General features: G+C 41.0%; 3 protein-coding genes and 1 long non-coding RNA gene across 4 annotated transcripts; 2 read left to right on the top strand and 2 right to left on the bottom strand.

The window, feature by feature from the left end:
• The first annotated feature begins 2122 nt into the window (after window positions 1-2122).
• LOC137882509 (scavenger receptor cysteine-rich type 1 protein M130-like) lies at window positions 2123-25713 on the top strand. The gene is made up of 12 exons (XM_068724850.1): window positions 2123-2409; window positions 6567-6881; window positions 6975-7259; window positions 11060-11383; window positions 11477-11761; window positions 16104-16427; window positions 16521-16805; window positions 20942-21265; window positions 21359-21640; window positions 23565-23894; window positions 24498-24580; window positions 24681-25713. The coding sequence occupies exons 2-12, from the start codon at window positions 6764-6766 to the stop codon at window positions 24801-24803; spliced, it is 2763 nt and encodes a 920-aa protein (XP_068580951.1). The 5' UTR covers window positions 2123-2409; window positions 6567-6763; the 3' UTR covers window positions 24804-25713.
• Window positions 25714-40888: 15175 nt separating this feature from the next.
• On the top strand, window positions 40889-44271 carry LOC137882488 (G2/M phase-specific E3 ubiquitin-protein ligase-like). The gene is made up of 10 exons (XM_068724824.1): window positions 40889-40969; window positions 41271-41369; window positions 41464-41546; window positions 41756-41815; window positions 41926-42131; window positions 42318-42417; window positions 42505-42644; window positions 43254-43391; window positions 43519-43639; window positions 43801-44271. The coding sequence occupies exons 4-7, from the start codon at window positions 41799-41801 to the stop codon at window positions 42587-42589; spliced, it is 408 nt and encodes a 135-aa protein (XP_068580925.1). The 5' UTR covers window positions 40889-40969; window positions 41271-41369; window positions 41464-41546; window positions 41756-41798; the 3' UTR covers window positions 42590-42644; window positions 43254-43391; window positions 43519-43639; window positions 43801-44271.
• A 136-nt stretch (window positions 44272-44407) lies between these two features.
• LOC137882450 (uncharacterized) lies at window positions 44408-45108 on the bottom strand. Its single transcript, XR_011103954.1, has 3 exons — window positions 45005-45108; window positions 44793-44915; window positions 44408-44584 (listed from the first exon to the last, which is right to left on the bottom strand). It is a non-coding gene; the product is annotated as an uncharacterized lncRNA (long non-coding RNA).
• Window positions 45109-47233: 2125 nt separating this feature from the next.
• LOC137882460 (uncharacterized) lies at window positions 47234-51813 on the bottom strand. Its single transcript, XM_068724770.1, has 6 exons — window positions 51717-51813; window positions 51459-51635; window positions 48950-49199; window positions 48004-48184; window positions 47709-47883; window positions 47234-47479 (listed from the first exon to the last, which is right to left on the bottom strand). The coding sequence occupies exons 1-5, from the start codon at window positions 51811-51813 to the stop codon at window positions 47845-47847; spliced, it is 744 nt and encodes a 247-aa protein (XP_068580871.1). The 3' UTR covers window positions 47234-47479; window positions 47709-47844.
• Between the last annotated feature and the right edge of the window lie 687 nt (window positions 51814-52500).

The following is a 52500-nucleotide window of genomic DNA, read 5'->3' as shown; positions in this document are numbered from 1 at the left end:
TGTGTGTATATATATATATATATATATATATATATATATATACACATACATGTATTTGTGTATATATTTATATATCTACATACATATATTTGTGTGTATGTATATATATATACACAAAAATATATGTATGTATATATATGAATATATACATACATATAATAGTTTGTATACATATATATATATATATATATATACACACACTTTTGTGTATATATTTAAAAATATACATACATACATATATTTGTGTATTTGTGTGTGTATATACAAGTATATATATAAATACATATAATAGTTTGTATACATATATATATACACACTTTTGTGTATATATTTAAAAATATACATACATACATATATTTGTGTATTTGTGTGTGTATATACAAGTATATATATAAATACATATATATACACATACAATTAAAAAATGATGGCAACAAAGTGACACTTATGAAGTTCTACAAATTTGATTATAAAATATTGAATAAATTCACTAAATTTAAACAGAAATAAGTATATCCAAAGCAAAACAGATTTATATTTACTAAGGATCTGAGTAAATGTAATTTGTATTTACTCAATATCTGGGTGAACTTGATTTGTATTTATTAATCCTCTGAGGGAAATAGATTTATATTTACTGATTATTTGAGTTAAATTGATATAAGCTTACTAAATATCTGGATAAGCGACCAGTCACGCTGCCAATATTCTCAACTACACAGTTGATTTCTCTCCTAAAGATTCTCAGAGGTGAAATGAATGATGTAATAAACAAAACTTATATAAAACTTACATTTCTGGTCTGTGTCTCTGCTGCGTTGGTGCTCAGCCCTCTGGTATCTTCGGACCGGGTAGCCTACCTTTGGACTACTGGAACAACAAAATGAGCTCATTCTCCTTCCGCCTTAGCTAGGCTAACGTTAGCATATAGCAGACACCTGTAACGCCTGGAAGGGTGGAGCCAATCGGAGGCAGAGTAGGGGGCTGGTTATCCCACAAGGCATTGTGGGTAGATGCACCCAGCGAGTCACGATTGTCGTTCCCATCAAAAACGTGTCAAAGAAACAAGACAGCAGTCATTTTGTTCATGTTGTTGTCAGTGGATTCATTTGAGACTTTGTGGTGAGGAACAGACCGATTACATAAAGAGCACATAGAAGTAACACAACCACACTGAGAGACAAAGGTTTTGTGTAGAACCTGTGCTATGGGCGGGAAGCTAGTGGCCCGGCCCATCCACAGTGATCTCTGTGACCCACTTCTGCATCCTGTCCCCTCCATGTACTGCCTGATAATAATCAAAATAATATGTTGTTATAATAAGTAGCAGTTAGCAGCATCGTGTTCCAGCCTTTGGGGGGGAAACACTGGAGACCCCTCACGGATGCAGCAAGCATAAATCACTCTTAAGGTTGTACAAGGAGGAAGCGTTTAGGAGAGGAGACAAGGACAGGTTTAAAGAGTCTAAGCACAGGTTCAGCCATGAGCTGAGAGATGCTAAACAACTGTACTCAGAGAAACTTCAACAGCAGGTCTCAGCTAATGACTGCTTCTGTCTGAAAGCTTCTCACACTGACGTATACTCAAGCAACACAATGCTTGTTGTGATTGTATGTCATGGTGGGTGAGTTGGAAGTGTTTGGATGTGTGCTGCTGTCTTTTTAACTTTGGACATTTCTCTGTTTTAGCCCCTCCCCTCAGGAAGCTCTGCCTTCTGAGGGGAGGGGCTAAATGAGAATTAACACATTATTGTCACAACAAATATGACCCTTTAATCTACTCTTCTGTGATTGGCTGCAAAGGAAGGAGACGTCTAATAAACATTCCTGTTTTTAAATGCAGGTTCAACTGTCTGAATATAAATGTAAAAACATCCAAATAAGTTTTGATGAAAATTGCAAATACATTTAAAAACAAATATTTGTGTATTTTTTTATATTTACTTCAATAAACAAATATGTGTCTATTTCTCCAGGACTCCAGGCTGAAGGAAATCACACATCAACAGGTGAATAGAGAAAGAAAAGAGAAATAAAGATTTAATGAAGCAGAATCAGAAGTCAAGTTTGATATTTTAATAATTATATTTAGTTATTTACTGACGACTCTCTTGTTTCTGTTCAGAACCTGTCAGGTTGGTGGGAGGAGCCAGTCGCTGTGCAGGAACACTGGAGGTGAAACATCAAGGAGACTGGAGACCAGTAGAAGACTCTTACTGGAGCCTGAAGACAGCAGCTGTTGCCTGTAGAGATCTGGACTGTGGCTCTGCTGTTTCTATCAGACGGAGAGAGGAGTCCTCAAAGAGATCTGTGTGGAGGATCAACTCTGACTGTGTTGACTCTGGATCTGCTCTGAGAGAGTGTTTAACATCAAGTTCCTCTTCCTCCATCGTGGATCTCACCTGCTCAGGTAAGCCCATCAGTGACATCATCTATGTAGCACCCCAACACTCTATAGAGAGTAGACCTAAGTTACCCTTTAAACTGGAATGATGGGGTGTTTGGTATCCTAAGGTAGCTACCACCAAGGTTTACCTGATTTGGGTGAAATTTAGATTATTTATATTACGCTCTTAATAAACTAAATAAACTGTCAAACTTAATAGATCTAAACACTTAGACCACACTCTATTTTAAATAACTGACCACAGACAACTTTTTGGGATGAAAAGGAAATGAAGGTTTACTGACTGCTTTTTACAATGTTCAAATCATATTTACGATTTCGGGGGACAAGAAACAAAACAGCAATAACTCAAATTAGAAACCTTTTAACATAAGAAATAGTACTTTCTGAAATAATATGAAACCAAAAGTTAATAAGTAAACAAATTGTTTGGACAAGTATATAAAAGTGAATTATCTTCTATCAACACAACTTAAATGTCTTCAGCTTTCTTTGTGAAAACCCCTATTCCCTGTATTCACTTCTTCACTACAGCAGAACTCAGTGTATAACAGAATAGTTCAACTTTAAACACACATGGGCCCACACACACTCACTCACACAACAATGAGAAAGCTGCAGGCCTGTGGAGCTCGGGTGCGGTGATGCCTCCTGAATCCTTATCCTCAGCAGAGCAAAGACACAGAAAGTCTAAAGTCACAGTTCAGCTTCAGTCTCGGAGAAAACAGTTTGTGGTCCAAAAAATGAAACACGTTGACAGCGGAGGTGAAGACCACGGCGGTGAAGTCCTCCTCAGGAACACACCAACAGTCCTTTCTGGTCAACAATGGCGTCCTCTGGTCCAGTGACTCAGCAACTTTTACTCTTCACAGCAGGGACGTGAGGTCAGGGGACAAGTAAAAAACAAATAATGCTAAAATAAAATAAATATTAATATTTCTCTACTGATCTGTGCTATAAATGTAATTTCTGTATGATTCCAATCATTTCAAGCCTTTTTATAATCTAAATCTCTGAATGATGTCATGTCCTGTTCAAACAGAGGAGACAGTGAGGTAAGACAGTGACCAGCTGTTCCTCACCTCAGACTGTGAATCATCACTAACTGGGTTGAGATCGTGTCTTTTTCTGTCTCATTGTTTGTCACCACTGTAATATCTGTAGACTCTTTTATTATATGTCCTTTCTTTACATAGAATAATGTGTTTCACGTCTGTGTAGAACATGTTTAGTGTTGATCTGACATTAAACCGCAGTGAAAAAGCACAGAGAGACAAACAGTACCTCTGCCTCACTGAAGGGGGCGAGAGAGAGCCCACGGGTCGGTTTATGCTTGTTCTGTTGTTGCTCTTCTTCTACACTTCTCTTCTTCTTCTACGCTTCTCTTCTTCTTCTACACTTCTCTTCTTCTACGCTTCTCTTCTTCTTCTACGCTTCTCTTCTTCTTCTACGCTTCTCTTCTTCTACGCTTCTCTTCTTCTTCTACGCTTCTCTTCTACACTTCTCTTCTTCTTCTACGCTTCTCTTCTTCTAAGCTTCTCTTCTTCTAAGCTTCTCTTCTTCTACGCTTCTCTTCTTCTAAGCTTCTCTTCTTCTTCTACGCTTCTCTTCTTCTTCTACGCTTCTCTTCTTCTTCTACGCTTCTCTTCTTCTACACTTCTCTTCTTCTACACTTCTCTTCTTCTTCTACGCTTCTCTTCTTCTAAGCTTCTCTTCTTCTAAGCTTCTCTTCTTCTTCTACGCTTCTCTTCTTCTAAGCTTCTCTTCTTCTTCTACGCTTCTCTTCTTCTACGCTTCTCTTCTTCTACACTTCTCTTCTTCTTCTACACTTCTCTTCTACACTTCTCTTCTTCTTATATTTTGCTTTGACCACAAGAACGTAAGATTCAATATCTAAGCTTAAAAATGTCTCTAAAAACAGTGAATTATGACCAAATCAACATCAGTTCATCGTCGGACAGGTAAAGTAACCTTTTATGTGTTTGTTGTTCTCTTTATACATCCTGGTTGTTACGCAGATTTTCGCGGGTGGCGCCCGCGAGCGCTCCGCTTCTGAAACGCTCCCGGTGTAATCAGATATGTTCCTTACCTATGTGTGTGTAAAGAATGCTGATATGAAATATGAAAAACAACCAGTAGTCAATGGTCAAGCTGCCAGTTGAATGGTGATGGAAGCTTCTCTATTGGGTTGATATATTTGTAAATCTGACTTCTGTAGAGTCAGAGCCTCACCAGACACGAGCCTCACCGCACGTCACTGCTTCACAGACAGCCTTGAACAAAACTCTCGGCTAAATCAACTGAGATGAAGCAGTAAATGAGCAGTGGTGTCCACAGCTAACAGTTTCCTTATCTAACCTAAACATTCACCAAGCTACCTCCCCTCACATGTCTCTGCATTCCTCCTGTTCTCTCTTTATTTCTCTCTCTGCGTTTCTTTTCTCTTCGCCCCGCCCTCTCCTTTACCTACAACCAATTACTGCAGGTGAGGCTGAATGACACCTAGAGTAACCAATCAAACAACAAAGCTCAAACTGAAGGCACTATCGGTGTTTTTTTATTGTTTTAACTCTCACTTAGTTTAACCCATTGTTTGCTGTCAATATTGTTTAGAGCTGTTTATTTCAACTCCTTATTCAACTATTTACATCCTACTTTATTTAGGACTAAATGATCTTAATCCCTCAGTTAACCCCTTTCTCTTGATTAAACTAAATTACTTTCAGGTTGATTTCCTTACTGAGTTATTTCATCCAACTTTATTAGGAACTAACTTGTTTTAATAGTTAACTTTTACACCAGGGCTTCATCTATGTGACAATCTACTTCCTATGTTGTGGTCCAGTCCCTCCCTGACTACATCCTGGGAATCTGTGTATAAAACACTCTCTGAGGTGCTCTATCCCTTCATGAGTCTTCACCTGTCTCTTCCTTATTCGGTGTACCGTTAAATTCTCCATTGTCTGCTTTCAAACGTGACTTTTCTGCATGTTTAACTCTACTGGCTCAGCACCTGGTGTTGCTGAAGTGGAGACATGTTTCTTCATCAAGTTCAAGGCACATCTTCTGAGGTGTGGATACTTGTGTTCCATCAGTAAGTCCCATAACTCTTCATTCATGCCAGGTGTTTCCCTTGATTTGATCTCAATGTAAATGTGCAGTGAGAGAATCTCTGTCTCAGCAGCAGAGCTGTCCAGGTGGAACACTGATACTATTTAGCTCTCAGTGAAGCTCTTCTGATGTTCTCATGTTGCTCCTCATAGATGTCAAGCTGCACAATGTCTTTGTCCTGATGTTTCACTTCTGTCTGCATGTGAGGAAAGTTCACAGCGTTGAAGCCTACTTGACAGCAGTTGTCTTTTAAACGTGTTTCCTTCACTGATCCTGTTGATGACATGTTCATCAGAATCCTGCAGCTCTAAATCAGCTTCGTTGAACAGTAGAGGGAGATCTGTCACAAACACTGAATCCAGAAGCCACTGGTAGTCCTCTAGCTGTGCATCTTCTGCATGTGATGAAAGATTCAGAAAGTCTCACTGAATGTCAACAACAATGTTCCTCTGCTCAGCATCTTACATCAGTGTGCAGCAGTAGGTCTCTGTGTTCAAAGCCCTTCTCCTCCAAGTGAGTCCAGAAGACCATTCTCTGTAGAGTCCTGGTCCCAACACAACTCACAGTCTTCAAGGCAACATCCCTCCCTTCTTTCATGTTGATCATCTTCACCACAACGCTTGCTGCTGAATTCTACATGATAATAAAGGAAGTAGAGGAACATTCTCTGTGTTATCACAACATGATGAACCCAGTAGCACTAATCCGTCTCTGAGCTTCTGAGCTCCGTTTCATAATGCAGCTCCAAAGTGTCCTACTTTGGTAAGACCACGCTCACACTGCAGACAAGACAGACGCTGTTTGAATCTCAGTAAACATGAAAAGAATCCTCCTCCAGTCTGACTAAATATGTTAACTTTATGATCTTTGATATTTGTGTTTTGAGCTAACTTAGCTAGCTGGTTATTGATTATTATTATTAGTATATAAATATTATTGACTTATTGTGTTATTGAATTGTGTCTCTGAATCATTGTTTCATGACATCTTGTTATTTAGTGTCTGGTGTCTTTTCTCTCTCTCTCTTTCATCTTCTATCATCTCTTCAGACTCTGTCAGGCTGGTGAATGGGACTAGTCTGTGCTCAGGCAGACTGGAGGTGAAGTCTAACCAGTCTAACCAGTGGTGGTCCTCAGTGTGTGAAGATGACTTTGACCAGCAGGATGCAGAGGTGGTCTGTAGGGAGCTTGGCTGTGGGGCTCCTTCAGTCCTCCAGGGGGCGCTCTATGGAGAAGTGGAGGCTCCAATGTGGACCAAAGAGTTCCAGTGTGGAGGCCATGAGTCTGTTCTGCTGGACTGTAGAAGCTCAGGCTCAGATAGAAACACCTGCTCACCTGGCAAAGCTGTTGGACTCACCTGCTCAGGTAGAAGAGGAGCTGCAGCTTTGATCTGGTTCATTTCTGTTCTACTGAAACTCACTTTGTTCTTTTACTGACGACTCTCTTGTTTCTGTTCAGAACCTGTCAGGTTGGTGGGAGGAGCCAGTCGCTGTGCAGGAACACTGGAGGTGAAACATCAAGGAGACTGGAGACCAGTAGATGACTCTTTCTGGAGCCTGAAGACAGCAGCTGTTGCCTGTAGAGATCTGGACTGTGGCTATGCTGTTTCTATCAGACGGAGAGAGGAGTCCTCATGGAGATCTGTGTGGTGGATCAACTCTTACTGTGTTTACTCTGGATCTGCTCTGAGAGATTGTTTAACATCAAGTTCCTCTTCCTTCATCGTGGATCTCACCTGCTCAGGTAAGCCCATCAGTGACATCATCTATGTAGCACCCCAACACTCTATAGAGAGTAGACCTAAGTTACCCTTTAAACTGGAATGATGGGGTGTTTGGTATCCTAAGGTAGCTACCACCAAGGTTTACCTGATTTGGGTGAAATTTAGATTATTTATATTACGCTCTTAATAAACTAAATAAACTGTCAAACTTAATAGATCTAAACACTTAGACCACACTCTATTTTAAATAACTGACCACAGACAACTTTTTGGGATGAAAAGGAAATGAAGGTTTACTGACTGCTTTTTACAATGTTCAAATCATATTTACGATTTTGGGGGACAACAAAACAGCAATAACTCAAATTAGAAACCTTTTAACATAAGAAATAGTACTTTCTGAAATAATATGAAACCAAAAGTTAATAAGTAAACAAATAGTTTGGACAAGTATATAAAAGTGAATTATCTTCTATCAACACAACTTAAATGTCTTCAGCTTTCTTTGTGAAAACCCCTATTCCCTTTATTCACTTCTTCACTACAGCAGAACTCAGTGTATAACAGAATAGTTCAACTTTAAACACACATGGGCCCACACACACTCACTCACACAACAATAAGAAAGCTGCAGGCCTGTGGAGCTCGGGTGCGGTGATGCCTCCTGAATCCTTATCCTCAGCAGAGCAAAGACACAGAAAGTCTAAAGTCACAGTTCAGCTTCAGTCTCGGAGAAAACAGTTTGTGGTCCAAAAAATGAAACACGTTGACAGCGGAGGTGAAGACCACGGCGGTGAAGTCCTCCTCAGGAACACACCAACAGTCCTTTCTGGTCAGCAATGGCGTCCTCTGGTCCAGTGACTCAGCAACTTTTACTCTTCACAGCAGGGACGTGAGGTCAGGGGACAAGTAAAAAACAAATAATGCTAAAATAAAATAAATATTAATATTTCTCTACTGATCTGTGCTATAAATGTAATTTCTGTATGATTCCAATCATTTCAAGCCTTTTTATAATCTAAATCTCTGAATGATGTCATGTCCTGTTCAAACAGAGGAGACAGTGAGGTGAGACAGTGACCAGCTGTTCCTCACCTCAGACTGTGAATCATCACTAACTGGGTTGAGATTGTGTCTTTTTCTGTCTCATTGTTTGTCACCACTGTAATATCTGTAGACTCTTTTATTATATGTCCTTTCTTTACATAGAATAATGTATTTCACGTCTGTGTAGAACATGTTTAGTGTTGATCTGACATTAAACCGCAGTGAAAAAGCACAGAGAGGTAAACAGTACCTCTGCCTCACTGAAGGGGGCGAGAGAGAGCCCACGGGTCGGTTTATGTTTGTTCTGTTGTTGCTCTTCTTCTACACTTCTCTTCTTCTAAGCTTCTCTTCTTCTTCTACACTTCTATTCTTCTACACTTCTCTTCTTCTTCTACGCTTCTCTTCTTCTTCTACACTTCTCTTCTTCTACACTTCTCTTCTTCTTCTACACTTCTCTTCTTCTTATATTTTGCTTTGACCACAAGAACGTAAGATTCAATATCTAAGCTTAAAAATGTCTCAAAAAACAGTGAATTATGACCAAATCAACATCAGTTCATCGTCGGACAGGTAAAGTAACCTTTTATGTGTTTGTTGTTCTCTTTATACATCCTGGTTGTTACGCAGATTTTCGCGGGTGGCGCCCGCGAGCGCTCCGCTTCTGAAACGCTCCCGGTGTAATCAGATATGTTCCTTACCTATGTGTGTGTAAAGAATGCTGATATGAAATATGAAAAACAACCAGTAGTCAATGGTCAAGCTGCCAGTTGAATGGTGATGGAAGCTTCTCTATTGGGTTGATATATTTGTAAATCTGACTTCTGTAGAGTCAGAGCCTCACCAGACACGAGCCTCACCGCACGTCACTGCTTCACAGACAGCCTTGAACAAAACTCTCGGCTAAATCAACTGAGATGAAGCAGTAAATGAGCAGTGGTGTCCACAGCTAACAGTTTCCTTATCTAACCTAAACATTCACCAAGCTACCTCCCCTCACATGTCTCTGCATTCCTCCTGTTCTCTCTTTATTTCTCTCTCTGCGTTTCTTTTCTCTTCGCCCCGCCCTCTCCTTTACCTACAACCAATTACCGCAGGTGAGGCTGAATGACACCTAGAGTAACCAATCAAACAACAAAGCTCAAACTGAAGGCACTATCGGTGTTTTTTTATTGTTTTAACTCTCACTTAGTTTAACCCATTGTTTGCTGTCAATATTGTTTAGAGCTGTTTATTTCAACTCCTTATTCAACTATTTACATCCTACTTTATTTAGGACTAAATGATCTTAATCCCTCAGTTAACCACTTTCTCTTGATTAAACTAAATTACTTTCAGGTTGATTTCCTTACTGAGTTATTTCATCCAACTTTATTAGGAACTAACTTGTTTTAATAGCTAACTTTTACACCAGGGCTTCATCTATGTGACAATCTACTTCCTATGTTGTGGTCCAGTCCCTCCCTGACTACATCCTGGGAATCTGTGTATAAAACACTCTCTGAGGTGCTCTATCCCTTCATGAGTCTTCACCTGTCTCTTCCTTATTCGGTGTACCGTTAGATTCTCCATTGTCTGCTTTCAAACGTGACTTTTCTGCATGTTTAACTCTACTGGCTCAGCACCTGGTGTTGCTGAAGTGGAGACATGTTTCTTCATCAAGTTCAAGGCACATCTTCTGAGGTGTGGATACTTGTGTTCCATCAGTAAGTCCCATAACTCTTCATTCATGCCAGGTGTTTCCCTTGATTTGATCTCAATGTAAATGTGCAGTGAGAGAATCTCTGTCTCAGCAGCAGAGCTGTCCAGGTGGAACACTGATACTATTTAGCTCTCAGTGAAGCTCTTCTGATGTTCTCATGTTGCTCCTCAGAGATGTCAAGCTGCACAATGTCTTTGCCCTGATGTTTCACTTCTGTCTGCATGTGAGGAAAGTTCACAGCGTTGAAGCCTACTTGACAGCAGTTGTGTCTTTTAAACGTGTTTCCTTCACTGATCCTGTTGATGACATGTTCATCATAATCCTGCAGCTCTAAATCAGCTTCGTTGAACAGTAGAGGGAGATCTGTCACAAACACTGAATCCAGAAGCCACTGGTAGTCCTCTAGCTGTGCATCTTCTGCATGTGATGAAAGATTCAGAAAGTCTCACTGAATGTCAACAACAATGTTCCTCTGCTCAGCATCTTACATCAGTGTGCAGCAGTAGGTCTCTGTGTTCAAAGCCCTTCTCCTCCAAGTGAGTCCAGAAGACCATTCTCTGTAGAGTCCTGGTCCCAACACAACTCACAGTCTTCAAGGCAACATCCCTCCCTTCTTTCATGTTGATCATCTTCACCACAACGCTTGCTGCTGAATTCTACATGATAATAAAGGAAGTAGAGGAACATTCTCTCTGTTATCACAACATGATGAACCCAGTAGCACTAATCCGTCTCTGAGCTTCTGAGCTCCGTTTCATAATGCAGCTCCAAAGTGTCCTACTTTGGTCAGACCACGCTCACATTGCAGACAAGACAGACGCTGTTTGAATCTCAGTAAACATGAAAAGAATACTCCTCCAGTCTGACTAAATATGTTAACTTTATGATCTTTGATATTTGTGTTTTGAGCTAACTTAGCTAGCTGGTTATTGATTATTATTATTATTAGTATATAAATATTATTGACTTATTGTGTAATTGAATTGTGTCTCTGAATCATTGTTTCATGACATCTTGTTATTTAGGTCTGGTGTCTTTTCTCTCTCTCTCTTTCATCTTCTATCATCTCTTCAGACTCTGTCAGGCTGGTGAATGGGACTAGTCTGTGCTCAGGCAGACTGGAGGTGAAGTCTAACCAGTCTAACCAGTCTAACCAGTGGTGGTCCTCAGTGTGTGAAGATGACTTTGACCAGCAGGATGCAGAGGTGGTCTGTAGGGAGCTTGGCTGTGGGGCTCCTTCAGTCCTCCAGGGGGCGCTCTATGGAGAAGTGGAGGCTCCAATGTGGACCAAAGAGTTCCAGTGTGGAGGCCATGAGTCTGCTCTGCTGGACTGTAGAAGCTCAGGCTCAGATAGAAACACCTGCTCACCTGGCAAAGCTGTTGGACTCACCTGCTCAGGTAGAAGAGGAGCTGCAGCTTTGATCTGGTTCATTTCTGTTCTACTGAAACTCACTTTGTTCTTTTACTGACGACTCTCTTGTTTCTGTTCAGAACCTGTCAGGTTGGTGGGAGGAGCCAGTCGCTGTGCAGGAACACTGGAGGTGAAACATCAAGGAGACTGGAGACCAGTAGATGACTCTTTCTGGAGCCTGAAGAAAGCAGCTGTTGCCTGTAGAGATCTGGACTGTGGCTCTGCTGTTTCCACCAGACAGAGAGAGGAGTCCTCAGAGAGATCTGTGTGGTGGATCAACTCTGACTGTGTTGCCTCTGGATCTGCTCTGAGAGAGTGTTTAACATCATCTTTCTCTCCCTTCATCATGGATCTCACCTGCTCAGGTAAGCCCATCAGTGACATCATCTATGTAGCACCCCAACACTCTATAGAGAGTAGACCTAAGTTACCCTTTAAACTGGAATGATGGGGTGTTTGGTATCCTAAGGTAGCTACCACCAAGGTTTACCTGATTTGGGTGAAATTTAGATTATTTATATTACGCTCTTAATAAACTTAATAAACTGTCAAACTTAATAGATCTAAACACTTAGACCACACTCTATTTGAAATAACTGACCACAGACAACTTTTTGGGATGAAAAGGAAATAAAGGTTTACTGACTGCTTTTTACAATGTTCAAATCATATTTACGATTTCGGGGGACAAGAAGCAAAACAGCAATAACTCAAATTAGAAACCTTTTAACATAATAAATAGTACTTTCTGAAATAACATGAAACCAACAGTTAATAAGTAAACAAATAGTTTGGACAAGTATATAAAAGTGAATTATCTTCTATCAACACAACTTAAATGTCTTCAGCTTTCTTTGTGAAAACCCCTATTCCCTTTATTCACTTCTTCACTACAGCAGAACTCAGTGTATAACAGAATAGTTCAACTTTAAACACACATGGGCCCACACACACTCACTCACACAACAATGAGAAAGCTGCAGGCCTGTGGAGCTCGGGTGCGGTGATGCCTCCTGAATCCTTATCCTCAGCAGAGCAAAGACACAGAAAGTCTAAAGTCACAGTTCAGCTTCAGTCTCGGAGAAAACAGTTTGTGGTCCAAAAAATGAAACACGTTGACAGCGGAGGTGAAGACCACGGCGGTGAAGTCCTCCTCAGGAACACACCAACAGTCCTTTCTGGTCAGCAATGGCGTCCTCTGGTCCAGTGACTCAGCAACTTTTACTCTTCACAGCAGGGACGTGAGGTCAGGGGACAAGTAAAAAATAAATAATGCTAAAATAAATATTAATATTTCTCTACTGATCTGTGCTATAAATGTAATTTCTGTATGATTCCAATCATTTCAAGCCTTTTTATAATCTAAATCTCTGAATGATGTCATGTCCTGTTCAAACAGAGGAGACAGTGAGGTGAGACAGTGACCAGCTGTTCCTCACCTCAGACTGTGAATCATCACTAACTGGGTTGAGATTGTGTCTTTTTCTGTCTCATTGTTTGTCACCACTGTAATATCTGTAGACTCTTTTATTATATGTCCTTTCTTTACATAGAATAATGTATTTCACGTCTGTGTAGAACATGTTTAGTGTTGATCTGACATTAAACCGCAGTGAAAAAGCACAGAGAGGTAAACAGTACCTCTGCCTCACTGAAGGGGGCGAGAGAGAGCCCACGGGTCGGTTTATGCTTGTTCTGTTGTTGCTCTTCTTCTACACTTCTCTTCTTCTTCTACGCTTCTCTTCTTCTTCTACACTTCTCTTCTTCTACGCTTCTCTTCTTCTTCTACGCTTCTCTTCTTCTTCTACGCTTCTCTTCTTCTACGCTTCTCTTCTTCTACGCTTCTCTTCTTCTTCTACACTTCTCTTCTTCTACGCTTCTCTTCTTCTACGCTTCTCTTCTTCTTCTACACTTCTCTTCTTCTACACTTCTCTTCTTCTACGCTTCTCTTCTTCTTCTACACTTCTCTTCTTCTACACTTCTCTTCTTCTACGCTTCTCTTCTTCTACGCTTCTCTTCTTCTTCTACACTTCTCTTCTTCTTCTACACTTCTCTTCTTCTTCTTCGACACTTCTCTTCTTCTTCTTCGACACTTCTCTTCTTCTTCTTCGACACTTCTCTTCTTCTTCTACACTTCTCTTCTTCTTCTACACTTCTCTTCTTCTACGCTTCTCTTCTTCTTCTTCTACACTTCTCTTCTTCTTCTACACTTCTCTTCTTCTACACTTCTCTTCTTCTTCTACACTTCTCTTCTTCTTCTACACTTCTCTTCTTCTTCTACACTTCTCTTCTTCTTCTACGCTTCTCTTCTTCTTCTATGCTTCTCTTCTTCTTCTACACTTCTCTTCTTCTATGCTTCTCTTCTTCGACACTTCTCTTCTTCTACACTTCTCTTCTTATATTTTGCTTTGACCACAAGAACGTAAGATTCAATATCTAAGCTTAAAAATGTCTCAAAAAACAGTGAATTATGACCAAATCAACATCAGTTCATCGCCGGACAGGTAAAGTAACCTTTTATGTGTTTGTTGTTCTCTTTATACATCCTGGTTGTTACGCAGATTTTCGCGGGTGGCGCCCGCGAGCGCTCCGCTTCTGAAACGCTCCCGGTGTAATCAGATATGTTCCTTACCTATGTGTGTGTGTAAAGAATGCTGATATGAAATATGAAAAACAACCAGTAGTCAATGGTCAAGCTGCCAGTTGAATGGTGATGGAAGCTTCTCTATTGGGTTGATATATTTGTAAATCTGACTTCTGTAGAGTCAGAGCCTCACCAGACACGAGCCTCACCGCACGTCACTGCTTCACAGACAGCCTTGAACAAAACTCTCAGCTAAATCAACTGAGATGAAGCAGTAAATGAGCAGTGGTGTCCACAGCTAACAGTTTCCTTATCTAACCTAAACATTCACCAAGCTACCTCCCCTCACATGTCTCTGCATTCCTCCTGTTCTCTCTTTATTTCTCTCTCTGCGTTTCTTTTCTCTTCGCCCCGCCCTCTCCTTTACCTACAACCAATTACCGCAGGTGAGGCTGAATGACACCTAGAGTAACCAATCAAACAACAAAGCTCAAACTGAAGGCACTATCGGTGTTTTTTTATTGTTTTAACTCTCACTTAGTTTAACCCATTGTTTGCTGTCAATATTGTTTAGAGCTGTTTATTTCAACTCCTTATTCAACTATTTACATCCTACTTTATTTAGGACTAAATGATCTTAATCCCTCAGTTAACCACTTTCTCTTTATTAAACTAAATTACTTTCAGGTTGATTTCCTTACTGAGTTATTTCATCCAACTTTATTAGGAACTAACTTGTTTTAATAGCTAACTTTTACACCAGGGCTTCATCTATGTGACAATCTACTTCCTATGTTGTGGTCCAGTCCCTCCCTGACTACATCCTGGGAATCTGTGTATAAAACACTCTCTGAGGTGCTCTATCCCTTCATGAGTCTTCACTTGTCTCTTCCTTATTCGGTGTACCGTTAAATTCTCCATTGTCTGCTTTCAAACGTGACTTTTCTGCATGTTTAACTCTACTGGCTCAGCACCTGGTGTTGCTGAAGTGGAGACATGTTTCTTCATCAAGTTCAAGGCACATCTTCTGAGGTGTGGATACTTGTGTTCCATCAGGAAGTCCCATAACTCTTCATTCATGCCAGGTGTTTCCCTTGATTTGATCTCAATGTAAATGTGCAGTGAGAGAATCTCTGTCTCAGCAGCAAAGCTGTCCAGGTGGAACACTGATACTATTTAGCTCTCAGTGAAGCTCTTCTGATGTTCTCATGTTGCTCCTCATAGATGTCAAGCTGCACAATGTCTTTGTCCTGATGTTTCACTTCTGTCTGCATGTGAGGAAAGTTCACAGCGTTGAAGCCTACTTGACAGCAGTTGTGTCTTTTAAACGTGTTTCCTTCACTGATCCTGTTGATGACATGTTCATCATAATCCTGCAGCTCTAAATCAGCTTCGTTGAACAGTAGAGGGAGATCTGTCACAAACACTGAATCCAGAAGCCACTGGTAGTCCTCTAGCTGTGCATCTTCTGCATGTGATGAAAGATTCAGAAAGTCTCACTGAATGTCAACAACAATGTTCCTCTGCTCAGCATCTTACATCAGTGTGCAGCAGTAGGTCTCTGTGTTCAAAGCCCTTCTCCTCCAAGTGAGTCCAGAATACCATTCTCTGTAGAGTCCTGGTCCCAACACAACTCACAGTCTTCAAGGCAACATGCCTCCCTTCTTTCATGTTGATCATCTTCACCACAACGCTTGCTGCTGAATTCTACATGATAATAAAGGAAGTAGAGGAACATTCTCTCTGTTAGCACAACATGATGAACCCAGTAGCACTAATCCGTCTCTAAGCTTCTGAGCTCCGTTTCATAATGCAGCTCCAAAGTGTCCTACTTTGGTAAGTCCACGCTCACATTGCAGACAAGACAGACGCTGTTTGAATCTCAGTAAACATGAAAAGAATTCTCCTCCAGTCTGACTAAATATGTTAACTTTATGATCTTTGATATTTGTGTTTTGAGCTAACTTAGCTAGCTGGTTATTGATTATTATTATTAGTATATAAATATTATTGACTTATTGTGTTATTGAATTGTGTCTCTGAATCGTTGTTTCATGACATCTTGTTATTTAGTGTCTGGTGTCTTTTCTCTCTCTCTCTTTCATCTTCTATCATCTCTCCAGACTCTGTCAGGCTGGTGAATGGGACTAGTCGGTGCTCAGGCAGACTGGAGGTGAAGTCTAACCAGTCTAACCAGTCTAACCAGTGGTGGTCCTCAGTGTGTGAAGATGACTTTGACCAGCAGGATGCAGAGGTGGTCTGTAGGGAGCTTGGCTGTGGGGCTCCTTCAGTCCTCCAGGGGGCGCTCTATGGAGAAGTGGAGGCTCCAATGTGGACCAAAGAGTTCCAGTGTGGAGGCAATGAGTCTGCTCTGCTGGACTGTAGAAGCTCAGGCTCAGATAGAAACACCTGCTCACCTGGCAAAGCTGTTGGACTCACCTGCTCAGGTAGAAGAGGAGCTGCAGCTTTGATCTGGTTCATTTCTGTTCTACTGAAACTCACTTTGTTCTTTTACTGATGACTCTCTTGTTTCTGTTCAGAACCTGTCAGGTTGGTGGGAGGAGACAGTCGCTGTGCAGGAACACTGGAGGTGAAACATCAAGGAGACTGGAGACCAGTAGAAGACTCTTTCTGGAGCCTGAAGACAGCAGCTGTTGCCTGTAGAGATCTGGACTGTGGCGCTGCTGTTTCTACCAGACGGAGAAAGGAGTCCTCAGAGAGATCTGTGTGGTGGATCAATTCTTACTGTGTTGACTCTGGATCTGCTCTGAGAGATTGTTTAACATCAGGTTCCTCTTCCTCCATCGTGGATCTCACCTGCTCAGGTAAGCCCATCAGTGACATCATCTATGTAGCACCCCAACACTCTATAGAGAGTAGACCTAAGTTACCCTTTAAACTGGAATGATGGGGTGTTTGGTATCCTAAGGTAGCTACCACCAAGGTTTACCTGATTTGGGTGAAATTTAGATTATTTATATTACGCTCTTAATAAACTTAATAAACTGTCAAACTTAATAGATCTAAACACTTAGACCACACTCTATTTTAAATAACTGACCACAGACAACTTTTTGGGATGAAAAGGAAATGAAGGTTTACTGACTGCTTTTTACAATGTTCAAATCATATTTACGATTTCGGGGGACAAGAAGCAAAACAGCAATAACTCAAATTAGAAACCTTTTAACATAAGAAATAGTACTTTCTGAAATAATATGAAACCAAAAGTTAATAAGTAAACAAATTGTTTGGACAAGTATATAAAAGTGAATTATCTTCTATCAACACAACTTAAATGTCTTCAGCTTTCTTTGTGAAAACCCCTATTCCCTGTATTCACTTCTTCACTACAGCAGAACTCAGTGTATAACAGAATAGTTCAACTTTAAACACACATGGGCCCACACACACTCACTCACACAACAATAAGAAAGCTGCAGGCCTGTGGAGCTCGGGTGCGGTGATGCCTCCTGAATCCTTATCCTCAGCAGAGCAAAGACACAGAAAGTCTAAAGTCACAGTTCAGCTTCAGTCTCGGAGAAAACAGTTTGTGGTCCAAAAAATGAAACACGTTGACAGCGGAGGTGAAGACCACGGCGGTGAAGTCCTCCTCAGGAACACACCAACAGTCCTTTCTGGTCAGCAATGGCGTCCTCTGGTCCAGTGACTCAGCAACTTTTACTCTTCACAGCAGGGACGTGAGGTCAGGGGACAAGTAAAAAACAAATAATGCTAAAATAAAATAAATATTAATATTTCTCTACTGATCTGTGCTATAAATGTAATTTCTGTATGATTCCAATCATTTCAAGCCTTTTTATAATCTAAATCTCTGAATGATGTCATGTCCTGTTCAAACAGAGGAGACAGTGAGGTGAGACAGTGACCAGCTGTTCCTCACCTCAGACTGTGAATCATCACTAACTGGGTTGAGATTGTGTCTTTTTCTGTCTCATTGTTTGTCACCACTGTAATATCTGTAGACTCTTTTATTATATGTCCTTTCTTTACATAGAATAATGTGTTTCACGTCTGTGTAGAACATGTTTAGTGTTGATCTGACATTAAACCGCAGTGAAAAAGCACAGAGAGGCAAACAGTACCTCTGACTCACTGAAGGGGGCGAGAGAGAGCCCACGGGTCGGTTTATGCTTGTTCTGTTGTTGCTCTTCTTCTACACTTCTCTTCTTCTTCTACGCTTCTCTTCTTCTAAGCTTCTCTTCTTCTACACTTCTCTTCTTCTTCTACACTTCTCTTCTTCTTCTACGCTTCTCTTCTTCTTCTACACTTCTCTTCTTCTTCTACGCTTCTCTTCTTCTACACTTCTCTTCTACGCTTCTCTTCTTCTACGCTTCTCTTCTTCTTCTACACTTCTCTTCTTCTTCTACGCTTCTCTTCTTCTACGCTTCTCTTCTTCTTCTACACTTCTCTTCTTCTTCTACGCTTCTCTTCTTCTTCTACGCTTCTCTTCTTCTTCTACGCTTCTCTTCTACACTTCTCTTCTTCTACGCTTCTCTTCTTCTTCTACGCTTCTCTTCTTCTTCTACGCTTCTCTTCTTCTTCTACGCTTCTCTTCTTCTTCTACACTTCTCTTCTTCTACACTTCTCTTCTTCTTCTACGCTTCTCTTCTTCTCCACTTCTCTTCTTCTTATATTTTGCTTTGACCACAAGAACGTAAGATTCAATATCTAAGCTTAAAAATGTCTCAAAAAACAGTGAATTATGACCAAATCAACATCAGTTCATCGTCGGACAGGTAAAGTAACCTTTTATGTGTTTGTTGTTCTCTTTATACATCCTGGTTGTTACGCAGATTTTCGCGGGTGGCGCCCGCGAGCGCTCCGCTTCTGAAACGCTCCCGGTGTAATCAGATATGTTCCTTACCTATGTGTGTGTAAAGAATGCTGATATGAAATATGAAAAACAACCAGTAGTCAATGGTCAAGCTGCCAGTTGAATGGTGATGGAAGCTTCTCTATTGGGTTGATATATTTGTAAATCTGACTTCTGTAGAGTCAGAGCCTCACCAGACACGAGCCTCACCGCACGTCACTGCTTCACAGACAGCCTTGAACAAAACTCTCGGCTAAATCAACTGAGATGAAGCAGTAAATGAGCAGTGGTGTCCACAGCTAACAGTTTCCTTATCTAACCTAAACATTCACCAAGCTACCTCCCCTCACATGTCTCTGCATTCCTCCTGTTCTCTCTTTATTTCTCTCTCTGCGTTTCTTTTCTCTTCGCCCCGCCCTCTCCTTTACCTACAACCAATTACCGCAGGTGAGGCTGAATGACACCTAGAGTAACCAATCAAACAACAAAGCTCAAACTGAAGGCACTATCGGTGTTTTTTTTATTTTTTAACTCTCACTTAGTTTAACCCATTGTTTGCTGTCAATATTGTTTAGAGCTGTTTATTTCAACTCCTTATTCAACTATTTACATCCTACTTTATTTAGGACTAAATGATCTTAATCCCTCAGTTAACCACTTTCTCTTGATTAAACTAAATTACTTTCAGGTTGATTTCCTTACTGAGTTATTTCATCCAACTTTATTAGGAACTAACTTGTTTTAATAGTTAACTTTTACACCAGGGCTTCATCTATGCGACAATCTACTTCCTATGTTGTGGTCCAGTCCCTCCCTGACTACATCCTGGGAATCTGTGTATAAAACACTCTCTGAGGTGCTCTATCCCTTCATGAGCCTTCACCTGTCTCTTCCTTATTCGGTGTACCGTTAGATTCTCCATTGTCTGCTTTCAAACGTGACTTTTCTGCATGTTTAACTCTACTGGCTCAGCACCTGGTGTTGCTGAAGTGGAGACATGTTTCTTCATCAAGTTCAAGGCACATCTTCTGAGGTGTGGATACTTGTGTTCCATCAGTAAGTCCCATAACTCTTCATTCATGCCAGGTGTTTCCCTTGATTTGATCTCAATGTAAATGTGCAGTGAGAGAATCTCTGTCTCAGCAGCAGAGCTGTCCAGGTGGAACACTGATACTATTTAGCTCTCAGTGAAGCTCTTCTGATGTTCTCATGTTGCTCCTCAGAGATGTTAAGCTGCACAATGTCTTTGTCCTGATGTTTCACTTCTGTCTGCATGTGAGGAAAGTTCACAGCGTTGAAGCCTACTTGACAGCAGTTGTGTCTTTTAAACGTGTTTCCTTCACTGATCCTGTTGATGACATGTTCATCAGAATCCTGCAGCTCTAAATCAGCTTCGTTGAACAGTAGAGGGAGATCTGTCACAAACACTGAATCCAGAAGCCACTGGTAGTCCTCTAGCTGTGCATCTTCTGCATGTGATGAAAGATTCAGAAAGTCTCACTGAATGTCAACAACAATGTTCCTCTGCTCAGCATCTTACATCAGTGTGCAGCAGTAGGTCTCTGTGTTCAAAGCCCTTCTCCTCCAAGTGAGTCCAGAATACCATTCTCTGTAGAGTCCTGGTCCCAACACAACTCACAGTCTTCAAGGCAACATCCCTCCCTTCTTTCATGTTGAACATCTTCACCACAACGCTTGCTGCTGAATTCTACATGATAATAAAGGAAGTAGAGGAACATTCTCTCTGTTAGCACAACATGATGAACCCAGTAGCACTAATCCGTCTCTGAGCTTCTGAGCTCCGTTTCATAATGCAGCTCCAAAGTGTCCTACTTTGGTCAGACCACGCTCACATTGCAGACAAGACAGACGCTGTTTGAATCTCAGTAAACATGAAAAGAATTCTCCTCCAGTCTGACTCAATATGTTAACTTTATGATCTTTGATATTTGTGTTTTGAGCTAACTTAGCTAGCTGGTTATTGATTATTATTATTAGTATATAAATATTATTGACTTATTGTGTTATTGAATTGTGTCTCTGAATCGTTGTTTCATGACATCTTGTTATTTAGTGTCTGGTGTCTTTTCTCTCTCTCTCTTTCATCTTCTATCATCTCTCCAGACTCTGTCAGGCTGGTGAATGGGACTAGTCTGTGCTCAGGCAGACTGGAGGTGAAGTCTAACCAGTCTAACCAGTCTAACCAGTGGTGGTCCTCAGTGTGTGAAGATGACTTTGACCAGCAGGATGCAGAGGTGGTCTGTAGGGAGCTTGGCTGTGGGGCTCCTTCAGTCCTCCAGGGGGCGCTCTATGGAGAAGTGGAGGCTCCAATGTGGACCAAAGAGTTCCAGTGTGGAGGCAATGAGTCTGCTCTGCTGGACTGTAGAAGCTCAGGCTCAGATAGAAACACCTGCTCACCTGGCAAAGCTGTTGGACTCACCTGCTCAGGTAGAAGAGGAGCTGCAGCTTTGATCTGGTTCATTTCTGTTCTACTGAAACTCACTTTGTTCTTTTACTGACGACTCTCTTGTTTCTGTTCAGAACCTGTCAGGTTGGTGGGAGGAGACAGTCACTGTGCAGGAACACTGGAGGTGAAACAAGGAGACTGGAGACCAGTAGATTACTCTCTCTGGACCCTGAAGACAGCAGCTGTTGTCTGTAGAGATCTGGACTGTGGCTCTGCTGTTTCTATCAGACAGAGAGAGGAGTCCTCAGAGAGATCTGTGTGGTGGATCTACTCTCACTGTGTTGACTCTGGATCTGCTCTGAGAGATTGTTTAACATCAGGTTCCTCTTCCTTCATCGTGGATCTCACCTGCTCAGGTAAGCCCATCAGTGACATCATCTATGTAGCACCCCAACACTCTATAGAGAGTAGACCTAAGTTACCCTTTAAACTGGAATGATGGGGTGTTTGGTATCCTAAGGTAGCTACCACCAAGGTTTACCTGATTTGGGTGAAATTTAGATTATTTATATTACGCTCTTAATAAACTAAATAAACTGTCAAACTTAGACCACACTCTATTTTAAATAACTGACCACAGACAACTTTTTGGGATGAAAAGGAAATGAAGGTTTACTGACTGCTTTTTACAATGTTCAAATCATATTTACGATTTCGGGGGACAAGAAACAAAACAGCAATAACTCAAATTAGAAACCTTTTAACATAAGAAATAGTACTTTCTGAAATAATATGAAACCAAAAGTTAATAAGTAAACAAATAGTTTGGACAAATATATAAAAGTGAATTATCTTCTATCAACACAACTTAAATGTCTTCAGCTTTCTTTGTGAAAACCCCTATTCCCTGTATTCACTTATTCACTACAGCAGAACTCAGTGTATAACAGAATAGTTCAACTTTAAACACACATGGGCCCACACACACTCACTCACACAACAATAAGAAAGCTGCAGGCCTGTGGAGCTCGGGTGCGGTGATGCCTCCTGAATCCTTATCCTCAGCAGAGCAAAGACACAGAAAGTCTAAAGTCACAGTTCAGCTTCAGTCTCGGAGAAAACAGTTTGTGGTCCAAAAAATGAAACATGTTGACAGCGGAGGTGAAGACCACGGCGGTGAAGTCCTCCTCAGGAACACACCAACAGTCCTTTCTGGTCAGCAATGGCGTCCTCTGGTCCAGTGACTCAGCAACTTTTACTCTTCACAGACAGCCTTGAACAAAACTCTCGGCTAAATCAACTGAGATGAAGCAGTAAATGAGCAGTGCTGTCCACTTAGTTTAACCCATTGTTTGCTGTCAATATTGTTTAGAGCTGTTTATTTCAACTCCTTATTCAACTATTTACATCCTACTTTATTTAGGACTAAATTATCTATAATTGTTTCCATAATAAAAGTTATTGAGGGAAATATTGGATCATGGAAAGACAAATCTTTCTAATGAATGAAGAAAGTTGTTTGTGATCCTTTTGTTGTTCAGACTACAATGAACATCAATTTAAACCAGATGAATCAGAAAACATATCAAATATAAACTAGAGTTTAATCTGTGCTCTGTCTTCACTCTGGTGTGAAACTGTAGTCAGTCAGTCCGATCAGCTGCAGCGTCCAATCACATCACTGACGAACAGTAAGGGGCCCTTAAAACACTTCCTGGAAGCCTGTTCTCGTGCGTCCTCGCTCATGGCTCCTCGATCCTCGATCCTCCGAGCAGGAATAAGAGCTTTGGGTCGGCCGTCAATATGGCGGCGCAGAACAACTTCCGGTTCAAGCGAAGAGCGAGGAAACGACAACTAAGAGACTTGGGATGTACCTATTGGTCGGTGTGTTTCTTGCACCGCTGAACAAGTGCCATAAAGGCTGGAAAAGCTGTGCCGGTTAATTCTCAATTATATAACGGTTTTAGGTCCAGGGTCCGGATACAACGACGTCTGGGTCCGGATCCGGTCCGCAGTCCGATTAGTGACCCCTGATCTATGACATCATCTCTGACAGCAATGTTTCCAGTATGTTCCTTCCTCTGTCACAGTGACAGTCAGTGGGTTTGCATTGGACTGAACTGTAAAGTTAACCAGGACAACGTCATCCTGAAGTGTAGAGAGGTGGGCTTGTTTCTGGAAGCTTCAAAGCCTCCATAGACTGCTGAGCTCCACCTGGCAGGACACACCTGTCTGTCTCTCTGTCTGTCTGTCAGACCTGTGACATCACGTCCTCATTCAGGGTCCATCTTGTTCAACGGAGGGTAAACGTGAACTTTTATCATCTCTCTGTGTTTACAGACCTGCTGCTTCAGCCAATCATCTCTGTGTCCTCCTCAATGTACGGGGTCTCTGAGGCCCAGCAGCAGGGGGCTCGGGCGCTCAGGCGCTCCACCTTCACCATCCTCTGCTCCATCCAGCCACAGTACCCAGGAGGCTCCTTCCAGCTCACCTTCACCTCCTCCAACTCAGCACACAACTACACCCAGCCAGCTGTCAATCACTCTGCCCACTTCCTGTTTCCTGCTGCAGAGCCCGCCCACCAAGGAAGCTACAGCTGTGTTTATCACGTATATGTTTTTAATCATACCTTCTCCTCTGAGAGCCGTCTGCTCTCCATCACTGTCTTGGGTAAGCTGACTGTTTACATGCAGGTTTGAAGATGATTGGTCCAGACTGACTGAAGATGATCAGCTGACCACAGAGTCCATGTTGTTGTTTCTGGAGTGACACTGTGACTCCTGTCATTGTGTTACACATGTCATATAGTAACCAAACCTAAACAAAGTCCATCAAAGACAACAGCTAACAATCTACTGTAGGACAGAGCAGGTTTGGTTACCAGGATAACTCTGGTTCTCTGAGAACTGAAGCAGCTTTTGATGTGACCAATCACAAAGCTGCACTGCCACCACATCACTCATAACACCCCTCAGCCCCCAACTCGCCATTTTCAAGTGTAGTTCCTCCACCTATCAGAAGCAAGAAGGGCGGTGTGCTCCGATACCTCACTCAGAGAACCAGGCTGATCCTGGAGACCAAACGTTGAGACGTCGTTAATGATAGCAATTATGTACGATAGGTCCACTTCTTCTCTAACGTCTGTGATTCAAACAGTGAACATGAAGTAAACATGGAGAGTAATACGTGTCAGTGGTTGTAGGTTTCAGGGTCAATGGAGCTGTTGGACTCATGATGTCGTGTGATGTGATGACTGTCCATGTGTTTCTTCAGATCCATTACCTCTGATCATCAAAGCCATCGTCCTGCCACTGACTCTGCTGGTGGTGAACGTTGCCCTTTACTTCTACTGTAAGGTACTGACACACGTCTGTTGTTTAGACCAGCGACTGAAATGAAGCTCTCGCTCTGTGTTCAGTGAACTGAAGACAGGACTGTGCTGTCATGTCTCTCCAGGCCAACAGGGGGCAGATGCCGTGCAGACAGAAGAACACTGAGCTGGATCATTATATCCTGGGTGTTCCTGCAGCTGAAGAAGAAGAAGAAGAAGAAGAAGAAGAAGCTCAGGGAGCAGAGTAGCTCCTCCAAGGAGCTCCTCTCACATCCAGATGATTTCTACCACACAACCACCATCAGCTCCCTTTGATAGCATGTTCCCTTAAACCAGAAGGCTGAATATGATATCACATTATTACAGCCTGTCTTTGTTACTCTCAACAATGTGTTGGTCTCTCCATACCTTCTGACTTCCTGTCTGTGGCTCTCAGCTCCAAGCCCATTGGTTCCTGCTGAAGACATAAATCTTTAAAAACACCTCACAGATATAAAGTTTCATTTAAAACTAGACTTGAGAGCAGGTTTACCAGAGTCCAAGCAGAAACCAAAGACTATCAGGATCAATGTTAATGTGATGTATTAGAATAAACATGACCCATTGACTTATATCTTCTACATTCTGTAGAACGATACTCAATGTTGACAATCTGTTGCTGTTTGTCCTTTAAAACATAGAATGAACTTCATGACTTCACTTATTGTAGTGAGCAAGATTTTGGCAGCAGGACAACATTTAGCTAAAAGATATTCATAATACAAATATGAACAACGTCCCGCTGTGATCAGCCCCTAAAACCTCATTTATTTCTCTTTCACAAATGTTACTATTTTGCTCATTGTTGTACTTCATGATTTTACTTCATTGTTGTACTTCATGATTTTACTTCATTGTTGTACTTCATGATTTTACTTCATTTTGTATTTAAGGATTTTACTTATTTTTTTCATAATTAAGGCTTTTCTTATTTCGTTAGAATATTGTTATTAAGGATTTTGATTATTTTTTATAATGAAGGATTCTGCTTGCATCATAAGACAACTGTAATTTTAGATTTTGCTTGTTTTTTTATAATTAGAGGGTTTTACTTAAAACATGCATTTTGGTTAATTTTGTAATTTAGGATTTTACTTATTTCATAAGAATTTTGCTTATTTTGTACTTCATGAATGTAAATAATGTTGCAATCAAGGCATTTACAATTTTTGTAATAGTTAAGGATTTTGCTTTTTTCATAAGAACTTTGTCATGGATTTAGCTTGTTTTAATAATTAAGGATTTTGCTTATTTCGCAATAATTTAGCTAATTTTTGTTCCTCATAAATTGAGTTAATTTTGTAATTAAGGAATTCAAAAAAATTATAATAAAGGATTTTGCTTAAATCATGAGCGTTTTGCTTGATTTTGTAATTAACAAAATTACCTTTTTCATAAAAATGTTGCTGATTTCGTACTTCATGAATTTACATTATGTAACTAAATATTTTTCTTATTGATAAGAATGTTGTAATTATGGGTTTTTCTTATTTCATAAGAACTTTGCTTATTTTTTTAAACTTTTTTAAAGATATTTAGTCAAAATAATAAGAGATTAAGTTAAAATGATGTGATAAGTAGTTTTTATTTATATTGTTCCCAACTTTCACAATCTACTTTTTTTATTTTCTTGGAGAAGTTTGTCATGGAAAGCTAAAGTTTTGAGTTAGACGACATCATGCCGGACTTGATGTGAAAATGTTCCTCTTTTAACCTCGCTTAGCAACAAGGGTACGCAGTGGTAGAGCTTGATATCAGAGAACAAAGAGACTCTTAAGTCTGTTTAAAACCTGTATTTATATCTTTAACACCTTTGATTCACTTTACAACAACAGAACAAAGGGACATTTAACAGGTTTTTTTCATCTAGACCACATAAGACCAGGTCTGGGTCAGAACCCTCTTGATGGAGACTTAATAAACCTGGTCTGGATCAACAAAGAGACTCCTAAGTCTGTTTAAAACCTTTGATTCACTTTACAACAACAGAATAAAGGCGGTTTCATGGTCTTTTCTGAATGTAACTGTGAAGCCTGTGAAGCTGCTGTTGCTCCGTCTGTCCACACGATGGCGATGTTCTCCAACACGTGAAGCTGAAGCAGCTGATGAAGAACACAGAGTTCACACAGGTGACATGAGTCACTTCATTCAGTGTTTAACAGCATCCATCAGCCTCAGCTGCTCTCTGCTCACTGATCATGAGTGAAGGTTCAACACATCACACATCAAATCAGTCACTTTGTGGAGGACACTTCACGGTTCATTCTCTTCAAATGTGACGGCTGCTTGTGATGAAATCCTTCTGCACATTAATGTGTGTATCTGTGTTCACTAAGAAACAAGAATCCAATGAAAGTCGTTACAGAATCCTTGATGTACTTCTGGAAACACACCAAACATCTGAAGCTACATCAAGGCTCACCAAAGGTCACTTCATCTGTCCAATCATTTTAGTTTTAGGTGGTAGAATTTCAAATAATTCATTGACAGAATATGAATCGGCAACTTCTTGATGATATTACTGATAATAATAAAGTCATTTTTGTTTCACCATTTCAAATGTGATCATTTGCTGCTTTTGTCTGAATCAAATATATTTTGGTTTTGGACAAACAGAGTCTGAGGAAACTATAGATTTTCAATTAAATTTAATTTATTTTGTATTGCCTATATCACAAATCACAAATTTGCCTCAGAGGGCTTTACAATCTGTACACATGTGACATCCTCTGACCTTTGACCCTCACATCAGAACAGGAAGAACTCCCCAAAAAGCCTTTAACAGAGAAAAGAGGAAGAGAGCTTAGAGAGAGCACCAGAGGAGGATCCTCTATCAGGATGGACAGAAGTGTGAGAGATGTCATGTGGACACAATGAACAACACAACAGAGTTACAACTCATTCAATGCATATGACAGAACATATTCATATCATGAGAGTAGTGAGTGTAATGATGATGGAGAGATTATGACTACTAATAATAACAGCAGCAGTGGATATAGTAGAATAACTAATAATAAAACCAGTAATGGTATTGGTACTAGAAATAGAAATGTGATAATAATAATAATAATACTGATAGTAACAGTGGGTGTCAGCAGGACCAGGGTCCAGATAAGACCACGATCCATGGAAACCTGTGAGGAGAGAAAGCACCAAGACTCCAGAGAAGAAGCAAAGTGAGTCATGTGAATTAATGGAGCATGAATTCATACAGAAGGAGAGAGAGAAGAGGAGAGAGGAGCTCAGTGGATCCTAGGAAGTAGTCTGTAGTAGTCTGGGTCTACATGACTCTAAACCTGAGGGCTAGGGTTCATTTTGGTGAAGAGACAGTTTAAGAGAGTTGGGGATCACTAGTTTAGACTTCATCAACTGGCCCGGCCTGAACTTCTTTTCCAGGAGGTTTTGAAGAACTTCTGCTGGGACCGGAGCCTGGCTGGACCGGTCTGCATCTCAGAACATCAGTGGCCACTAAATTCAAAGGTAAGCAGAGCCTTTATTTCAGCTGATTCTGATGGTGTCTGGGTGCACGACTCCACCCAGGTGAGGCAAATCAGAGTGTTCCTTGTATTACTGGGAGGATTCATGTGGACAGCAGTACATGCCTCTATGCAAGGTAAACCACGAGCAACCTTTAGTGTAGAACATCTAGAGGGGTTATGAGGAAAGGTCGTATTTGAAAGCGGTGAAGACAGATGATATTAGAATAGTGGCGTGCGTAGTGTGACGACCCTCCTCCTCCAGACACTAGGTGTCCCTGTTGTGTTTGATTATCTGCTGCAGGTGCTGATTGGAGGCTCGTCAGCAGGATGAGCCTCACCTGAGCCGGCTCGGCCTTAAAAACGTCTTCATTTGGCAGCCTCGCTCTCTGGGAGAGGACCTCCTTTAAGCCACCAGCATCACACTGTTCTTTGGCTTTATAGGATACACTGCCACACACGTCACACATGCACTTCAGAACTGACAACTCATACCTACCTTTAGCATCTGTTTCATTGGTTAATAAGGTCATAAAATGCTTTTGTTAGCAGCCAGCTCGCTCGTCTCTCTGTTTGCTCTCAGTCTGTGAGCCGGGCTGTGACAGCAGATAAAGGTGTGCAGTTGTCAAAATGTGTGAGTTTGTTACAGGGGTGGATTGGCCATAGGGAGTACCGGGAGTTTTCCCGGTGGGCCGGTCAGTAATGGGCCGGCAGTGGCTGACCTTTTTTTTTTTTTTTTGTATGTAAAGACGCATAAGAGGCCCAGTGGCCCTATGATAGGCCCAGTAGTACTGCCCACGCATTTTCCAGACCCCCCCTCGTCCAATCACCTTTAATGATGAGCTAATGACACATCATTAGCAATCTGTGAGAGAGAAGAAAAAGCAAAAATGGAGAAAAAACGGAAAGGCGGTGAAGAAAAACTGAGGGAAAAGAAAAAAAAAAGCTCTTGCAACTGATGCTGCTAAGAGCAGAAATATAATAAACATGTTTGCTGCTGCGGGGGCCGGCGGCGGTGGCGTAGCCTCCGGCTCCGGGGCTTTGGCTGCGCCGGGCGCGCCGGGTCCCTCTCAGGAGGTGTCGTCGGACAGTGAAAGTGAGGCTCCCGCTGCCATGGTGGTACAGGAGGGGGAGGAGGAGATTGGTGGTGGTGATAGCAGGTGTGTGTGCTAGCTAACATGTTGTGGATAAACACTCATTCACTAAATGTTCAGAAACGTTGTCTATGAACTTTACTTGACATAATAGATAGCGTGTGGTGTGAATCTAGTTCTAAAGTGTTGGAAAATGATATACTATCCTGATTAATTAACCACTATTTTATGGTGGTGTGGTTTGAGCATGCAGATCTGCTTTTTCACAATTTTTATCATTACAAATCAGGTCACCAGAGTTAAAGTGTTTTAAGTATCAATACACTTTCTTCAAGCCCACTGTCCAATTTGTTCAAATATGCTTTACCTATTGTTTTCTGTCAGTGTTTATGGTTTATTGTCCTTGCTTTTCTTTTTTTGAACACTTATTTATGGACATTTTCAGATTAAATTACATCAAATAAGAGACAAGCAGACAATGACCCATTTCACATTATACAGTTAAAACTAATGAAACACTGATTAACTACTGTTACAATTAAACATCTGCATACATATTAGGGGTGTTCAAACATATTCCGTACTATTTCTCTACTTTTCACGTCCAGGTTTGTGCCCAGTACATCATCTCTCTCACCAGAGACCCCAAGCCCACCCATTGATTATTTCACCCGTCCCAACCCAGACACCCTTCAGCTATTTTTTAACCATCACCCTCAACAATCAACAAGTAACCCCAAATGGCAGAAAGTTTTCCGCTGCGAGGACACTTCGAAAGTGGCTTTCATACAGTCAGGGACGCCACGCACTGTTTTGCTTCGTTTGCATGGCATTTGCCAAGTCCACTGACAAAAGTCAATTCATTACAGGAATGACAGATTGGAAGCATTATGGGCAGCGCATAGAAGAGCATAATGGCAGTAAGGCACACAAGGATTGTGCAGAAGCCTACATGCTACAGGCTTGCAAAGCTGACATTAGGAGTTTGCTTGCTGGCAACCAGATGTCTGCTCACAGAGAACAAGTGAGAAAAAGGCGGCAGGTTCTGGAGCGTATAGTGGACGTAGTTAAAATAATAGGCAAGAGGGGGCATAGCTACAGGCACCAAGAGAATGAGGCAGCATACACTCTTGAAGATACCACTCTAGATCACGACAACTTCTTAGAGATTATTCTTCTCCTCGGAAAATATGATGTCATCCTGAAAGAGCATCTCAGCAAATGCATTGAGCAGAGCAAGCAATTACATCAATCTGGGGCAAAAGGTAGAGGGTCCCTTGTCACATTCATGTCCAAAACCACAGTCAATTCGGTCACAGATACAGTCAAGCTACTCATTCAAGAGTCCATTTCTAGTGAGATTCAGGAAGCTGGCATGTTCTCTGTGCAGATTGACACAACACAAGACATAACCTCACAGGATCAATGCTCAGTTATTCTGAGATATGTAACTGATGTTGTTAATGAGAGGCTCATTGCTGTGGTCAAGTGTGAGAAGTCTACTGGACAGCACTTTGTCAATCTGCTGACAGAGGTGATGGACAAACTGAAATTGGACATGACCTGGTGCATTGGGAGTGCGACAGATGGGGCATCTAATATGCAAGGTCCATATAAAGGATTCTCCACTCTGTTGTCCTCACAGTCCCAAAACCATGTGCATGTGTGGTGCTATGCACATATTCTGAATTTGGTGCTCTCTGACACAACTCAGTCTGTAATTGAAAGTGGCTCACTGTTCAGTCTCCTCAACGACATTGCTGTGTTCATCAGAGAGTCATACAAGAGGATGAATCTGTGGGAGATTGAAAGCCAGACCAAGAGACACAGACGGCTCAACACAATTGGAGAGACACGGTGGTGGGCCAAACACAAAGCCCTGAAGAAATTCTTTGGATTCTTTGGCAATGCTGACAATGCTCTCTTCATCGATGTGGTGCTCACACTGTCAGCCATAGAAGAAGATGACACCATGAAGTCACCAGTACGGGTCAAAGCCAGAAGCTACATAGAGGGTCTGCTCAGGTATGAGACCATACTGACAGCTCAGCTATTCCTCAAGATATTTGAGCATTCAACACCCCTGTCAAAATATCTGCAAACAAAAGGGATGGATATCATCAAGGCCCATGCAATGGTTGTGACAACACAGGACAGTTTGAAGGAGATGTCAAGAGACTTCCAGTCAGTTAAGGCAGCTGCAGATGCATTTGTTACATGGGCAAACGAGAGGTTCAAGGAACAGGACAAAGACACAGAGCTCACAGTGGAGGCTGCACTGCCACTGAAGAGGAGAAGAAAGGTGAAAAACATGCGTGGAGAGATGGCTCATGATGAAACATTGTCTAATGCTGAGAGAGCATATGAGGTACATGTGTATAATCAGATCATGGATACAGCAGTTGAGGTCATCCACAGGAGGTTTCTCTCTCATGGCACCCTGTACAATGACCTGGCAATTCTGGACCCCAGAAACTTTCCAGAGATCAGAACCAATGGTCTTCCTCAGTATGCCCTCCAAGAGCTCAGTAAGTGTCTACTCAAGTTTAACAACAAGGCAACTGCAGACAACCTGCAGTGTGAGCTGAAAAATCTAGCTAGACAGTGGGACAGACTGAAGGCTTCACCACTGGAAGAGTACATGTCCAGGACAGCTGATGAAAATGATGAAGAGGAGGTTGAAATACTGCACAAAAGCTGCACTTCCTGCAAAAACTGTCCACTTTGCTGCTACCAGATACTCAGCCAGTTCAACCTCCTAACAGATGCATATCATCTCATCGGACTTGGATACAAGTTTCTGCTCACTCTGTCTATCACCCAGGTGGCCTGTGAACGTACATTTTCAACTCTGAAGTTCATTAAAAGCAGACTCAGGAGCACACTCTCACAGGACCACTTGGAGGCTTTCATGTTGATGGCTACTGAGAAGGACGTCCTCATGCACCTGGACACAGACACTGTGATCAACAGAGTGGCAGAGAAGACTGCACTGCTGACTAAACTGCTCATCTAATAAGGTAAGACAATAATAGTATTACTTTTATTGTTATTAATTGTTCAATTTTTATTATCCAACCATCTCTGATTGAAAATACTGTAAAGTGACTCAATCTTTATGTCCCATGCTCGCTCTCTCTCCCTCTCACATAGGCCTTAATTTGTTTGAGGTGTTGTTCTCCCTCTTCTTGTTGGTGTTCAAGGGCCAGGGAGCATTTCTTGATCCAGTGAGTATTAAAATAAACAATGTCAAAGATGGTTCTTCTTTGGGTAGTGTTCCCATTCATTGGAACATGGTGAATATTTACAAAACAGTTGAAAACACCTGTTGTGCTGCCTAGAACCATGTAAACAAAACCTTGGATAGATTTGCACTTTTTATTTTAGATTGAAGATCATGCAATGTCATAATTTCACTCAGTCATTAGCTCTCTCTCTCTCTCTCTCTCTCTCTCTCTCTCTCTCTCTCTCTCTCTCTCTCTCTCTCTCTCTCTCTCTCTCTCTCGCACACACAGGTTGCCTATTTGTTTGAGGAGATGTTCCCCGACCTGTTTATGAAAAATCTGTTTAAAGCAGGCAGTTCATCAAGGACCAGAGAGTATTTTATTTCATCTGTGAGTATTGTTGTAAATGAGTATATTAAGTACTGGGTTGTTAATTTACTAATTGTAATCAGTACAAATCACAAAAATAATGTTGTCTGTCTTTCAATTTCATATGACCTTGCTAATCACAGATGGTTTTTGAAGACAGATATCACATTCACTTCAAAGAGGTGCACACCTGGGCAGACAGCCACACAGCCACACAATCACATATGAATCAACCAAGAAGATGGTTGAAACTGGTTGAAACTGGTCCAAACCTTCACTCTACCATGTGAGAAAGCTGTTTGTCACAGTGAATAAAAGACAGCGACTTAGAGTCAGAGCTCTGAGCAGCTACGAGACTCATCACTGATAAAAATAAACTAAGAAATAAATGAAATAAAATAAATATATATATATATCATTTAGTAAAATCAACAAATATAAATGAGGTAAAATGAGGCACAAAGGTGCAAAAACGGTATGATAGAGAAAAACAGGGAACAGGAAAAAAGAGAAAGTGAGAAAAGACGTGAAAATGAAGGAACAAGTAACTTGTATCTCCATGTGAATTTGTCGGAGAGAACAGACGACACTGTAGTCTTCCAGAGACCACGACCAGAGACCACGACCAGAGCCTCGTCCGAATCCACTTCCACCTTCACCGTACCAACCCGATCCTGCCCTGCCACCGCACAATCCACTCAACCCCTTCAGCACCCCCCTCCAACGCACTCCTGCCGTGCCTCGGCGCCCCCATCCACATCAGGCATCGCCATCGGTCCGGTGGCTTCAGGCGATCTCCTCGGGTCGCCAGACTCCCGGTGGACTCCCGCACACACCAGAGCAAGTAAGATGTATGGATTAAGCTCTGATCCTGAGATAGCTGATATCTATCCTCTTACCGCCGTAGCTCCGCTGTCACAGCATCTTTTTTTTTTGTACTGCTGGGTAGCTTAACCTATAAAAATATATTAGGTGATTTTTAATATGTAATATTTAGTAATCTAAATCTGCAAAGCAACCAGTAACTAAAGCTCTCAATGAATGTTGTGGAGTAAAAAGTACAAGCTTTCCCTCTGAAATGTAGTGGAGTAGAAGTATAAAGTAGCATGGAATGCAAATACTGAAGTAAAGTACAAGTACTTTTAAATTGTACTTAAGTAAAGTTAGTAAATGCAATTAGTTCCACTCCACAACTACATATAGATTATACATACAAAAGATTCATTTTTTCCTGAACCTGTAGTTCTTAATGAGAACTTTTACAAAGGTCAATCTATATCTCCATTCTATGTAGAAAGACTTCATGTTAATAATGAAATAACACCAAATTACATTTATAACCATTGTGTTTGGCCCAAATAGTTGAACATCTCCAAACCTCAGGAAATCACACACATTTGATTCCATTATTTTTGGATCAGCTGTTCTTCTGTGGCCGAGAGTACCTCAGTTTATTTCACCTCTTTAAATTAAAGACCTGCATAAAAAAGGAAAACTACATTTTAACACTTAGTTTTTTCTTCTCTTTGCTTCACAGCTGAAGATCAGGGACATGAAGAGGACAAAGACGGCCCGAAATCTATCACACCTGCAAGGTTTCTGCAGTGGATCACGAGCCGAGGTCACGTCCCACTTCTGCCCTCCGAGAAGAAAGATTCTGCTGTAATGATCGAGTTTAACCACGACCGCGGTGCAGACTTTGGCTCTCGCACCGTGTGTTACCCCATTATGTCAGCATGTGCAAAGACTACTGTACTACCTGTACAACATGTGAGGACCTATGTCCAGTTCAAACAGGTTATGATGGAGGCTTTTCATCTCGGCCAAGAATTCAACAATGTGTAGAAAATGCTTTTAACTGCCTCGGTTCTTTGAAAGGTTCAATGTATACTTGTTAAATGTTGCTAAACTGCTGTTGTAATACTAGTGTTCTGAGAAAAGAAACATTTAATTGTAACACTTAAAAATACTTGTTTGAAAAAACAAATTAGTTACGTCAACACAAAAATATTGTATTGTTGAAAACACAATAAAATAAAAGATTTGGAATTAAATCTTGGAACAGGATTTTATACGATGTATTAATTTATTTTGTTTACATGTGGCTTCACTGTTGTCAGTCACAACAAATAAATACTCGGTGGTGTTAAAGTGGTAAAACCCTTGAAACAACAGTTGCATCTGTGGTACATGATGTAGTACATAGTTCAATACAGCAGAATAAATGTCTCGGCCGTAGGACTCAGATGGTGGAGTGACATCAATAGCGGCCCTAAGGCGGCTCATATCCTGCTCACAGAGGGGACATGCAATGGCTGGAAGAATCACTCCAGAACTGGTCGCATTTTGCTCACCGGCACTGTTGAAATCCAGATCTGCATCCTCGATTTCCTACATTTAAAAAAAATAATCTGATTTGATAATCATATAGAAATCAGAGGACATAAAGGTAAGCAGATTTTAAAGAGATCAACGTGAACATAACTGCTACTATGCTGATGCAAGTATCAACATAGTATCATTTTGTTTTTGTTTTTAATGTGGCCAAAGAAATACAAGCCCTGATCAGCATTTGAACAGTTCAGAATAAAATGTGTTCTGTTATCTTTCATTCATTTGATGCTGGTGATTGAAAAACACTTTGACACATCTGTTATTAAGACATTAAATACAAAAAAATGATTACATTTTCTTACCCCACATTATAATTGGTAGTGTAATCTAAAGTAAACTAAATGCAGTTGTACCTCGATGTTTTTTCATGGTAGAAGTTTAGAGGTCTTCCTTTAAAGTGTTGAAAAGCTGTTTCATGCTCAATGCTTGTGTCTCGAACAAATTCAAGGAAATGCTGTGAGCTTTGCTGTTCTATGAAGTAGAAACACTGGTCAAAACTATAAATATATAATACTATGTTTGCTTCAAAATAACTTCAAATTGCTACCTCTGCCAGGTCTGGAGCAGTAACAGGACTCTGGAGGAGTCCGATGGTCCACAGTTGTTGTGGGGACAGATGTTGCTCTGTCCTTAAAGGATGATTGTCCCAACCCACCCTGAAGACATCAAGATCCCTCTGCAGACGTGGAAGAAATGCATGCTGGGCACAGAACAGGTGGATGCTATCAGAAGGATCTAGAACCTTCATCCTCAAGGCTGTGAAGAATCTCTTGGTGCACGTTTGAAGCAACCATCCAAACATCTCGCCACAGACGCTCTATTCTGGTAGAAAAACAACAACATCAAATTACCCTCAAGTATGTCCTGTATACTTGATCTTCCACAAAAGGCAACACCGGACATGATTAATTCTCCTGAATATTATACTAAATATATACACCTTTGATTGTGCTCACTCTTTGCTGACAGGAAGCTTCCCCTTCACAGCCTCTAATAGTGAACATGCATGGTGCTGTGAGACATGTTCCCCTCCTGGGTCACCTCTTACTCTAAAGAGAATGTATCACACAGTTAAAGTTTAAAATTTGTTTAAAAAGTGGCAATTTAAGGTTCTAAATGTAAAAACAGAAGATATCGGCTACAATAACTGAACATCTTTATTTTGTGAGAATTCCAAATTCATAGACTTTGGACAAATACCTCATAGTGTCATCCAAATCATTCTAATAATTGATGAGCAGCACAGATAGAAGGTGAAGTGATGAAGTATTGTATTCTATACATTTCATCACCAACAGGTCTTTAGACAGATACATAGTGATTTCATTCACTTCCATGTATCTTGATAAGTAATAAAGTATAGGATTTGTTTAACTCCTCAACAACTCAGCGTAGTAATTGAATTACTGTCAGTAAAGAATGGCTCCTAGTTCCCTCATGTCTTAGTTGTGCATGAAGCTCTCTGGTGATCTCACTGCTCAAAACGTTCAAACAAGAATACATGTTGAACTGACAGCTGATGCACCAATCGGTGAGGAGTGAGGACCACGGTGAGCCACACCTCTGTGTTGGTCTGACCTTAACGGAGAGACAGACTTCTGCACCGCCTCCAAGAAGAACTCCAGTGCAGCGGATGCTTTATTACTGGTCGCAGCACCAGGTCCATGATCTGGACCAGAGAATATCATTCAGTGGAAATCAATGAAAGCATTTTTTCACACCCGTAAATGTAAATACAAGCTGGTTCACATCACACATTGTTGCTCCATGGTATAAGATGGATAATGACAAAAATATAGATCTTTTAAAGAGGACCTGTACACCCTACAGCAATTGTTGCAGTAGACCCATATCGGTCATTTTCAACCGTCATCATCTCACTTAGTCTGTAAGTAACGGTTATTGGTGAAAAAGAAATGACCTTTGGTGAGAATCCATCAATCCCTCCAAAAATAACAAGGCCATATCTTTGGGGGAAAAGAAACACAGAATCAGTTTTTTGCTGATGCAAAACAAGGCTGGTATAAAAAATGTCACTGGAAATGTGTAAACATATTCATTTTTAGTTTTAGTTTATATTTAGCCAAAGCAGTGTACATCTAAATAGCATGTAAAGATCAAATGTATGGCTTACCTGATGAGTTTATGATTTGTGTCGATATGTTCCGAGTGCAGAGGACCCTGAACCGAATACGTCCTTCGTGCGACACACCCCATCCTGGTCATTCTTGAGAGGACACCAACAGAGTCTACGCCATGCATGGATGAAGACGCTCTCTTCCACTGGACACGGTGGCCCATTGCCTGCAGCATTCCTTTCATCATTCGGCATCCTACCTGTGGTGCCCTGGCTTTCGCTGACCTCACAAAATTGTCTAGTTCTTGATCACTTAGGCTACTGTAGAAGTGCGTTATGGAAAGGCCGTTATCGTGCATGCGCCGTTTCACTGCACTCTCAGAAATACACAGAAGTTTTGCAATGCATGACACTGGTAAGGACATTTGTATCAGGCTTTGTAGTCGCTGAGGAGACGCAACATATTTTGGCCGTCCCATTTCTCCTTGCAACACTGGGACCTGACTAGGGGTCGGATCAGAGTCCTCTATATCGACAAGTGTTGACAACTGCGTCAAAGCACTAACGACATCCTCCGGCATCTCAACCTGGCCCGACAACGACCTCAAAAGAACCATCTCCTGGTTGACAACAGAACAAGCAAATAGTCCACATCTAGGGGGTCTTTGAGTGACCTGGGAAACTTTAGTGAGTAGTCTCTGAAGAAAGTCCCTTTTCAGTTGCTCCTAGAATAAACAAACACATTATTTTACTGGCTTGATTAAATCTTTGAAGTTACAGACACATACATGTAACACACAAACAAACAGCATGCAAGCTATTACTTCAAACATATGCAAAGTGAGCCAACTTGGAAGGCGTCTATCATAGCCTAACTTATGTATCTATGAAGGTAGATTTGTGTCTTTATTACGCAAACAAAAAAATATGTTTTGAAAGCAAATTTCTCGCACTGCAATCAAAAATCAAGTTTGTAAGTGAAAATATATAAACTGAGAATAAATTATTTGTTAGTTTTGCTTATGAAACTATAAGTTTTACTTTCAAAATGAAAACCTTTGCTTTCAAAACGAAAAGCTACGGTTTCAAAACGAAAAGCTACGGTTTCAAAACCAAAACCAAAACGAAAAGCTACGGTTTCAAAACCAAAACCAAAACGAAAAGCTACGGTTTCAAAACCAAAAGCTACGGTTTCAAAACCAAAACCAAAACGTAAAGCTACGAGTTGAGTTTGGACGTAGTGGGCGGGGCATACGCTGCTGAATGAGCCAGGAGTTTCTATTGGTGGGTTCGACTTTGATCCCGGCATCTACTTCCACTGTAGAGGTTACTGTGATGAGCGGCATGGAGGTAAGTTGACATTCTATTGCTCTGGTAGCACTTCACTTTGTTTTCAAGTTGTTAGTGTCGTAGAGTCTCTTTTTTTAAAGAACGACATGAGGTGTTGTTGACATGAAGCTTCACTTTCTAACTTTACATGCACCTGAGGCGTGACTGTTAGCTAAGGTTAGCTACGCATGTATGACACAATTTAAAATAAATCCTATGAGCTTGGTTCTCTCCGACCGAGGTGGGTACAGTTGACGAGGTTACAACCATGTTACTGTCTTGTATTAAACCTGATGAAGTTTAAATGAGCCATTAAATCATTCAAACTATTAACTAGCTAGCTAAAGACACCTCTGGTTGTGAGTCATAAGATAAGTCAGGTGCCAAAATCGTGTGTCTGATGGTGTGCAACGAGTGGTGCAGCGGATTATGCAGTTATTTTCCACGGCAGATGCCGATCCTGAGTGGTATGCCGCTCTTTCCGTCGGCACTGACTTTTCTAAAGTCGGAGGCTACTATCAGACTTTCAACGTTCCTTGACGGACAGTACAGGACATTTAAATTCTGTCTCACTCTGACGTCCTTGTCGATGTACCCAAAGCTTAATTATCTTAACGTGGACATAGCTATTGATAGCCTAGCCGCCATTGCCAGTCTGACTAACCAATTACAGAAATGATTATCTCATTTGATATTAACCACAATCATCTTAAATTAGCATCGGTTGCTATCATTAGCCGTTTTCTCCTGCCATCGATATGATGGGCAGAGACACTGGGGTATTTCTTTACTATGATCTACTTCAGATAGTCTATAATGACTATTTTTTGCAGTAAATACCAACATTAGGGTTAATTTACAGAGGCAGGGTCCCATGTCTCCCAGGAAGAGGCACTTAATACACATTTGGTGAACTGTTTTCATCCACAGCAGCATCTAACACTCACTAAACCCACATGTGTCAAATTGTTTTAAAGTAACTACATAGACAACTTATGTTAGCTTAGTTAGTGATATCATATAGTGAAGGTGAGGCACAAATTATTCATAATTTGCTTGGTGTTTTTGATCAAATAATTATACTCAAACATTACATTGATACTGTCATGGTAATCCTTACTTTTTTTCTTTTAATGTCAGAATGGAAACCAACAACAAACAGGACCTCAGGTAATTGCTTAATTTGTTTCGATACAGCCTGTGTGACAGTAATGCATTGCACTGTAACGTCCTTTTACCGTGTCCATACATCTAAAATCCCTTTCCAGTATGATGCACGTGAAGCCACAGAGGCTGCACCACATCTCCTGTCCCTGATTTCAAGGGCCATACCTGAAGAACCTCAGGGACAGAGTCAGGTTATGGAGAGATCCTCAGTGCAAACTGAAATGGCCAGGTAGACAGACATGCACTCATGTCAATGACCCAGTTAAATGTGTCATTAGTCTGGTTTTTACCATGATGGCAGCAATACAATTATGCAACTGTCATATAACATTAATTATGCAGTTTTGTTGAGCTTTTTAGAAAGTTATCTGGTTAAGGGCAGCTGTTGGGTTCTTTACTCTGGAATACTTGGATGTGGTGCGCTTGGTTGAGAAGTGTGCTTATAATAATCAAAAAGTAATATTATTCTTCTAAAATCATAGGTCCTTCCCTGGATTCTTTAGGGGCAAGAAACGACTGCTAACCAGAGGTCACATATTTTCAAAGGTTTTGAAAATGTGGAAGCCTTTTGAGCTGACTTTTTTTTTTACTGGCATCAAAAGTTGAAATGACTCCGTCCTCAGCGGATGAGTTGAAGTTCATGCAGGCAGGCTGGGGAAAGAGGACTTTGTCAGTGACATCTGACGTTACACATGCAGAGGTATTTTATAGGCTGAAGCAGGCACAATGCCTAATGTGTCGTCAAGAGTACAAATTTTGTCTCATGCCTTTCACATGATAAAACTGTCCCATATTGTTTTTATTTTAATGTAGTTGTCCAGTCTACTAAAAACCAACTTTCCAAAGATGGCACATCTTGAGGACAGATGGCTACTTTACAAAGCAGCAGGTTCATAATTACTGTACTTAAATGAAAACATATTTTATGTTTATTGTACCTGTTAATTCAACCAAAAGAGAAGGAATACATCATGATTTTGAGTCATCATTTTTTTGTGTTTTCACAGGTGGACATGGAAGGAGAAAACTCTCTGCTGTTCCTCTGGAGGCTGAGGGCTACACTGGGTCCACACTGAGAGGTTCCTCAACTGCAGGAAAGACCATGCTCTATATTGTTCCTCTCCAAGATGAAATAGAGCTAACACCTCTTCCTGCAAGTGCACCAGAGTTTGCACTGATGCCGAAAGCCAGTTGCTGGCACTCCATATCAATGACTGTCTTCACTCACACCCTGAAACAGAGGTGAAGTACCTTACAGTTTGGGGTTAAGGATGATCAAAATAAGTACATAATGTAATTTTAGGAACAAGTAAAATTTTCTGTTTAATATATCATCTTTAAAAGCTGTCAACAAATTATTGTATATCATATGAATATGTTGCCAAACATGAATCGTGCATTTTAATGATATTTAACCATCTGATTGACCCACAAGACTAAATAGCAGTAGAACATTAGTCCTTGATAAAAGTTGTTGTGTAAAGTTTTTAACAGACTTAATACAACTAGACTTGTAAATGTGCCTGCACTATTTCACATTCAGGATGAAGATTTGGTGTTTGTTGAGGAAGTGACATCTGGACCTGTTTCAATATCTGCTGGATCTGCTTCATCATCCAGTGAAGATCACTGCCCTCAGAAGGTAGAGTAGTTAAAAAAAAAGTTAAAATTAGCCACCTTTGATGTTACAGTTATTGCCCATAATATAAGTCCGTATTTCATATGTCCGCATGTAGGAAGAAGAGGTCCAATGCCCGATATGCACCCATGTCTTCCCTGTGTCAGACATCGAGGCACATGCAAGCTGTTGTGGACAAAGGTAATTGTTTGACAATTTTTCCTACTCTGAAGATAAGCCATATAAATTGGTATGTGTCATGTAGATTTATTGCATTTACTATATTTAGACATAGAAGACATAGTCATAGAAGATGCAAAAGTCTGGGTTACACACCCATTGACGGCAGTGATATCATGCAAGATTTGTGTGATGAATAAGATGAATAACTGTTGCCTTTATTCTTATAGTAGCGAGGACAGAACCTGTCAAAGAGACACACTTCATACTGATATGGATCTTATTTCATGGTAAATTATTTCATGGTATATTCATTTATTATGAAATAGACTGTATTTATATGTTGGCATTAAATGCATTCCAATGTGAGGCTAGTTTCAAGATTTTAAACTTTTTACAGTGAGGAAGATGTTATCAGGTGGGTAAGATCACAGGTGGACTCCAGCAAGACTTTTGAGATTTGTGTATCCAGAGACAACATGGTGGAAAGAGGTCTGAAGTTATGGAAGCGTAAAAAAAATGGCAGCCCTGTGAATCCCTTGAGGATCACATTCCTGGGAGAACCAGGGATTGATACGGGGGCCCTGAAAAAGGAGTTTCTGTCAAGTGAGTAGTTGACCATCATAAGTTTATTTGCCCCAGGGTAAAATGAATTGAAGAACTATTCAGCTAAAGATGCTAACAACGTATGTACAATAATGCACTTGTCAATGTATGAGCTCAATTACTTTTTTGACAATCTACAAAATTTGGCTTATGTAATGCTTTTGACTGTTTTGTTTTGTATTTTAGCAATGGTGGCTGGGATCGAGAAACGACTTTTTGAAGGAGAAAGTGAAAGGGGGAAGATGCCAAAGTATTCCTTGAATGATTTAGATGATGAGTTATTTAGGTACTCCGCCTAATGATTACAAAAGTGAGCTGAAGTCTCCCCCTGCACTGATGCTGAGTATTTTTAACCCCCTGTTCCTGTTTGTAGGACAGCTGGTGAAGTATTTGCTGTAAGCATAGCTCAAGGAGGACCAGCACCACGTTTTATGCAAGAATGGCTACCTTTGCTCTGAGAACCTTTCATCTAAGGGTGCCCATGACTCTACTTTATCGCCATTAATAACAATGGTAAGTTGAATTTTTTTGCAAAATATAGACATAGATCAATTTTATCACAACACAATGTTTTAATTACTTGTTTATGTTTATATAATGCCCAAAACAGTTAATATTGTATTTAGTCACTTTACAGGATGAATGACGCAAGAATTTCATGCTTGTCTATTCAGCTGTAAACCATGGACTGTGGTATCCTGGGAAATGGTATGCTGTGTTGTGAATGCAAAGCATTAAAGTACAATTGAATCTTTTTGGTATGATTATTTAAGATTGAAGATGCTTCTGACATGACTGCTCACATCCAAGACATTCTGGATTGTGGCTACACTGGCAAAGTTGACATGAAGAACATATTAAGGTGTTCACACAATATCAAATATTATTGCTGATGTAACACATTGTAGTGTGGCCTCAGATACTCATAGGCCTTGTGTGGTTTATTTTTTCTTTAAAAAAAAGAAACCACACAAAATAAACCACGTTGTCTACATGTAGTAGCAAAGCCTTGTTCAAGGCCATTTTCCTGAGCCTGCTTCCCTAAAGTCTTAACTACTACACCTGGACAGCTTGACTTGGAGATTATTTCCCTTTCCTTAAAATATTTTTTTCTGTATTCAGGGCGATTCGACTTCATGTGAAGACTAAACGCATGCCCATGCTTCAGCAACTGCGTGAGGGCCTGAAAGTATATGGCCTCATCAAAGTGATGCAGACAAAGCCAGAAGATGTCTCTTCATCTCCAGAGACGACGACTCAGTATGTACGAGTATTGCTTTGAGTGTTTACTAGTTGTTCTACATAGTATTTCCATAACTTCCTTTCTGCTTCTTAACTAGCTCAGTTTTGAGGAATCTCATTGAGCATCACTATGTTTGAAATGTAGGTTGACTCACATTACATCATATCCCATCTGGCCCCGGAGTTGAGTGTAAGCGGTTCAAGTAAGCAAGTGAAGGAATCAAAAATCTTGGAGCACTTCCAAGATTTCCTCCTAGAACTTGACGGTATGTCCAACCATTCATTTAAAATAATGATTTGTGATTGAAAATTTAGATTTCCACCCTAATTCTATACCATATAACTTAATGAGCATAATATTGAACTGTTTGCATATAAAATGACTGGAGAGATTTATTCTGGTCTACACTTTGTATTCCTCTTCAAGATGCACAACCTGATGGCGACGCTGCAGGAGAGGCTTTGACTGTATCCTCAGTCATGCAGTGGATGACCGGTCAAGCTCACAGACATCTGCTTTTGGAAGATCGGCAAACATTCAAACTCACAGTGAAATTTGATCATTGGTGTCTGAACTCCATGCCTAACCACACTGTATGTTACCCAGGTGTCAGGGCTTTCACACAGACACCATCACATTCCCAGTAGCCCACATTACAGATTATGAATCCTTTAAAACACTCCTGCAAACTGCCATTAAGTACGGTGCAGGGTTTGATAGAGTGTGATAAATGTGTTAAATAGTGTTGGCAAGAGCATGGTTCTGGTTCATAATGTGTTTCCCTTGTGCTTATTCTTTATGTTTTCTATTCTTTAGTGAAACAAACAAACAAAATGTTCCAGAATCATTTCATACTGCAGCTCTTTATGCCACCTTGTTATAACGTGAGTGAGCAAAATAAACACACAGAAGTATCTATTGACTGTGCTTCATTTGTGATGAGTTAAAAGTGCATACTTGTTTTAGATTCAGCACATGAGATGTGCATCAAGTATATCATTGAGAAACTTCATCCAAAAAATTAGGCCAGTTGAAGGACATGCATATAAATGTCCCGTCCAAAAGAAGAGGAATTGACGGTGGGGTTTACTTGCTGCACTGCAGAAAGACCTTCAGCTGACAAGGGGCATGGCACCTCTGCTACAGTGACCCCATGCTCCGGATCAGCACCGTCAGGTTCCTCATCCTGCAAGTGTTCTGCTTGCAGGATCTGAGATGGACCAAACACATACATTAATTACGATTATAGCCATTGCGTAATTTTTTTCACATACTGTAGACGATCTAATGTTAATATTTATTATCCAATCCTCCAAAGCTGATTAGGGGACAAGTTTCCCTCTGTGCTTAAGGGGTGGCAATTCCAGGTCTCCACAAAATTTTGCAGATCTTTTTGTAGACGGGGAATGAAGACATACCCCACACAGAAGAGGTGAACCGCATTTGAAAGGTCAATGAAGCCATCTTCCTCTAAGATGTGAAGCAAGTTGTAGTACTGAGATGTTACAGCACTCCAAACATCTCTCCAAAGGCGTTCCACTCTGGAAGCAAATGACATGATGAAATGGCTACATTTGACATTCATGTTTTGTATAATGTAAACATTTATAGTAATACATACAATTTTTACCTTTGGTTGTGGACACTTTTGCCAGCAATAAAGCTGCCACGACCGGTTCCTCTCACAGTAATCATGCATCTCGCAATGTCCACATTTTCCACCCCTTGATCAGCTCGGACTCTAAATGAGACAAACAGAGTATTGTGACACGGGTTGGACAGCTAAACTATTTACATCTGGTATGAAGGAGAAGGTCCTTGCCTTGATGGCCATCCATGTTTCTGCACACCATCCATGAAAAATCCTAGAGCAGTCTCTGCTTTGTTATTCCGAGCTGCATTAAGGTAGAAAATCTGTTCAGGAATAGGATTTGAAGATGACTTATGTTATATTCTGAGCAAGACTGATAATGTAAACAAGATGTGATAATGTAAAGAATAGTTATAGAAAACAGATCAGGCTTACCTTCCTGGAAAAGCCATCAATACCTCCAAAAATCACTATGTTGTACCTTCAAATTTTCAGAAGATTTGACATTATCACAGTGATATAAAATCCTTAATTAAAATAAATACGTATGCTAATTAATCCATAATATACAGACACATTTACATGTAAGTTTAATGCGTTTTGTGTCACTATTTTACTTTCTGGAGCTTATTATAAAGGCACAAGTGGCACAATTGTGTTAATTATCAAGTATCAAATGATACAAGCCTTTGTATGGGGTCAACTGATATTGTTACTTACAATAGTGTTTATGTTGAATATTTTGGGTACCTTTTATTGTTACATGTTTCGTACTTGTTAGCAGAAACCCCAAAATGTATGTTTTTGTGTTAATCAATTTAACTCATTTAATAGGTTTATTTACAATTGCATACAAGAAGAACCTATGAATACAAATAATAAGAGTTGTAGCACATGTATGTTCATTTCCATGTGAGGCATGTATGTGATCTAAAATACGCTGATTTAAAGTATTTTCCCAGAGCCTGCTTTCATAATTGGCAATTTATCCACTATCATGTATGTGTGTGTACTGCACAGCTTCCACCACCAGGTGGTGCGTTTCAGCAAATAAAGGGACGTTTCAAGCAGAGGTGGCAGAAGAAGTAAAAGTTTTCTTCGGTGTCTGTCCAGTGTAGTCATAAGAAGTCGCATGTTGTTTTAGTGGTGTCGTCAACTGTACCCACCTCGGTCGGAGAGAACCAAGCTCATAGGATTTATTTTAAATTGTGTCATACATGCGTAGCTAACCTTAGCTAACAGTCACGCCTCAGGTGCATGTAAAGTTAGCATGTAACTAACGTTACATGCACGCAGAAAGTGAAGCTTCATGTCAACAACACCTCATGTCGTTCTTTAAAAAAAGAGACTCTACGACACTAACAACATGAAAACAAAGTGAAGTGCTACCAGAGCAATATAATGTCAACTTACCTCCATGCCGCTCATCACAGTAACCTCTACAGTGGAAGTAGATGCCGGGATCAAAGTCGAACCCACCAATAGAAACGCCTGGCTCATTCAGCAGCGTATGCCCCGCCCACTACGTCCAAACTCAACTCGTAGCTTTACGTTTTGGTTTTGGTTTTGAAACCGTAGCTTTTCGTTTTGAAACCGTAGCTTTTCGTTTTGAAACCGTAGCTTTTCGTTTTTAAAGCAAAGGTTTTCATTTTGAAAGTAAAAAAATTATAGTTTCATAAGCAAAACTAACAAATAATTTATTCTCAGTTTATATATTTTCACTTACAAACTTGATTTTTGATTGCAGTGCGAGAAATTTGCTTTCAAAACATATTTTTTTGTTTGCGTAATAAAGACACAAATCTACCTTCATACTAAAACACCTTGCTAAACAGAACTTTGTCACTAGCGTAATTGTTTTACCTCCAGTCATGTGAATATGGTGTATAGAAAGTGTTGATTCATCATTTTCGCGGTGCCTAGGTTGCCTGAAGGCAACGTGGTTGAGGACGGTTGTCAGCCTTCTTTGTTATGCTGTCGCTCATGATGACACGCCCCTTTCAGGGGATGACACGCCCCCCACGCAAGAACAGGGTCAAAAGTCTGAACTGAAAAAAAAGATCTGAAAGTGAAAAAAAGATTTGAAACCGAAAAAAAAAAAAAAAAAAGATTTGAATCTGAAAATATAAAATCTGAAACTGAAAAGTACAAGACCTCAAATATCAAAATATATATGAAAGTGAAAAATTAAAAAAATAAATGTATTCAAAAAAATTCCAGGACTGAATCAAAATTATATTCAACCCCAAAAAACTTTTCATTCACTTATTTTTTTATTTTTAATTCATTGCTGTATTTTTCAATGTTCAAGACCACAACTTCAACTTTCAGGTTCAAATGATTTTTTCAAATGATCAAAACTTTTGACCTGGATTTAGCTCCATACACATGCTACCACAGTAATCATCATGTGACACCTTTAGAAGTGTCTCTCAACATGTCAGCATGGGTTACCTGAGCTCATCCAGCAGCTGAGTCATTTTGGTCTCATAGAAGTGGATCACATCCAGCAGCCTGCAAACAGAAGAAGCAGGTCACCTGCAGCATCACCTGTGAGCGCGTGAACTGGTCCACATACAAGGCGTCCTCGTAAAAAAGCCTTTACGTTCAAACTGGAACACCTGTTGCTCTGAAATGGTGGTAATCTATTGATAATAATAATATAATATCGTTTATAATCTAAATGTATGGAGAACTGTTCTGGAAGTGAAAGGAGGCTCCTGTCAGTCGCTCATGTCCTCACTGCTGGTCTGATGGGGAGTTCTACTGGAGACTTTGTTGCAGACGTGCTGGAAGGTCCGACTCTGTGGAGCCAATCGTCGCTCTTCTTCTTTGACGGTGAAATGTAGTTTTCTCTGGAGTTGAGCTGCTTCCTCCCTCTATTGAGACAGCTTCTGCTCCAGAAGCTCACACTGCTTCTAGACACATGGAAGCAGAGATGTTCTCCTCACTGAGAACGTCAGACAACAACAGATACTAGTGATTGACACACATTTGATGGATCCTTTATGTCGGCCTTTATTGTCTCGTTGACGTACCCGTGCTTCTTGTTGTTCCCGCTGCAGCTGTTGTGCGTGGCCGTGCTGTTGGGCGGCCTCGCCGAGGTAGCGGTCCTCCAGGTCCTGGACTCTGGTCCTCACCCCGTCCAGCAGCCCCTCCAGCTCTGTGGCCCTCTCAGACTGCTGAGCCGCTCGACTCGTGTGCTCATGAACCTCCTCTCTGAAGACACACACACACACACACACACACACACACACACACAAATAAGGTTTATGGCTATAAGGACACTGAAGAAATTATTATCCATATTGGATTACCCGGACCACCCTCTCCACCACCTACTGCAGGGACAGTGGAGCACTTTCTCCAACAGACTGATCCAGCTCCGCTGTCACAAGGACAGGTACAGGAGAACGTTCCTGCCTACCGCAATCAGACTGTATAACAAATCACCTCGGGCCAAATCATTCACTGTCGGTTAAATCTTTGCACTACTGTTGTAACAATTCACCTCATTATATGAACCTAAAAAGGGAAAAGTACAAAGGCTAAAATTAAGGGCACGGGCGGATCTGAATTGGTTGGTTTACAGAGTCTATATCTGCCTGAATAACCTGGTGGAGGGTAGAAAAACACGCTGACTATGATCTCCCTAGTATTCCCTATAAGGATAGACCACACCAGACACCAAAGAAACCACACTGCCAGGTAAATGTAAAACAATATATTAATATAACTCAAAATTCACTCGGCATACAAACAACAAAACTAAAATAACCGTGAGGCTCCCGCCGTACTTCGGCACAATAAAGTAAACATTTACAAACGATCACCACAAAGCCCGAATCCCATTAGTTCAGAAAGTTCCTTTAAGTAACGAAAACTAGTCCGATGACAAAAAAAACAATCCGCCGAGGCAAAGTCAATAACCGGCGGATGCGTGGCGAGAAGCCGCGGTCCCTGTATCCACCGAACCCGCGCTACCTCACCACAGCTCGTCCCGATGGTGGCCCTCTGTGCCGTTCCCAGCGAAGACTCCAGCCTGATAATCCCTTAAAGTCTTGATTCGGATCCGTGGCTGAGCAATCGCCGGCAAACGGTGCTCTCCTGAGTCCACTGAACGGAGCTCGCTTCCTCCAGTGTGCGTTCACAATCTTCCCTCGCGTCACTTCCCCCCGACACAATTTATACAAAACACCGGTCAACACAACTACAACAATAACAACAACAGATCCTATTTATATCCTGTGTTAAAAATACTGGCAACTAATAAGATGACAGTACTTTATATAGGTGAAGGAACGTAACCCACAGGTTCCCCATTCACATTAGCTGTACATAGCAGGCAGACTTCTGGCAATCATTACACTGTTTATTTGATATTATTCTAGTATTATATTTCATTGTATATAGTGTGCATTCTTTATCTAAAATCTTTACTCTGTTATTATAATTGTATATATTGTGTGTATTGACATGTGCATTTTTTATATTTTATTTCGATTTATACCCTGTTATTTTTACCTGTTCTTAGCTGCAACCTATTGCTGCTTGTGTAACCTCTGTAAGATGTCTCCTGGCTAAATGAATCTCATGGAGCTGGTTAGGCTTGTGGTAACAGCAGATTTATTCCACATCTGCATTTATGAAAAAAGGACAACACAGAAGAATGGTCATCTGTTGTGGACAACAGCGCATGCTCTGTCTCGTAACGAATCCTCCGTCGCATTGAGCATTACACATTTTGAAATACATAGATACAGTAGTGATCGTATAGTGGATTTAAATTCATTAAGTAAAATAGCTGAAACAGAACAGAAACTGTCTCTCTTAAATGTATGAGAAATACAAAAAAATATATAAAACCAAAAATATATTTATACAGATTTCTCACACTAGACTGTTACCTTTTTTAAAAGTATTTTTCATTTTATGACAACAATTATGTAACTGAGTAAACATGCAGACTATAGAAAATACTCCATCTGCATGTTTAAAATATTACCACACTCTATAGAACAACGTGTAACATACCTGCATTTATGAAAAAAGGACAACACAGAAGAATGGTCATCTGTTGTGGACAACAGCGCATGCTCTGTCTAGAAAGACGGCATCACGATAGTGTTAGCTAGCTAAACCGGAGACATTTTTACTGGCAATAAAACACATACAAAACGTATAGTTGACTTAATGAAAACATGGCGAATATAATTTAAGACAATTAATATTCAAACAAATAAAGCCAGCTAAACTCTTAAGTACTTTTCAAGCTAGTTAACATTATATTGTCCACGGACATTCACAGACACATTACCTCGTAACGAATCCTCCGTCGCATTGAGGATTACCCATAGTCCTTTGCGGCTACTATTCAGTGCAGGTACACATTTCCAACAGCAGGTGGCGTAGTTTTCCCATTTAGCGGGATTTAACCTGAACCTTTTCAACTATGTTACATACACCCCTCTTAAATCCTGCTAAATTAGGGCACATCGAATGGAAAAAAACAACAACAACAAAGATACAATTTACAAAACTCCAGTTGTGTAGTCATAAGAGCATAACCAGTTCAGTCAGTTAGAAACTTTTCATTTGGAATTAAGTCAGCAAGGGATTGGCCAATCCCCCTACCAACATAGACACAAAAGATGCCGTGTACACCTCTCATTTTGTAAACATTGCTCTATGACATAGACAACTGTAAGGTACCTCAGTTAAGTGTAAAAAAAAACCTCAAAATAGTCAGCATTCTATCCAGAAAACATGTTCCTCACAAAAGAAAACAAAGAATCAACTGATGACACTGAGTCATCTACAATCTGTTCGTTCATTTCACAAATGAGCCGAACTGGAGGTTTTACAGGCCTACCCGCCCTGGTGCAAAGTGGAGGCGGCTGTGTGCAAACTACATGGTCCTGTGTGATTTCACCTAGCCGTGTGTCAGTTGCCTGTTTAGGGGAGGGGATATGTAGAGCTTCCTCTGCTGAGGGTTGGGAGGGTACATCCTGGGACACCACACATCCAGCAGGGGGCCAAGGGGAAGGCAACTGTGCAGCTTGTACTGAAGGATCCAAGGTATTCAAAACCTCACACACAGCATGTGGGACCACAGTCACTCCACTCTCTGAGGGTGGGGCACTCACAGCCACAACAGGAGAACAAACGGGTTGACTGGCTGTAGTGTCCCCATCACTTGCATCATCCATTTGTAAGAGCCAGTCAATTGTCTTTGTCACACTGTCCTGTACAGCAACAGGAACCACTGGGTCACTTTGTCCACTTCCAGCAACCGAAGAGCAGCTCGACTCCAAGGCGTCGTCACCTCCCATAGGGAGAAAATTCACAGGGAGTAGGAGGTTTCTATGAACAACTTTTTCCTTTGATGTCGCAGGATCTCTGATGCTGTACACATTGATTCCAGGCCTCACAGATGCCACTTCATAAACTGTGGACTCCCATTTGTCTGCAATTTTCCTCTTTCCTCTCTCACCGCGATTTGCAAGCAAGACTCTGTCGCCAACAGTGAGGGGTGACCCTTTTGCTTTGCGGTTGTAGTTCTTTGCCTGACGAGCCTGTTCTGTCAGACTGTTCAGCCGGGCAATGCGTACAGCTTCAGACAGGTCATGTTTCAAGCGAGAGACAAAGTCATGGTGGTCAACAACAGCACCTTTAGGGAGAACATGCTGGAACACAACATCAACAGGCAGACGCGGAATCCTCCCAAACATGAGAAAGAAAGGCGCAAAACCTGTTGTCTCGTGTTCAGTGCAGTTGTAGCAGAACGTCAGCATCTGAAGCATCTGTGGCCACCTGGCTTTGGACTGGGGCGGTAGAGCCCTTATCATGTTCCCAAGAGTCCTGTTGTATCGCTCGACAACTCCATTCCCCATAGGATGGTACGGGGTGGTATGTGATTTTTGAATGCCAGCCATCTCCAGGAGCTCCTTAATGAGATGACTTTCAAAATTAGCTCCCTGATCCGAATGGATGCGTTTAGGGAAACCATATATGCAGAAAAAGTCATTCCAGAGACGGCGGGCAACCTGCTTCGCTGACTGGTTTTTGCATGGGAATGCGTGCGACAGCTTGGAAAAGTGATCTGTGACAACTAAAACATCCACACTCTTCTTGTCAGTCTGCTCAGCAGTCCAGAAGTCAATACACACTAGTTCCATTGGTTCAGAGGTGCAAAAGCTTTCAAGAGGAGCACGGTCGTTAGGCTCTGGGGTCTTTCCAACCACACAGCGAAAGCAGTTTCTCACGTGATTGATGATGTCACGTTCCATCCCTATCCAAAAGAACCTCTGCCTGGCAAGAGAAAGTGTGCGTGCCTGCCCCTGATGACCAGATGAGTCGTGGAGGCCATGGAGGACTTGGACCTTCAGGGAGTCTGGAACAACAACCTGGTGAATTGTCATGTTCATTTGTCTGTCTTTCTTTACCTTGTACAACACGCCATTCTTTATGGAGAGCTTGGGCCATTGTCTCAACAGTTTCATCACCGCACGAGACTCACCAGCATGTTCACGCCT

This window comes from Cebidichthys violaceus, unplaced genomic scaffold, assembly GCF_023349555.1.
Source record: "Cebidichthys violaceus isolate CVI_PGR_0920_01 unplaced genomic scaffold, fCebVio1.0.p SCAF_32, whole genome shotgun sequence".
Lineage (NCBI taxonomy): Eukaryota > Metazoa > Chordata > Actinopteri > Perciformes > Stichaeidae > Cebidichthys > Cebidichthys violaceus.
The sequence above is the reverse complement of the archived record's forward strand: the minus strand, read 5'-3'. Positions and strand labels throughout refer to the sequence as shown.

Excerpts from the sequence above, each read along its gene's own strand:
- LOC137882488 (XM_068724824.1), top strand. Across the intron at positions 42,132-42,317 it reads GAAAAAGGAGTTTCTGTCAA|CAATGGTGGCTGGGATCGAG; the intron begins GTGAGTAGTTGA and ends TTTGTATTTTAG. Across the intron at positions 42,418-42,504 it reads TTAGATGATGAGTTATTTAG|GACAGCTGGTGAAGTATTTG; the intron begins GTACTCCGCCTA and ends TCCTGTTTGTAG.
- LOC137882509 (XM_068724850.1), top strand. The coding sequence starts at position 6,764 with ATGTGGACCAAAGAGTTCCAGTGTGGAGGCCATGAGTCTGTTCTGCTG. Across the intron at positions 7,260-11,059 it reads CGTGGATCTCACCTGCTCAG|ACTCTGTCAGGCTGGTGAAT; the intron begins GTAAGCCCATCA and ends TCATCTCTTCAG. Across the intron at positions 23,895-24,497 it reads GCTCTCCATCACTGTCTTGG|ATCCATTACCTCTGATCATC; the intron begins GTAAGCTGACTG and ends GTGTTTCTTCAG.
- LOC137882460 (XM_068724770.1), bottom strand. The coding sequence starts at position 51,813 with ATGATAAGGGCTCTACCGCCCCAGTCCAAAGCCAGGTGGCCACAGATG. Across the intron at positions 51,636-51,716 it reads CACTGAACACGAGACAACAG|GTGCTGTTGTTGACCACCAT; the intron begins GTTTTGCGCCTT and ends TTCTCCCTAAAG. Across the intron at positions 49,200-51,458 it reads AGTCTTGCTTGCAAATCGCG|GATCTGTTGTTGTTATTGTT; the intron begins GTGAGAGAGGAA and ends GGATATAAATAG.